This window comes from Antechinus flavipes, chromosome 1, assembly GCF_016432865.1.
Source record: "Antechinus flavipes isolate AdamAnt ecotype Samford, QLD, Australia chromosome 1, AdamAnt_v2, whole genome shotgun sequence".
NCBI classification, from domain to species: domain Eukaryota; kingdom Metazoa; phylum Chordata; class Mammalia; order Dasyuromorphia; family Dasyuridae; genus Antechinus; species Antechinus flavipes.
This window is the reverse complement of record NC_067398.1, coordinates 55275038-55347126: the sequence shown is the minus strand read 5'-3', so window position 1 is coordinate 55347126 and position 72089 is coordinate 55275038. Positions and strand designations below refer to the sequence as shown.

At 38.3% G+C, this 72089-nt stretch overlaps 1 long non-coding RNA gene across 1 annotated transcript; it reads right to left on the bottom strand.

Annotated features, from left to right (window-relative positions):
* Positions 1 to 17757: 17757 nt before the first annotated feature.
* On the bottom strand, positions 17758 to 50158 carry LOC127548532 (uncharacterized). The gene is made up of 3 exons (XR_007950428.1): positions 49601 to 50158; positions 18985 to 19149; positions 17758 to 18062 (listed from the first exon to the last, which is right to left on the bottom strand). It is a non-coding gene; the product is annotated as an uncharacterized LOC127548532 (long non-coding RNA).
* Between the last annotated feature and the right edge of the window lie 21931 nt (positions 50159 to 72089).

The window sequence follows — 72089 nt, the reverse complement described above, 5'->3', positions numbered from 1 at the left end:
TCAAAGCTAAATCTGCTGCTTTGCAACTTCTTTCCATGGTTTTAAGTTCCGCCCTTGGGGTCTCAGCAGAACAAGTCTAATGAATCCCTCTTTCACAAGACAGTCTTTTAATTACTTTGAAACAGCTAGCACAGGAGGAATCACGGCACAGTAGAAAGATTTCTTCTACACCTGGGCTTCATTTATGGTTCCATCATTTATTGTGTGCGACCTTTCTAAAAAGAGAGTTTGATCAGAAAATCTCCAAGGACCTTAAAAGTCTAAATCTGGGGTCTTGTGATCTCCCCTTGCTTCCTTCTAGCAAGCTAAGCATTCCTGATTCTTTCAGTACCACACTGTGGTCTGATACCAAGCTTTCAGTACACCAGAACATCCAGTTCTCCCTACGCTCCTCCCCCCCAGAAACTGTGCTTTAGTAGCCTCATCTGTAAAATCTTGGGGTTTGGGGCTAGATCTCTATGATTCCCTCCAGTGCTAACATTCTATTTTCTAATCTGACATTTTATGATCCTATGCTAATTATGGGACATTTATAACTTGTCCTTTCTTTCTCTACTCCAGGTCAGCGTCATAGTCCAACTTGTGTATTTGGGTTGGTGTATTCCTCTTTCCTCCCTACCCCCACCCCTTCCTGGGGAATACACAGAGTTTCCATATATTTTCTTCTTGGAAGTTTTATTTATAGATCTGTGGGCTGCTGGGCAATTTCCTTTTTTTATTCAGGACCTAGCCTGGTACCAGGAGCCTAGTGGGCACTCTATAAAAGCACTTGGTTGGCTGGGAGAATGGGGACGTATATGTACAATGTTAGCTTGCAGGCCCTGCAGCTATTTGGCATTCTAAGTGGGTTTTTCCAAGTAGAAATATTAACCCTAATCACAGTTTCAGAATCAGAGTCTTCCAGTGCTAGAAGTGGACACTTTACACATGAGGAGAAGGAAGAAGGGAGGGGACATACCTTGGCCAAAGTCATTCACATAGTTAAACAACATGACCAGAACTAGAATCATGTCTTCTGACTTTGAATGCTAAGCTCTGCCATGGCTTGCTTTGGCAATGGGAATGAACTGAGCTGACCAGAGGCACTTACACAGGGTTTATGTAAGCCCAGTGCAGAGTTAGACCCAGAAGTCTTAGGTTCAAATTCTGATTATGCTGCTCATTTAATCCCTTCAGACTGGATAAGTTCTTTATCATTTATGGGAGGAAGCACATCTCAGTTTATTCCTCTCTAAAATGGGTCTTGGGACCAAATAATAATAGAGGTCTCTTTCAATTCTATATTATATACATATATATAAAATACATGTGTGTATGTTTACATAGCCACACATGTGTGTATGTGTCCTTAAGTTTACACATACACATTTATATGTTTATGTTATATATATATACATATTATATTTTATATATATATATATAGAGAGAGAGAGAGAGAGAGAGAGAGAGAATATATATATATATATATGTACATATACATATATCCCATATTTTCTGGATTGAAAATTAAGGCCCATATTCTAACAAAGCATAAGCATGTTCACAGCCTTCGTAAATGTTCATTTTCTTTTCTTGTAGTCAAATCTGCTAGAGAATTTGGGACACATGAACTTCATAATTACAGAGACATTGGAGGTTGGCTGAGTTTTTCTTTCTGTAATCATATCTTCTCTGTTGGTGTATCTGCTTGAGGCCAGGATTTTTCTCTTGATCATTCTCCTCCCTCTTTGGCTTCTCATCTTTTTACTGCTATGTAGACTCCAGAGGTTGGGCTGCTAGGAGGCTGAGATTTCTCACGCTGTAGGGAATGGGGGTCCATTGATCTTCAGGAAGAATGAGAAAATGAGCCTTTTTAGTCAAGTCTGATATTCTAGAATTGTGAGGGTGTGTGTGTGTGTGGGTGTGTGTGTGTGTGTGTGTGTGTGTTTGTGTAAGGTGGAGAATAAGAGAGACACAGAAAGAATGAGAGTTGGAGAGATTGAGAGAGATAAAGAAAGACAGAGTTAGAGGATCATAGATGGGGAAGCAGAAGCAGAGTCAGAAAGATGGTAAGAGAGAACTGAAGTATCAGGGCCTTTTTTTTAAAACTCCTCCCTCTAAAGTGAGTGAAGTCTTTAACCCCAAATCTCCCTCCAAGGGTCCACAGGACTGCAGGGCAGAAATAAATAACAGGAGGATGGAAAAATAATAGACAGCATCTGAATTCTTTGTTCCTGAGCCCCAGGCTCATTCAGAACCCAGTTCCCTAGATAGGAAAGGCTATATTTGCTACAGCTCTGTACATGGGCTTCAGGGACAGGACACTGAACCCATGACCCTGGAGATGAGGTAAACATGCATCCCCATCATCTCTGTTTTTCTGAATAAACATCTCTTGAGGCAGGGAAGGACCTGGTAACAATAACAAACTTTAGATGGTAGATAATATGGCAAGATCCATCTCATACCATTTTTTTTCAGCAGAAACTGAGGAATTTATTATACTCTCTCCCCCAAAATGTATTGGGCTCAATTAGTGATTGGTCTCATTCTTTGTGCTCAATATCTCTAGGCTCTAGACTGAGTAGTAGGCACTTAATATTTGTTGGTTGGTTCAGAAACTCAGAAACTGAAGAGGCTTTAGAGATGTCTGATCTAATGCCCCTATTTTGCAGATGAGCAAACTGAGCATCAGAGAAACAAAAACCTGTTCAAGGACACACAAAAAGTTAGGGGCAGAGCCCGGGTGCATGAGAATCTCCTGCTCAACTCTCAGTGAAGACCATTCAGAGTATTACCCTCTTGATTTCCAAATTTTGTCAGCCATCACTATTTACTTTAAGCCATCTAATAGTAAATAGCCTGCTTAGAATTCCAACAGTGTTTCCCCTATTCTGGGGTAGAATGAAATTTTAGCTCTAAGTGGCCTATATGGCAACATTCTTTTGGGGTTTCTATAAATAAATGTCCCTGGTCAAGTCCCAAGATAGATCTGCCTTATACTGAATTCTATTTACTAGTGGCCATTTTAATACTAGGGATATAGTGTGTTATGCTGGATTTGGAGGCAGGAGGATGTGCGGGACACTCACTGACCCCAGTCAGCCAGGCTCTTCCCCTCAGTCTAGTTCAATTCTCCCTGGCTAAAATCCAGTGACAGAGATGACATTGCTAGACAGGGGAGAGGCCATATCCAATAAGGGCCCTCCATATCCAAATCCACAAACTGTACTCTTTGCCACTTGGCATTTGCCTTTCCTGTGGCGAAGGACACTGGAGATAGTTGTGACCTTGTGAGGTCTGGAAGGTCAGGAGAGCCAAGTACCAGAATCCTGGAGCTGGAACCTCTGCCAGGCAGTGAACCCAGCCCAATAGTAGAAGAGATAGAAGCTTCTCCATCCTCCATCAACGCTACATTTGGAAGTCAACTTGAGGAGGATTCTATGTAGAAATTGTACTTAATTAGAGCCATTCTCTCCAGTGACTGAGGTGGTATTGGGGAAAACTTCCCCCACTCCTGTTTTGAGGGGAAATGTTTACATTTCTAAACTCATTATACAATTGAAGGGAATATATCTTTGTAAAAATTTAACTTTATAAAAATAAACTTTGTAAAAGTTAATTGATGTTAATTGGAATTAGACCATTCACTACTGGGAGTTAACAGAGGGAATATATCAAAGTGGAAGCGTTAGCATCTGAAGGCTTTAGAAAGAGACATCCCTCCCCTTAGGGAGCAGGTAGGTAGGATAGCCAATAGAGCACTGCACCTAAAGTCAGGAAGACATTCTGGTCTCAAATATTTACTAGCTGTGTGACTCTGGGCACATCACTTAACTGTTTGCCTCAGTTTCCTCATCTGTAAAATGAGCTGGAGAAGGAAATGGCAAAACATTTTAGAATCTCTGCCAGGAAAACCCCCCAAATGGGGTCAGACATGACTGAACAATAACTACAAGGGATACTCCTAGAATTCTGAGGCAGGTAGAGGTAGCTGGGAGATTTGCCCAGAGTAATTGATATACTGTCACTCTGATGCTCAGTGATGCTCTATAGAATAAGAAGAATGGAGATGTCTTTTCCTTGGGAATAGTGAATAGTGAGGAATAGGGGCTGGTTGTCAGGGCTTGGCAAGAAGCAACTCCCCTCCTTAGTGTAAAGGGAGGGGCACTGAATTTCTTAAAGCCTAGCTTCCCCATTGTTTGTCACATGGCCCAAAATTCAACTAGTAGTGCTTCATTTCTTTTCATCCCAATTTTGTCATTTATATTATGTGACTTTTAGGGAATTAGTTGTCCTTCTCTGGACTTCAGTTCATATATAAAAAGAAGAATTTGATTCTAGAACTGATAATATATGCTTGAAGAACTCCCTTCCCCATCCCAATTCAAACATTCTATGTTCTAGGGCTCCTTCCAGTTCTAACATCCTGTGTTCTGACACCCTTCAGTTTGGACTTTCTAGGCTATCGAGTTCATTCCACCTCTGACACTGGGATGGTTCTTTGATCTTATGAAGTATTTTCTACTCATTGGATGTTTTTAAACAATGTAGAGACTTAGGAGGCCAGAAAAACCTTAAGATGTTCTTAGAGTGAATTGCTGAAGATACAATCCCTGTGGGAATGGAACTTGGGATCCTGCTGTGGGGAATACCCAAAATGGAATTAGAGTCACTAAAAGCCTATGAGAAGACACCAAAGACATTCTTTGATGGCTTCCCATCCTTGGCCTGTTCCCCTTGGCTACCTCTGACTCAGTGACTACCGTATTACTCAATGCTAATATGTTATTATTGTTTATAGAAGTCAGATGCAGCTATAGCAAAAACCAATGTGTGCTAACTGAGCTCACATATGGTTGACCCTTGAAGCTGCCCTGAAGAAGCCTATGGAGATCCGGAAATCTGTATTAAGGGATGGAGACCGCAAACGGAGAAAATGAAAACAAGTTGTCTTACTACTCCTGCGGAGCAGAACAAAAGACTAAATCCAGGATCCTAGAGTGTCAAAGTTGGAAGGGACCTTAGGACCAAGAATGTTAGAGTTGGGAAAAAAAACTTTCAAGCCCTAGAATGTTAGAACTTGAAGGGATCTCAGAAACTAAAATGTCAGAACTGGAAGAAAGATTAGATTATAGAATATGAGAGTTAAAGGAGGGCTTAGAATGTAGTAGAATTGGAAGAGACCTTAGGAACCTAAAATGTTAGGGCTTCAAAGAATCTTAGAACCTAGAATATTAGAACTGGATGAGACTTTAGAGCTGAGAATGTTAGGGCTTGAAAGGGTCTTAAGACATAGAATGTTAGAATTTGAAGAAATCTTAGAACCTAGAATGTCAGAGCCAGCAGAGAGATTAGTCTATAGAATGTGAGAACTGGAGGTGCCTTAGAACATAGAATATTAGTGTTGGAAGAGATTTTAGTAACTAGAATGTTAGAGCTGGAAGAGACTTTATATGTTAGGCTTAAAAGGACTTTAGGATGAAGAATGATAGGACTTGAAGGTACCTTAGAATCTAGAATGTTAGTACATGAAGGGACCTCAGAACATAGAATTTTAGAACTGGATGAGATTTTAGAACCTAGAATGTTAAAGCTTGAAAGAACCTTCAAACCTAGAATCTTAGGGTTTGAAGGGATATTTAGAACCTAGTATGTTAGGACTTGAAGACACCTTAGAATCTAGAATGTTAGGGTTTGAAAGGTCCTTAGAACCTAAAATGTTAGAACTGAATTAGACTTAAGAGCCTAGAATGTTAAGACTAGAAAGGACCTTAAATCTAGAATGTTAGAACTTGAAGAGTTTAGAATTTAGAAAGTTAGGACTCAAAAAAGTGTAGAACTTAGAACGTTAGAACTGAATGAGACTTTTGAGCCTAGAACATTAAGGTTTGAAGGGACCTTAAATTCTAAAATGTTACAATTGAAGGAATATTAGAACCTAGCGAGATTAGAATATAGAAAGTGAAGGTTGGAAGGGGTCTTAGAACATAGAATGTTGGTGCTGGAAAAGAACTTAGGAACCTAGAAATGTCAGAGTTGGAAGGGAACTTGGAACTCAAAATGTCAGAAAGGGAAGGAGTCTTAAAGGTTACACAGTCTAATGTCTCAATTTACAGATTTGGGAAGTGTGGCTCAGAGGAATTCAGTGACCTGTCCAAGGCCACATGATGAATTAATAGCAGGGCTAGGCCTAAAGCTAGGTCTTTTTGGCTTCCCATTGAAGGCTCTTTCCCCTATAAAGGCAGAAGATTTATTTGTTTATAAAGGCAAGTGGTGAGTGTTGGACAGGACTGGGATGAGGCCATTGGGATCCTTACTGCAGCCATGCTTCTAAAAGGCACGCAACAATTCTTGTCACTGCTCCTGTTTCCAATGTTCTGGCCTATAGCTGGGAAGAAAAAGGATTTGGGCAAGGGGTAGGGAACAAAAAGGACTCGAACCCCTAAGCCTCAGCTTCCTTCTTTGTAAAATGAGTTGAACTTGATGCTTTCTGAGATTCTTTTCAGCTATAAATCTATGAAATTATAGACAGTGTATTGGTATCAAAGGATTTAGAGGCTCCTTAAAGTTTATCTAATCTAGATGTTCACAAAATGAGGTATAGTTCAGGGATCCTGAGCACTCTGGGACTATTTCACAGGGGGTCTGTGAAATCAAAACTGTTTTCACAGTGATGTTTTAATTTTTAACGTGGTAAATATAAACTCATAAGCAAAAACTCCTTGTGGGGGAGAAGAGGGTCCTCAATAATTTTTAAGAATGTAAAGAAGTACTGAGATCAAAAAGGTTGAGACTCCCACTACTTACTGTATTGAAAAGAAAATTAAGGCTCTGAGAGGTGACTGTACAGTTCAGCTCTGTACTCATCAAACCATGTGTTACAAAGATAAATCAGTCCCTGTCCCCAAGGAATTTGATTTCTACTGAGGAATACAATTTGCATACATAATTAAACAAAAAATATGTAATTTTGTGAGAAAGACAGTAGTAGCTGGAGGTTCAGCAAAGACTTTTGTAGGAAATAATGATGGTACTTAGCTTTGAAGGAAATTGGGATTTCTAAGGAAGTAAAGGAGAAGAGGGTGTGCAGTCTTAGAATGAAGGAGGGAAGGAAGGAAGGGAATAAGCATTTATAAAGCTCCTACTGTGTTCCAGGCCCTGTGCTAACTGCTCTTACAAATATTATTTCATTTCATCCTCACAATAATCTTGAAAGGTAGGTCTTCTTATAATTCCCATTTTATAGGTGAGAAAACGGAATCAAACAGAGGTTCAGTGACAATTAACCCAGGGTCACATAGGTAATAATTGTCTGAAGGTGAATTTGAACTCAGGTCTTTCTGACCTCAGGTTTAGCTTTATTACTGAACTAACAACTGCCTCTGTCTGAGAGACCCAAGATGGGACGTTATGTGTGAGGAAAAATGAAGCCTGGCTTAGGGGGCATTAAACTTGAAAAATAGTAACATTCACTAAGCATAAGGAGTTAAAAGAAGAGTTCTGCTCAAGGGTCAGACATTCAGGGGGCAAATTTCAGTTTTGCCACTTCCACTTGTGTGACCTAAACAAGTCACGTAATTTTATGAGAAGACTGGACTAACTGATCTGTAAGGTCCTTTATAGCTGCAAGTCTGGGATTCTATGAATATTTTTCCTTCTCTTTCCCTTTCTCCTCCATCTCCCCTTCTTCTTCTCCCCCTTCTTTTTTCTTGCACTCTATTCTCTTTTCCTCCCTCCCCCATCTCTGTCTCTTTCTTCTGTCTCTGTCTCTCTCTGTGTCTCTATCTCCCTTTGTCTTTCTCTTTTCCCTCCATCTCTTCACCTCTCTTCTTTCTGTCTCTCTTTCTCTGTCTCTCATTTTCCTCCACCTTTCTATTTCTCTCTTTCTGCATCTCTCCTCTCTGTCTCTCTCTCTTCCTCTTTTCTCTGTCTCTCTCTCCTTTTATAAAATTTGAGGTCTATGATGTTCATTTCTCTGCATCCTCATCTGTGTGTGTGTGTATGTGTGTGTGTGTGTCTCAGGGCATGTGTATGTTTTGGCCAGGGTGCAATGGCACAGTTAATAATAGCAACCCCAATAATAATAATGATGGTAACAACAATAACAACAGAAAGGGGAGGACTCTCCACACCGTAAATACAGGACGGAGAAGCATGCCCACAGACGCCTTCAATGAAGAAATCTGATAAGGGCGAAATTCCAAGGGACGAGGAAATTGGACAGAACAAACAGTGGAATCGGTACATTCCAGGCATAACATTCCAGGAAAGAGGGAGGGAGAGAAGGGAGGGGAAACAGAAAGAAAGAAAGTTTGTTATTTTTTTTAAGGGAACGAAAAAAGAAAGAAAGGCGTTTTGTAACCTAAGGCCCCGAGTGTTTCTCTCCAACCACGGCCCGGCCTTGTTCCAGGCCCAGGCTGAGCCAAAAATGTTGAGGTAACCATGTTCAGCTATTTGAAAACAACCCTTCCTGTTTCAGGCCTGTGTGTGGTGGGGGCTCGAGCCTGTATGCTCAGGCCCCAGAATGATGATGCCTTATTTATGCTGCCTAGAGACTGGAGGGGCCCGGGCTGGAACACACTGAACCCTCCCCAGAGCTCTGCTCCTCAAAGACTGCCTTCATGACCTGGGTAAAGAGGGGCCACTTTGTGGCCAGCCCGCACTGGAGAGTGAGGGGGGGCAGGCGCCTGGGGGCAGTGGACAGGCTGTTCTGGGGCCTTGCAGCCTCCAGTACCGCCAAGAGGGCTTCTCTGTGGCTGTCAGTGGCACCCCTTTACTCCCCATCACCCAGGCTCAGCATCTCAAAGGCAGACTTGATTCCTTCATCTCCCAAATTTTCTCACATTTAATCATTCATCAAACAATTCTGTCTAGGTGATATCTTTTTTAAGGACTCCTTCTTTCCTTTTCCAGGGGCTCCCCCGTCTAGCATAGGCCCTCTTCACCTCTCTCCAGTGCAATCTAAATGACATCCCAACTGGTCTTGACTCTAGTCTTCCTCTACTTGGATCTCATCGACAAGTTCATCTTCCTAAACCATCACCTTGATGGTGTCCCTCAAGAACCCTCAGTGACTCACTGCTGGATTTCACAGCTGAAATCCAAACCCCACTGCCTGGCACTCACAGCCCTAGGGTTCTGCTCTCAATTTCTCTCAAACTTCTCTTCTTTTTATTTATCTGAGTTCCACTCTTTCTTCAAGGTGACAGTGAAAGCCTTGTTCAATTTTGACAAGTTTACTGAAAAATGATGAGTTTTTCCAACCACAGCAGTTCTAGTAGAGCAACTTTTGAGTGAGTGATGTCCAAAGTGTGTGTTTTGTGTGTGTGTGTGTGTGTGTGTGTGTGTGTGTGTGTGTATCTAAGTGTGCTGTGTGAGTGTCTGTGTGAGTGTGTGTATGCTTACCCATAAGGGGACAGGGTCATTGCCCCAGGTAGGACTGCATCCTGACCCCAGGGATGTGTGATCAACCAAATGGAAGGTTGGACTGCAGGTCACCTCCCCCCTCACCATGGTTCATCTCCAGTGCCCCCTCTCACATTATCCCCTCATATTTGTCCTCCACTTTCATTCACACTCCCTCCCTCTGCTGTGAAAACTCTCAATCTTCCTCCTTCACTTATGAGCCAGGTGTCTGCCCCTTAGCAAAGCTATAACCTAAATTAACTGCTACTCATTGCAGATTGGTAAATTCGACCCTAAGGAGCTTACATTCTACTGGGAGAAACAACATGTATATTTATATCTATATTCACATCTACATCTACTATCTATCTATCTATCTATCCATCTATCCATCCATCCATCATCCATTTATTTATCTATCTATTCATCCATCCATCCATCTACCCATCTATGTATCTATCTATCTATTCATCCATCCATCCATCCATCCATCCATCCATCTATCCATCTATCTATCCATCTATCCATCCATCCATCCATCCATCCATCCATCTATCTATCCATCCATCCATCCATCCATCTATCCATCCATCCATCCATCATCCATCCATCCATCCATCCATCCATCTATTTATCTATCTACAAAATAAGACCCTCCCTCCTTTCACCTGGTGGTTTTGTATTTCAGGTGGGACAATGAGTTAGAAAGGCTGAGCAGGCAGAGATGGATTTTACCCTGGATTGGAGATCTCCTTACATTATCTTCCTCCTTCATTTTCATTATCTTCTCTTTCTCTCAAAGATCTGCCCTGAATTTCATCCTCAGAACAAGTTTGTGAAGTAGGCAAGGCAACAATTATTTTTCCCTTCATTTTATGGATGAAGGAACTGAGGCTTATTCTGAAAGTGAGAATGACTCATCCTCTTTCATATCATGAATTAAAAACAATGCTGGTGTTTCTGATTATTGTTGTTCAACCATTTCTACTCTTTGTGGCCCCACTTGAGGCTTTCTTGGCAGAGATATGGTTTGCTAATTGCTTCTCTAGTTTATTTTACAGATAAGAAAAAGGGGGCAAACAGAAGTAAGTGACATGTCCAAGGTCACATAGCTAGTATGTATCTGAAGTCAGATTTGAACTCAGAAAGTCGAATCTTCTTGACTCCAGACCCAGCCCTTTCTCCATCGCACATCTAGCTGCCCACTGTACTTTTAATACAATTTAGATGCAGAGCTTTCTAAAGTGTGTGGCACAATTTCCTGGTTTTTTTTTTTTGTTTGTTTGTTTTTTAGCTAGAGGATGCTTTATATAACTTACTATATTCTAGATCCCTCAAGGCCATCAAGAGGAAAATCAGTGATGTTTCTATGCTAGGATCCAGTGATATTCTCAAGCATTGAGATAGGTGGAATGGTTTGCCCCTAAACCAGTTGTCACTTTTAGCTTCTAGTTGCCTGAAGTATCTCTGCTCTACTCTCTTAATTTCTGCTTCTAAATTACTGTGGTTTGAAGAACACCAGGTAATTAAGTTGGTTAAAACTTGTTTATAAATTTAGAGAACCTAGCCTCTGGGTGAGATCATTGATTTAGGGTTTAGAAAGGATCCATGGATCCTTCAAAGGTTGTTAGAGTCATGGACTCTGGAGAAGCTTGTATGAAATCTTATTCCAAATTATGTTTTTAAATGCATAAAATAAAATATATAGGCCTACAAAGCAAGTCAGTTGTTTTGTTGAAATGCAGTTAAGGGGCAGTGAGGTGATACAGTGGATAGACCACCAGCCCTGAAGTTAAGAGGACCCGAGTTCAAATCTGGTCTCAGACACTTAATGCTTCCTAGCTGTGTGATCCTGGGCAAGTCACTTAACCCCAATTGCCTCAGCAAAAAAGAAAGAAAGAAAGAAATATAGTTAAAATATTTCTTTAAAAAACAAACAAACATGGTCTATATGGTCTATTTTACTGATGAGTAAACTGATGCCTAACATGGAAAAATGACCCAAAATCATATAAGAAGTAAATGGCAAAACTGGTGGTACCATAGTGCACAGAGGTCTGGACCTGGGACAGGAAAATTTATCTTCCTGAGTTTAAATATGGCCTCAGACATTTAGTTGGAAGATCCTGAGCAAGTCACTTCATCCTATTTGCCTCAGTTTCCTCATCTGTAAAATGAACTGAAAATGGAATGGCAAACCACTTCAGTGTCTTTGCCAAGAAAATCCCAAAAGGAGTCATGGAGAGTTGGACAGATCTGAATAACAAGAAAAAGATTTGAACTCAAGTCCTTTAGTGCCAAATATTGTGTTCTCTCCCCTCTACTTCTACAGGAATTCCCTTATGGGTAAAGAACATGAGTATTAATGAAATATGATTATAAGGAAGAAAGTGCAGACTTTGAGCACAGAAAATCTGAGTTCCAGTCCTGATCTTACTACATGAGCTTCATTCAGAAATTCATTCAGAAGTAGCTAGAGGGCACAGTAAATGAAGCACTGGCTCTGAAGTCAGGGGAACCTGAGTTCCAATCCAGCCTTAGATACTTTACACTTACTGGCTGTGTGACCCTGAGTAAGTCACTTAACCTCAATTACTTCATATAAAAAAAGAAAAGAAAAAGTATTTCAGTACCTCAGTTGTTTCCCATGCAAAATGACTCACGATAGCTTTAGTACGTTGTTCTGAGGACGGTGGTTCACAAGCTATTAAAAAAAAGTGCAAAATTTCTAATTATCATTGCCATATGGATGAGATTCTTGACTCTCCTGGACAATGTAAGCGTTATCTAGGCTAAAAGCAGGAGCACATGTTAATGTGCTGTCCAGATTCCTTCCAGCCCCAGGAGGGGATATTTGCAGCGATGAAATGGCATCTGTATGGCAAAGAATAGCCCCAAGAAACTAAATACAGCCTCTGTCCCCAGTGGAGACTCCTGATTTAGTAGGCTGTGGGTGGCTGGTTTTAGTGGGTGACTGGGCCTGATTTAATCATATGTAGGGCGATGGAGAGAAGGGGATGGGCAGGCTGCCACTCACAATAGCCCGATACTGCTCACTGGCCACAGCCACACACCCCCTGAGGCACAGCCCTGACAGAGGATTTCCTGCAGGCTGATGGGAAACTCTACCCCAGCTTGGTCAGAGCCATCACCCTGTCACTTTTAGGGAAGGAGGGGGTCTTTAACACCACCAGCCTCCCATTTTTGCCTCCCTGTCTCAATCCTATATTTAAGGGGCAGGGGAGACACCGGGCTTAGATCTGAATTCAAATCTTGGTAGATGTGTTATCTGTGTGTCAATTCACTTAAGTTCTTGGATTAAGTAACCTATTATAAAATCCTTTCTAGATTTAGGTTTATAAAGGGCAGGGAACAAATATTGATCAAGAACCTACTATGTGGCGGGCATGGTGCTTAGTGCTTTACAATTACTATCCTATTTAATTCTCACAATATCCTTAGGAGGTAGATGCTGTTATTGTTTACAGATAAAGGTTCAGTGTCTTTTCTAGGATGACACAGCTAGTAAATGTCTAAAACTGGATTTGAATTCAGATTTTCCTGATTCCAGGATCAGCACTACTGCAATACCCGATGATATCCAAGGCCTTCTAGTGGAGACTAACATTTACATATCAGAAATACTTTTTCTATAAACTAAAATATTCATTCAAGCTGTTGTCAAAGCTGACATATCAGAATATCAGAGGGAATTTTAGCAAAGAATTAATCAACGGACATTTAATGAGCTTGCCAGTTGCTATAAGATAAAGCCAAAATGAAATAGTCCCTATCCTCATGAAGTTTATGTCCAATTGGACCTCAGAACTAGCTCTCTAAAACCCTCCTCAAAATGGGATTTCCTCCCTCAGGCTTCGAGGCTTCCTTTCTACTTTGTGCCCAGGAGATTCATCCTCTTGATTTCTAGACTAGACCATAATTTAGTAAAATCCCCCACTGCATCGTGGGCCATTACCAATCATCCTGACTTTTGAATTGTCACTGGATTTCAATGTTCTGGAGAGAGTGAGTCTGATGACTTTGCAAAGTGCTTCCTCACTGGAGTCCAACTCGCATGTAAGTCAAGACATCCTCCTCATGATATCACCGGCCTCCTTTGAGAATGAAGGATGAACAATAGCAAGAAGTAGACTCAAGTCACCCTGGTAGCTTTCTGAATCTGTGTGGTGGGATGTGTTCCAAAGAATTCCAGCTTAGAATAAGAAAATCCAAATTTAAGCTCTGACTCTGGACATTTAGGAGTACCTGATCACAGGCACAGATCTCTTATCAATATATATAAAAATCAATAACAAGGTCATAGAATACCGTTGCAGAGGCAAATTCTGGCTCATATGGTTGATGACCTTCTATGGTCCCAAAGTTCACAGGATTCTACTCCTTGTGAACTTGGAATTAGAACTTTTTTTGGTGGTTGTGGTTATTGTTCGGTCATCTAAGGCTTTCTTGGCAAAGCTACGGGGCTGATTTGCCATTTCCCTTTCCAGCTTATTTTACAGATGAAGAAACTAAGGCAAATAGGAGAAATGACTTGTCCAGGGTCACATAGTAAGTCCGAGGCCAACATTGAACTCAGGATGAGTCCAGGATGAATCTTCCTGACTCCAGGCTTGGCAGTGTCCAATATGTCAGCTAGGTGTCCTGGGGAATGCCTTGTGGGCTACCATGTGGGAAAGGGATAAGATTTAGTTGGCTTGGCCACAGAAGGCCAAACTGGGAATGACTGGTGGCAGGTGCGGAGGTCCCGAAAACCTTTCTACTAAGAAGAGCCTGAGCTGTCTTCACATGGCACAGGTGGAACAGCCCCTGGAGGTATTTAAACAAAGGCTGGATGGCCATTTGTAAGGAATGTGGTTCAGGAGATTCCTGTTCTGGGACAGACAGGAAGAGACAGCCTGAGGTCCTTCCTCACTCCAGCTTCTGTGAGGCTCTTTTTGTTTTTTCACTCAGGCTATGAGCTTCCCAATGGACAGAACCATGCTTTCTCCTTCCTGTCATTCTAGTCAGGTACAGGGGAGCAGAAGAAAGTCTAAAAACCTAAGCTCTTCTCATGGGTCAGAAAACAAGAATTTTCCCCAAACTTTGCAGGCTAGAAGATGACTTGGCTATTGAACTTAAAGGTAACTCATTTTCTCTCACTATGTCTTTTATTAAACAAGTATTTATAATTACAATAATATTATAACAACGTTACATTTAGAACTGATGCTAAGTGAAATGAGCAGAACCAGGAGATCATTATACACTTCAACAATGATATTGTATGAGGATGTATTCTGATGGAAGAGGATTTCTTTGACAAAAAGACCTAACTCCATTTCAATTGATAAATGATGGACAGAAGCAGCTACACCCAAAGAAAGAACACTGGGAAATGAATTTAAACTGCTTGCATTTTGATTTTTCTTCCTGGGTTATTTATACCTTCTGAATCCAATTCTCCCTGTGAACAAGAGAACAAGAGAGTATGTCAGTTCTGCAGACATATATTGTATCTAGGATATACTGCAACATATTTAACATATATAGGACTGCTTGCCATCTGGGGGAGTGGGTAAAGGGAGGGAGGGGAAAAATTGGAACAGAAGCGAGTGCAAGGGATAATGTTATAAAAAAATTACCCTGGCATGGGTTCTGTCAATAAAAAGTTATTACAAAATTTTTAAAAAATGTTATATTTAATATATTTACATAATTTATATAATTATTTATATGATTTATACAATTATATTTAACATAATCTGGCATAATAATTTACTATTAGGTAATTATTTTGTAATAATATACCAGCATTTATATAGTGCTTTAAGGTTTGCAAAGCACTTTACATTAACTGATTTGATTCTTACAAATTTGGCAAATAGATGCTAATTTTAACCTCATTTTACAGATGAGGAATTGAGATAGAGAGAAGTTAAGTGCCTTGTCCACCATCACACAGCATCTGAGGTAGCATTTGAACTCACGTCTTTCTGTCTCTAAGTCATTTACTTTTGATCACTGAGCTGATGCTGTGATAGATATAAAGATGAGATAAACATTTATCTACTCATTCATTTATCATGTATTTATTTAATACCTTCTACATGCTGGACACAGTGCTGGGCACCAAAGACCCCAAAACAAGAAAAAGAAACAATTCTTGCTCTATACTCCCTTACATTCCAAGAGCTAGAACAGGGAACAATGTACACATGTAAATTTTTAATGTTTAGTTCCAACATTTATATAAAAATACAAATTATATACAAAATAAACATGAAAGCAGTCTATGGAATAGGGAAGTATAATAGAATCCAGAAGGATCAGGAAAGGCCCCATGAAGGACCTGAGTTGAACCCTGAAGACAGATTTTTTTAAAATATTATTTTATTTTTCCAAATACATGCAGAGATAATTTTCAACTTTAACCTTTGAAAAACTTTGTATTCTAAATTTTTTCTCCCTTTCTATTCCTTTCCTCTTCTCCTAAAGAGTAAGCAATCCAATGTAGATTAAATGCGTGCAATTCTTCTAAACATATTTCCATTTTTGTCATGCTGAGCAAGAAAAATCAGACCAAAAGGGAAGATTAAAAAAAAAAAAACACAAGAAAGAAAAAAAAAAACAAGCAAACAACAACAAAAGGTGAAAATACCATGTTGTGACTCACATTCAGTTCTCATATTTTTCTTTCTGAATATGGATGGCTCTCTCCATCACAAGTTGAAAAGAGTCATGTCTATCACAATTGATCATCACAAAACTTATTGTTGCTGTGTACAATGTTCTCTTGGTTCTACTCACTTCACTTAGCATCAGTTCATGTAAGTTTCTCCAGGCTTTTTTGAAACCAATCTGCTCATCATTTCTTATAGAATAATAATATTCCATTAACTTTATATAACATAACTTATTCAGCTATTCCCCAATTGATGGGCATTCATTCAATTTTCAGTTTCTTGCCACTACAAAAAGAGCTGCTACAAACATTTTTGTATATGAATCCTTCTCCCTCTTGGGATACAGACCCAGTAGAGACACTTTTGTCATCTTAGCCAATCTGAGAAGTGTGAAGTGGTACCTCAGAGTTGTTTTAATGTGCATTTCTTTAATCAATAATAGAACATTTTTTTCATATTACTAGAAATAATCTCAGTTTCTTCACCTGAAATTGTCTGTTCATATCTTTTGACCATTTATCAATTAGAGAATGGCTTGTGATCTTAAAAATTTGAGTCAACTCTGCTTATTTTAGAAATGAGGCCTTTAGGATCTGTATGTGCAGGAATGTTTGTGGCAGCCTTCTTTGTAGTGGCCAGAAACTGGAAACTGAGTGGATGCCCATCAATTGTAGAATGGCTGAATAAATTGTGGTATATGAATGTTATGAAATATTATTGTTTGGTAAGAAATGACTAACCGGATGATTTCAGAAAGGCCTGGAAAGACTTACATGAACTGATGCTGAGTGAAATGAGCAGGATCAGGAGATCATTATATACTTCAACAACAATACTACATGATGATCAATTCTGATGGATGTGGCCCTCTTCAGCAATGAGATGAACCAAATCAGTTCCAATGGAGCAGTAATGAACTGAAACAGCTATGCCCAGCGAAAGAACTCTGGGAGATGACTATGAACCATTACATTGAATTCCCAATCCCTATATTTTTGCCTGCCTGCATTTTGGATTTCCTTCACAGGCTAATTGGACAATATTTCAGAGTCTGATTCTTTTTTGTACAGCAAAATAACGGTTTGGTCATGTATACTTATTGTATATCTAATTTATACTTTAACATATTTAACATCTACTGGTCGTCCTGCCATCTGGGGGGGGGGGGAAGGAGGAGAAAAATTGGAACAGAAGGTTTGGCAATTGTCAATGCTGTAAAATTATCCATGCATATAACTTGTAAATAAAAAGCTATTAAAAAAAAAGAAAGAAATGAGGCCTTTATCAGAAACACTAGCTGTAATAGTTTTCCCCCAAGCTTTCTGCTTTGATTTTTTATGCAAAATCTTTTAAATTTAATGTAGCTAGATGGTATAGTGGATACCTGTCCTAGAGTCAGAAAGACCTGAGTTCAAAATCCAGCCTTAGATATTTTAACACTTACTATGTGAGCCAGGCAAATCATATAACCCCAATCGCTTCTCAAAAAAAATTCTTCTCTTCTTTTAATGTGATTAAAATGATCTGTTTTGCATTTTCTCACTGTATAAATTATTGCCCAGTCACTGAGTCAGGATGTATCAAAAACAGAACTTAAGTCCATGTATTTTTAACTGAGGTCAGCTTTCTGTGCTTCATTTCATACATATACAGAATAGAGTCTTAATAAGTGGTTGGTTTATGAATTGACTCTGGAAACACTTTTTTGTATTGTAAATGTTTTATTTTAGTTTTAAAATATTGAGCAAAACAGGACTGAGCTGAACTGGACTTTTTGGGTAGCAATTAAATCCAATGTCTTATAATTAACCTCCCTTAACTAACTTAGCCATGGTGAGGACGAAGGTGAGTCCTGTATGAAAGGGCCTTGGGGCCTAAAATCAAGGGCTGGCTTTGGTTGTTGATCCTTTTTCTATAGTGAATCAGGAAGGTTCCATCACTGTCCCTGTCACACTGGGGCACAGATGAACTGGATCATTACTAGGCCCATGTCTAGAAAAGGAGAACAAGAAGGAAGTTAGGAATCCAGCAAAGGAAGAATTTAGAACTGGAAAGAGATCTTTGGATGGTAGAGTCCACTAAGATCTGGCTCTTGCTCCCATGAGTCCTCAGACTGACCTTGCTCATGCTGGCTACTAAGACATGAAATTCCACCCTCATTCTTCTGAGTTAGGCCATTATTCCTGGTTAAAATATAAAATGCCCTGCTCAAGGGTAAAACATTAAACTTTATCAGTCATTAACACCTCATCATGAACAAGTCTACGAAATTCATTCTTTTCTGTATGAGAGGATCCATTCCTATTCACTCCAGCAAGCTTACTTTATGCTATTAGTTGAGGACACAGATGTAGGATGTTAAACTGTATCTCACCTCAGGGAGCTTACAGTTTACTGAGGAAGAAGGAAAAGACACAGCAAGTAAATAACCTCAGTCGTCTCAACTGTAAAATGAGACAATAAAAACACCTATTTCCCCAAGGTTGTTATGAGGATCAAATGAGATCATATTGATAAAGTGATCTGTAAACCTTATAGCACTACATAAATTCTAATAATAATAATAATAAATTGAGCACTAGTCAGAGAGACCTACAAGGGAGATATTGTTAGAGGAGAGGGGAGGTACCTGAGATACTTAGAATAAACTATTCTAATAGTTTGCACTATTATCTTTTAACCTTTCCATTCAATTTCCCCTCTAGACCCTTTCTTCAAGTGACGCAAGGTATAGTTGAAAGACCTTTAGATTGTGATTCAGAAAGCCCAATTCAAATTCCATTTTGTCACAAATATATTGTAACCTTAGGACCATTTCCTGCACTTCCTGTTGCACAGGATTCCCTAAGGTGGGAGCTAAAGACCACCTAATTCAACTTATGGGAATCCTTTCTATAATAATGTAATCCCTCACCTTCCCAAGGTAGTTCATCCTCAATTATTTGGAGTTTTTTTTTCCTTTTCTTTCCTTCTCCAGAGTTCTTTTTTTTTCTTCATTATTTTAAACTTGTGTTGACAAATTTCATTTTCATGTCATCTTCATTTCTGAAGAGATTCCTCCTTCCTCTCCTAAGCATCTCTTTGAACAAAGAATAAAATAGAAAGAGAAGTAAAAACCACTTAAAACCAAACATCAACTATCATATTCCAAAATCCCAACACCTTCCCATCATACTGGTCTGTTCACTGTTCCTCACATACCTAGCTCCATTTCCCATCTCCATTGCCTTTAATGGTCTCCTTTCTAATCTCCGTCTCTTAGAATTCCTGACTTCCTTTTATATTTGGATCCAGACTATTTCCTCCAGGAAATCTTGCTTGTTCTTTCCAGCTCACTCTTTGTCTTTTGTGCTCTGATACTGGTACATATCTTCTCCACACGAAAACTCCTTGAGGGACAGAGACTGTGCTTTTTCTTTGTATCTTCAGGGTTTATCTACCATATAGTAAATGCTTAATAAATGCTTGCTGATTGGTTGGTTAGTTGGTTGGGATCAATCAGAAAAGTAATTACCTCTCCATTGAACCTACTATCAAATACTTAAAGAAACTGTTCATGGTTTTCTTTAGTCCTTTTCAGGTTAAATATTTCCAGTTGTCTTCATTTTTCCCCTCATTATTGTGGTGCCTTTACTCTGGATAGGATCATTTGGTAAAGTTCATGCAAAAATGCAGAGCTCATAATTGAGCAAAATACTCCATGTTTACTTAAAAAAAACAGGACAGAAAACAGACTAATACTGACTACAATATCCAAATGTGGGGAAGGGGAAGCTAAAATATTATCACCCCCATGGCTCACATGAGAAACTGAGGCTCAAAGTAGATAAATGATTTCCCTTGATCGCACTGAGCAGTTTTAAGATCTGAATCTTGGTCTCCTGACTTCTAGTTCTGAGACCTTTCCATGAAAACACTGCATTTCAAACCCAAATAATAAGTCTCTCTCATTTCAAGCAAAGTAAATAGTAATAGTATTTTTAGTATTAGATTTTTAAGATGGAGGGGTGTGTGTGGTGCAGTTATTGACAAACTCTCAGGTTATATCACTTAATAATCTACTCTGTTTCCCAAAAAACATTTTCAAGGGATACTTGGGCAAAGTGCAAGGCTGATTCCATCAGTCAAACAAAAGAAAACAAAACAGCTCTAATGGACCCATAGAACATTGGAGTTGGAGAGGAGTTTAGAACATGGATTGTTAGAACCCAAAGGTACTTTGAAAGTGCTTTAAAACATGAAATGTTAGTACCTTAAGATACTTTGAAAGTGCTTTAAAACATGAAATATTAGAACCTAAAGGTACTTTGAAAATGTTCTAAAACATGAAATATTAGAACTTGAAAGCCCTAGCAAATGATAGAAGAGTTCTATAGTCCTAGATTTCCTGGCTCACAGTCCAAAAGGACTGCTTTTTTATTTGTATTTGAACCCTTATGTCTTGGCACCTAGTAAATGCTCAAATATGCTGTAATTATCTTGGGAAAGTCATTTAACTTCTACCTCAGTTTCTCCAACTGAAAAATGGGGATAATAATAGTCCTCAGGTTGTTATGAGGATCAAACTAGATAATATTTGTAGGATACAGCATACGAAGGGCACTCAGTTGTTCCCTTCTCCTTCCCTTCCCTTTTGCAGGCCTGTGACTTTAGAAAAAGGCCTAAATTTCTGCCTTTGTCCTCTAAGGGACCAAACAGCCTAAGCCTCCACAGCTGTTTCCACTCGGACCTACCTTGTAATTTTTGACAAGGCTCGGATTTCCTGGACATATTACATAAGCTCCTTTGCCTCTCAGGGATCAGAATAGACAGCTGGGAAAATAGATGGTCAGTGGAGCCGATTGGCTCATGATATCATATATCCCTTTTGCAGGTATCATTGATCGTCTATTATCAGCCTACCTTGTAGATCAAGATCCTTCTCCCTCACGTGGCCTGTCTGGTAAAGTTAATGGATAGTACCTCAGAATTATGGTTTTAAATGCATAAAGCATACGGGATTGCAAAGGAAATCCATCATGTTGAAACAGTTATCAAAATATTTTATTAAAAATTTACCGACTTCTAGTTAAGAACCCCTGCTATAGAGTTAGATTTAAATATTTTGAAGCTATATTTCTGATCCTTGTCATTTGGAAATGAATTGATTTAAAAGGGTTTCTTTTTGCCAAGTATTTTACAGACATAATTTCATTGGATTTTTTTTTTATTCTAATGCTCACAGTATACAGTGAGGAGCAAGTACAGTGTAGAGTGGAAGGAGCAAGGGTGGTCCAAGGCTGGCAATGAGCTAACAGCAGAGGTCTCCACTACCCATCCAAGTAAACTAATAGAGAAACCTGATCACTTGTAGCCGCTGAGTCAGAAGATAAGACAACATGATATCAATAAATATTTCCAAACTCTGGTGAGCTCAGTTACTTTTCTTATCACAAGAAATTGTTTGAAATGATAGAAATGATGTCATTTTGTGCTTTTATTTTAGTTTCCAAAATAAGTGCAAAGGGTAAAGAAAAAAAAAACTGCTGTTAGACCACAGGTCCTGATTTGGGCCATAGAAAATATGGCCACCACAGCCACTCCAGAGAAAGGGGAGACAGGAGCTTGGCTGATGGTTCCAGGGAGAGGTCCAGGACTAAACCTAGTGGTGGGGGAGCGAGAGATTCTGAATCCAAACATCCAAAGAAAGGCTTGGTGTTCTTGGGGATTGGTTATGAAATGGTTCTACGCACTTGCTAAGAAAAAAAGTACTAAACAAAACAACAAACTCTGAACTCGGCTCCATCCAGCATTTCCCGAGCCCAGTACTCAGTCCAAGTCTGGGCGCCTGGCCAGCTCCATGACCGTATTTTTTCCTACATGTCTAAGGTGTTAGGAAAGTAACACAGTTGTTGGAGTTGTGTGTGTGTGTGTGTGTGTGTGTGTGTGTGTGTGTGTGTATGTGTGTACTTAAAGCCGTGGTTAAAAAAGGAAGGGTGTTTTCAACTCAGCCAGAAGTACATTCTGTAATTCCCGACCAAAATACCAGCTGACGTAAAAGAAGCTCCCTGGACAGAAAAATATTTAGCTTGGAGACTGATTCCAAAGTGCATGTGTTTTCTCTAGTGCCTTCAGCCTGAGCAGGAGAATGTGGCTCTGTCCTTCGGGAATATCAGCTGGGGCTCCTGGCTCCTGATAACCTGCCCCGATGCCGTTGGAGACAAGAACATCTGTACATGGCAAACATCTGTTCACAGGGAACATCTGTATACCATGATCCTCTGTGCCCAGTGGATATCTGTATGCAGTAAACAGTTGTACCCTGAATAAGAAAGAGTTATCTGATACCAGCTTGGGGGGAGAAGAGCAACACACACAACAGGAGCTTCATAAAGGCTTGGTGGAAGGATGAAAAAATGATAGAATAGACACAAAGCAATTTAAGGTTTTCCAAGTTTGCTTTCTGTGTTATCTCGTTTGCTTCTCCCAACAGCCTTGGGAAATAAATGTTATTTTATCTTTTTTATGGACCATGTCTTAAACTCAAATCACTCTGGCTTTCATTGATCAGCCAACAACAGGTCCTTGCCCAAGTCTGTCTTGGTCATTGTTTGGATTCTGGTGGCATAGAGTGAGTGTAAATAGCAATTGTTTCTGTTTTAGTAAAAAACCCAGAGGGTCTTTCCCTCCATATTTATTTTATTTTATTCTATTTTTGACTCATCTCTTACCTAGCCTTAAGCATGGAATGGACACTGTCTCAGTCAAACTGAGACCAGTTAAGATCTTAGCTTCAAAAGGCTAAAATCTCCCACTGCATCCAAGAACATTTTCAATCAGTCTGATCTATATCTGGTCACTGGACCCAGTTGGCTCTGAAAGAGAGAATGAGGCTGTTGACTTTGCACAGTCCTTCCTAAATTAAATCCAATTCACTTGCAGGTTATTATATCACCTCCCTGATGTCACCTTATTCTTCAAGAATGAAGGGGAAAAAAAAACCAAGAACAGCCATGTTTGATGATGGAGAGTAAGGCTGAGAAAGATTTATCCATCGGTAAAGTGTCCAAGGCAAAATCCAACTTCATGTCTTTTTGACTATGGTGCAGTAGACCATCTCACAATCTCAATACAGGAAATTGCTTGCTATATTTAAATTCCTTTTTTGGATAGTCCAAATCATCTAGAGTCTATCACAACCTGCCCTTCCTTCCCTCTTCCCCAAACCTATGGTTTGGTTGCATAGCATTGTGGATAAGCCATCGATCTTAGAACTGGAAAGACCTGAACCCTAGTCATATACTCTCTATGACTCTCATCTGTAAAATAGGTTTAAGAAAGGAACTACATCCCATTGGGTATTGTGAGGATCAAATGAGATCCTAAGCTACTTGGCTCTGAACTTCCTGGTTTCATGAAATCTGACTCACAGGCCACCCATTTTCCTTGTCTTAGAAACCCATACTCTTTTTCCTCGCCACCTTTCTGCCTTTTAGTCTTAAAATTATAATCAGTGCTAGCATTGCCTCTGAAAAAAAGATGTGTGGATTGAATATCCTATTCTTTCACATAGCATTTGGGCATTTTCTAGACCCAAACACTGTTCCCTGGCCACCATTCTCCTATGTGTCTTGTCTTCCCCTTTTGGAATGTAGGGTCCTTGAAGGCAGACTCTCTTGGTTTTGTATTTGTATTCTTGAACTGAGCATGCTACAAAGATTCTTTTCAGTCATTCATTCATAAAGTACAGTGAGCTTTTTGAAATTTAAAGCATTATATAAATGCTTTATTTATTATTATTATTATTGCCTCTCACCTCAGCTATCATTGGACCAGTCCATTCACTGGACTGTGCCTCTATACTTTTGCCACACTGAGTGAGGGTCCTCCTAGACCTAAAACCTATGGATGTAATAAATCCTACCCATCCTTCAAAGTCCACCTTAATCATTGTCTACTCTGCAAGGATTTCCCTTTCCTGTATTTTCTTGTTCTTTGGTTTCTCCCCATTTCTGGCTCCCTCATGTCTTATGTCTTGAGTTCAGGAGATGCTTGCTTAGGTATTCTCCTGTATCTACTGATAGTTTCATATTGTGAAATTCATAATATATTTCTTCATCTAGTCCAAAGGATTTTAATCTTTTTGTTTATTTGTTTCCTGGACCTTACAGTGATCTGATGAAGCCTATGGACCCCTTCTTAGAATAATTTTAAAAATACATAAAGAAAATTACAAAGATTTACAAAGAAAATTAACTATATTAAACTAAACTTGCCAAAAGATTAAAAAATAAATTCAAAGACTCTAGGAAACTCTTGATTTAGCTTCTACATCCTCTCATGCATAATATTTTTTATCTCCAGTTCCCTTTAGCAACTAGTGTAGGCCAGGAAAACAGTAGAAAAATTTAGATTCAAGGCAGATTAGAGCTGGAAGAAGCTGACAGACTATGTACTCCAATCTCTTCTTTAACTGAGGTGAAAACTGGACAGGAGTGATTCTTTGTCTAATCAATAAGCATTTATTAAGTGGTAAGCAATTCTAGGCATCCAGCAATACAAAGACAAAACAATCCCTTCAAGGAGCTTATATTCTGTTGGATGAAACAATGCATATACCTATACATAAATGCAAAACATACAAAGTAAGTTCAATGTAATTTAGTGAAAAAGGTGCCTTGCTCTATAATCCCTCCTTCCCTAAGGCCATCATTTATTCTCTCTCTCTCTTTCCTTCTTCATTTTGACTCTAGAACTAACCAAATGAACCACATACTACCTTCAGTTATTGAATTTTTTGTGCTTTTGTATCACAGGAAAAGGCTTGACAAACCCCAACTCTCAGTCACCCCTACCATTTTCCTCCAGCTCTTACTCCAGGGCTCTAAGTGGTGTTGGAGGAAGTCACACAACTATGATGTCTAGCCCCTCTACAAATTTATGTTATCTAATCCTAACTAGATCCTTACTACCTCAAAACAATCCTTTTACTCTTCTTTAAATGACTCTATCATACTCCTTAGGGAAGCCATTTAAGAACTTCTCTTCAATGAATCGCCAAAAAATCCTCTCACTCTTCCAATACCCCATACTTGATAAAAAATAAGAGACCATTTTCCATGAGTTTTTCTAGTTGTTTTCAACATGCCCGACTCTTTGTGACTCCATTTGAGGTTTTCTTGGGAAAGTTACTGTTTTGGTGTGCCATTTCCTCTTCCAGCTCATTTTACCAATAAGGAAACTGAGGCAAACAGGATTATGTGACTTGCCCAGGGTCACACAGTATCTGAGGGTGGATTTGAACTCAGGAAAATGAGTCTTTCTGATGCTGGGTCAGGCACTTCAGCTTCCCCTCTTCTCCTTTACTCTATATTCTTTGCATTTATATAACTACCCTAAAGCAATCCCTATTCTCTCTTTTATTTTTACTTCATTGTCTGATGAAGAGATGACGTTTCCCTTGCCAAATCCAATCCCTCAAATTAAACCCTTGGTCCCATTCCCTGCCTTCTCTGGTGGACTATCCCATAATAATTTTCCCTCTCTAATCTTTGATCTCATCTATTTACTAGCTTCTTTCCCATTGTTTATAAACACTCCTAGGTCTCTACTATCTTTAAGAAGATTTTCCTTGACTCTAAAATCCCCTTGATTTATCTCCCTATATCTTTCCTGCCTTTTTATAATTAAACTCCTAGGGGAAAAAAACCTGTCTATAATTAATTGTTGTCTTTTTATCTTCTCTTCCTTTCTCAGCTCTTTGAAATCTGGCTGTTGACCTCAAATGAAATCATTCTCCCCAAAGTCTCCAATTATATCTTAAATTGCCAAATCTAATGGCTTTTTATCAGACCAAATCCTTCTTGACACATTTGGCACTTTTACCTTCTCTTCTAATAGACTCTTTTTTCTCTAAGTTCTAGTGATATGGCCTTTTCATTTTCCTCCCACTACTTGTATGACAACTGCTGAGCTTCCTTTGTTAGAGCATCATCCATGTCCTGCCCCTAGTTATACATATACTCCAAAGCTTTCTCTGAACTGTCTTTCATCCCATGGATTCAGTTGCCACCCTTTTTCAAGTGACTCTCAAATCTATATATGCATCTCTTGTTTCTTTTTTGGTCTACAATCCCTCTCGTCATGAAACGCCTATTGGATATTTCAAACTAAATATTTCCTGAAGGTATCTCAAACTTAACATGTCTAAAACAAAACTTAAACATGCTTCTCAGCTTCTTGGATACTATGAAAGACATTATCATTCTTCTAGTCATCTAGGTTCACAATATAAAATCACCACCTACTCTTCACTTTCCCTTATTCCATATATTCAATTAGTTGCTAAATTTTGTCAGTTCCAGTTTTGTCAGGGGCAGTTCAGTGGTGCAGTGGATAGCGTGCTGGGCCTAGAACACTAGAATTCAAATCTGGCTTTAGACACTTACTTGATGGCTAGGCAAGTCACTTAACTGTTTGCCTCAGTTTTCTCATCTGCAAAATGATCTGGGGAAGGAAATGGCAAATCACTCCATTGTCTAGCCAAGAAAACCCCAAATGGGGTCACAAAGAATTGGACATGATTGAAAAATCTGAACAAAAATAATAAAAAATCTGTCAATTCTTCTTTTCACTAACATCTCTCAGAGTTGTTCACTCTCATGGTGACCAGCCTAATTCAAGCCTCCATCACCGAACTACTGTCTGTCCCTTATCCAATCTATTCGCCATGTGCTGTCAAACTGATTCCCCTAAAATACAGATCTGACTCCATTGCTCATCTCAAAACATCTTCATTGTTTGCCTATTGGGATAAAATATAAATTCTTCCTTTCAGTATTTGAACCCTTCAGAATCTGGCTCCAATCTCCTTTTCTAGGCTTATTACAACAATTCTGTATGGTACATATGCCACATATTATTATCCCATATTGAAGAGATGAAGGGACTTGCCCAGGATCACACGGTTGTCAGAGGTGATATTTGTATTGAAGTCTCTCTTGCCTCTAGTCCATTGCTCTTCCTACCAGAGAATAATATTTATCAGAATCTAACTTTGTTTCTTGAGTCAACCCAAGTCATACTGGAGGGTGATATGGACAGAACCAAAGACTGTCTCCCATAACTCTTGGGTGGATTAAGCCATTACACTAGATAATGGAAAGAGCTATTCAACTTCTGTTTTACTTCTGTTTCTTATGCCAAAGATAATGATTTCTGAACTGGATGGGGCAGAACAAAATGATTAATGGGGAGTTGAGACAAGTAGGAGGATTATACGAGAGCATAAGGCGACCTGAATAAATGAATTCACCAGGTCAACATTTTTCGGCCCTGGGAATTAAAAAAAAATAAGTCTATGTGAGTTCTGAATCACTGTTAATTATCTTAAAATGAGCTATATTGTACCAATTAAAAAGAGAGAGTATAGAATTATGAAGCCAGGGAGTCTGACTTTGATTTCTGATGAAAGAGTTGGATCCTAAGAGTAACAATGAATGGTTTGATATCAGTTTTCCAAAGATGACCTCTAGAGAAAAAATACAGGGACTTTTTCACGTTTTTATCAGTAACTTAGATAAAAGTAGAGAGTGGCCATTTTTATCAGGTTTTTGCCATGAAACTCAGAGATGTGTCAATCAGGATACAGAGAAAATCCCTATAGGCCAAAACAATGGACAGAAGCAGATAAGATAAAATTTAATAGGAATAAATGTAAAGTCTCACCCCTAGGTTCAAAAAAATCAGTGTCATAAATAAAAGTTGGGGAACATTTTGCTAGAGAGAAGGTCATATAAAGATAATCTGTTGAAATTAGTAGACTGCAAGTTCAGTAAAAATCAATATATGTATGGTAGGCAAAAGGCCTTGCATTAAGAGGCAAAATGCCCCAAATCAGAGAGAAGATAGTTTCAAGCTCTTATGTCCTAATCAGATCACATCTGGAGTACTGTTTTTAGTATTAGAAAACTTATTTGAGATAGAGAACTTAGAAAGTGGCCAGAGGGGAATATTGTAAGAGGCCTTGTGATCAGTTACTCTCTGGTTAAAAGAACTAGGTATCCTTAGCTTGGAGATTTATGGGTACATAAATGATTTTTTCTACTTGGTCTCAGGGACCAGAACAAGGAGTAATACTTACTGTGTTACTCCAGTCAAGTCACTTAACTTGTTTGCTTCAGTTTTTTTTTTTTTAATGTGTAAAATGGAAATAATAGTAGCACATACGTCTTCTTTCAGGGTTTTTGTGAAGATAAAATGAGATAATAGAAGAAATTTGAAAATCTTAAAGATTTATATAAAAGCTATCATCTATCTATCTATCATCCTCATTACTATTATTCTTATTATCAGTTGTGGAGAAGGAAAATTAGGCCTTATGTGTAAGAGACACTTCCTACCAATTTATTCTTGTTCAATTATGTCCAACTCTTTATGATCTGAGTTGTCTTGGCAAAGATACTGAAGTGGTTTGCTATTTCTTTCTACAGATCATTTAAAAGATGAGGAGACTAAGGCAAATAGGGTTAAGTGACTTGCCCAAGGTCACACAGCTAATAAATGTCTGAGGTCAGATTTGAACTCCGGAAAAGGAATCTTTCTGATTCTAGTCTCTGCACTCAATCCATCGAGGCACCTACTTGTCTCTAATAATTAGGATTGTCTGAAAGTGGAATGAGCTTCCTTGTGAGGAATTTATTGACCATTTTTCAGGTCCATTTTAAAAGTTATATTTCTTTGATCTGTATTGGACCAGAAGGTATCTTAAGAGTCCTCTGAACTTTGATCCTGTGAAGTTAGTGGAAATTATGCCCTTGTTTAGCTAAGCTTGTCTTGTAGTGAGAGACTCTAAATATATCAGGTACTCCATAAACACTAGTGGCCGATGAAAACAAGAGTATTGATTTAGTAGCTCCAAACCTGGGTTCAAATCTCAGCTTTGCCATTTAGTAACTATGATGATGGATAGTTAATCAAGTATTTATTAAGCACCATTCTAGGTGCTGGCAAATACAACCACAAAATATTAAATCATTGGTGTTTGCAAGAATCTTAGATTTTAATATAGGAGTCTGGAAGTACATATGTAAAATATACATAACATAAATCTTAAAGTGACTAAATACAAAGTTCCCTCTAAGTAGGCTGGGAGGGAAGGAAACGAGCATTCGGGAGAATGAGGAAAGGATTAATGCAGAAGAAAGCACTTGGGCTTAGAGGAAGAGAAGAATACTCTGGGATGGAAGAATGGAGTAAGACTCATTTTAGGCAGTTGTAAAATGAGAGGGTGGAGACCATGATCTCTAAGGGCCCTTCCTGCTCTAATTGAAAGGTCTCTTGATTTTAAATCTGAATCTTTTTTCATACTTAAACTCAATGATTCTAAAGTAATAGGGAGTTCCTGAAGATCCAGGCAGAAGAAGGGTTTGAGAAAGAAAACTCCATGACTATCATGGCGCCCTGAGACTCTGCTACTTCCCTTCTTTAAGAGAGAAAGACCACCCTTGGGTTGAGGCGGTAAGAACATTCCACACTGGTGGGTCCCAGTTAAGAGCCTGCAGTGCTCCCGCCTTCTCCAGCTCAGCCCTGGGCACACAAAGCCCATCCTCCCCCCTTCTCCAGAGGGCCGCTATCTGATTCTCAACAAAAATGTTTGTGCAACGGCAGATTAGCTCCCTGGCAAGTGCCATTCATGGGCCTTCCTCGAACAAAGCCGGGCTCTGGCTTTCACCCCACACAGGCGGCTGAAAGGCTGGATTGTTCTAGCTCAGCTGCTTTTGTGTTTGGTTACTTCCCATAACTGGGGGCTTTGCTGAATTTTGACTGGAATGAGGGGGTGGTTGCAGGGGACCAGGAGGATTAGGAGGAAGAAGAAAGGAAGATTCTTTCAGAAATTTGTAGTTTTCTACAAATTCTTCTAGGGACCTTAAAGATCAACTCATCAAAACGCCTCATTTTATAGATAAGGAAAATGAAGCTTTGAGGAAGTGAAATAAATGAACCAAAGTTGTTAAAACAGGAAGTTGTTAAAACAACTTAAGCCCAGGTGCGCTGAACACCAATCTCACACTAGCCCCAGTACCCCACCTGTCTTTTTACCCAAATTAAACCTTTGGATATATCTTTTTGATATATCTTATTTTACATTATCTATATTTCCTACGATATTCCTTTCCTGATCCCTCCCAGAGAGCTATCCCTTTGGAAGAAAGAAAAAACCAGCACATTTCTAAACAAAACCTGTCCAAAAAAAAGTCTGACATTTTGGGCAGTAACACACACCTGGGAGCCTCCAGTTCTGAAAAAAACTTTTCTTTGGACCCAGAGTTAGCCAGGAAATTTTTCAACAATTGTTATTATTTCCATATATAGTGCAGTAATCATTATGCATATTGTTTTAAGGTTCTGCTTGCTTCATTTTTCAATAATTCATATAAGTCTTTACATGCTTCTCTGTAGTCTTCACAGTCACCATTTCTCACAGATCAGTAATATTCCATTGCACAATTTGTTTAGCCAGGTGAGCAAATATGGTTCTTTGCTACAACAAAAGGTCATGTGATGAATTTTCTTTTTGTCACTGACCTCCCTGAGATATATGCCTAACAAAGGAATATCAGGATCAAAGAGTCTAGATATTTTATTCTGCTTTTTTTGGGGGTGGGGCAAGGTGGAGCATGCATATAACTCTGGATTGTTTCCCAGAAGGAACATATGGATCCCCAGGTCCACCAATAGTGTGTAGTGTGTCGATTATACCATGATGCTTCCAACGTTAATTATGCTCATCTTCTGTCCTTTCTGACAATTTACTGGGCTGTTTTGATTTGCATTTCTCATATTACTAATGATTTTAAATGTTCTTTAATGTGGTTATTAATAATTTGATCTTCTTTTGAGAAATGTTTGTCCATGTCCTTTGATCTCTTGGATATTGAGGAGTGACTTTTGGCTGTGTATATTTCTATTGGCTATGAATCTGTGACATCAGACACTTATCAGAGAGACATTTTATATAAAGATTTTTTCCCATTCAGATGATTGCTTTCCATCTCATTTTATATATATATTAATTTTGTTCATAAAAAAGCTTCTCAATTCCAAATCAAAATTTAAAAAAAATTATCTTTTGTAATTAACTCTATCTCCTATTTTGTTAAGAATGTAGCCTGCCTAGGTGGAAATATTTGTACTACCAGCTCTACTGCAGTATTTGTTGTTCTTCCTTCTCAAATAGGACCATGACATCAGAGAGGAGATGCCATGACATACAAGGGAGTTGGACTTAATTGATGGAGGGCTGATTTTGAGGGAAGTACTGAAAATCTTCTAGGTTCCACACTGAAGAAGAAATATTTTCCTTTTTTTTTTGATAGAAAGACAGTACCGAATGCATCCTTTATCATCAGACGCGACTGATATTGGTTTGCTCGCTTAATTGTTTTAATTTTCTTTAAAGGGGATTGTTGAGGGTGGGGAATACATTTTACTCATTTCAGGATCTCTCCCAGATGTGAGCTCTCAGTAAATTCTGGGGAAAGGTTTCATGAGTAGAATCAAAGAGAGCTCCCATCCTCAATAAGGTTAGGCAGACTCAGCCCAGGATAAGACCCATCATTCAGGGATAATTCCAGGTTGAAGCAACAGACTAGACAGGTGAAGCTAAGTATTCCAGGCTATTTGGGCTGGGGAGGTCAGAGGACAAACAGATCACCATGGGGACAAATGGTCCAGGGAAGGCTTTGTGGAGGAGATCTTGTGCCAACTTCAGCAAATAAAACAGAAGCAAGCAGGAAAGTCTTTTCCTCTGACTTCAAAGAGAGCAAGAGCTTACAGTCTAAAGAGAGAGAAACAATAGTGGGGGAAGATAATACATAAATGATAAATGGAAGAGCCGAGGAGATATCAAGGCTTGGAAAGGATCTGGAAATAATGGAAAGACTTGGTTGTGGGTGGGAGGAGAAAGCCCACAGGCTTAAGATCATGGGAAATGGTGGGTGGGTGGTGGTGGTGGTGGATAGGGCTGTATTGGAGCCAGCTCTAACCAGCTCCTGAGAAGACTGTTAAGTTTACACTTCAAAAAATCAGCAAATGGGACATATCAAGGCTTGATTTATTATTTTGTTGATTGTCTAGGCTTGAGCTTGCAATGGAAAAAATGTTAATAATACAGAATGAATTTAAAGGTGTGCTGGGCATAAATTTCCTGTTCGGAAAGACTATAGTTAAACATTTGCCAGCACACTCATGGGAGGGAAATGAGGATGCTGGTCAGAATATAGGCAGCATTTAATAACAAAGTATTTCAAGAGTTCAAAGGAGGCAATTGTTTTGAATGTACCTAAAAGATAAGGATGCTGAGAATGAGAAAGGTGTCTCCATGATCACAGGATGTAGAACTGGAAGTCCTGACTTGGTGTGCTATAGTGGAGGAACCTTGGAGAAAAGGTGATTTAGCCACTAACGTCACCCAGGGAGAAAGGAATAGATCGACACTTTGAAAAACTCAGCTCTTCTGACTCTCAATCCAGCATGCATTTGTATGAGATTATGGGCAGGTCAGAGCAGGAGGAACCTTAGAACAATGACTATCGGACTTAGAGGGCACCTCAGAACACAGGATGTTAGAGTGAGCCGGTATCTTTTATTAAATGTGCAGAATTTTAGAGGTGGAAGGGGATTAGAGCATGAAATGTTAGAGCTGGAAGGGGCTTTAAAACATAATGCCATCCCTGGGAAGGGCACTGAATAATAGACTGAATGGAAAGACACTGAAAAGTAGAGTGGAAAGAGATCTTATTTTGGAAATTGTTTGTCTGGCACTCCAAACAACACAAATAGCATTCTGGGAGAACATTGATGCTGGCACTTTTTCCCCATATAAAGTATTAAATATAAAATCACATATGCACAAAAATATTACATATGGCATTTTTTTTCATCTGAAAAACAAGCTGTCCATTCCTCTTTTTTGCTTGAATATTTCCCTACCTCTGAACTTTCTCTTAGGGGGATTCCACATCCCCTAGGACTCACAGACCAGCCTTGTGGGTGAATGGGGGCAGGGAAATTTATCAACATATTTCAAGGCTCAGTGGGTTCTAGGGACAAAGGAATTTAGTAAATACTGATCTATTCTACGTCTCTATTTTTCACCCCCACTATATAGAGGAGCCAGGCCCAGGCTGCCCTTTGAACAATTTAAATTGTTTATACTCAATGTTAATTTCTTTAGCAGGTGACATTTAACTCAATCCAGCTGGCTTCTGGCTATATAAAGACATGATCCAGGGCAGTGAGACTTTTTCTCTTTCCATTACTTTTCTTTCGAAAAATCAATGGCCCAAGTGGAGAGCAAGTTGAAATGCTGCTCAATAACCGAGTATGGGGAATTTTGGTGGAATTATATCTACGGGCAGTAGGTAGATGAACTGACAATTAGAGGACATCCTTTGCTTTTTGGCTCATCTTAGAGCCATAACTAGGAAGTAGTAGCATTGAAATTCCTTCCAACTGTAACATAGCATGAATAGAATTAAAATGAGGATTGGGGGAGGAGCTCATTTGTGACTTTGATTAAACTCTGGAGACTCAGCTGTGTGAAACCTTTTTTTGATCTTCTTCGTAGTCTTTCTCTTTGAACTTCCCAACAACCAAAAGCTATCCTTTCAATGGAATGAAGTAAATTATTAGGTAGGAAGCCTTCCCTTCCTTGGGAGTATTCAAACCAAGGGGAGGACAATCACTTGTTAGGAATGTTGCTCTTGTGTGGGGTGTTATTGTTGTTCAGTTGTTATCAGTCATGCCTGATTCTTTGTGACTTCATTTTGGGTTTTCTTAGCAAAGATATGGGAGTGGTTTATCATTTCCTTTTCCAGCTCACTTTACAGATGAGGAAACTGAGGCAAACAGAGTAAACTGACTTGTCCAGAGTCATACAGCTAGTAAATGTCTGAGGCTGGATTTGAACTCATGAAGATGAATCTCCTTAATCCCAATCCATTACTCTATATACTATGGTGCTACCTGCAGCCCAATCTATAGTTAGGCCATAGTAATCTAATTAGTTCCTATGGCCCTAGGTGAGAAATGATTATTCCTTTACTACTAACCCAGTGACTAGAATTATAGACTGCTACTGGTCATCTAATCCAGTCATTTCATTTTATGCTAATGAAATAGACCCAGAAGGAAAAAAAAGGGGGGGGGATAGGAATGAGGACGTGGCCAATATCTCACATCTCTCTTAGGATAATTTCCTGCAATTCAAATATCAGAATCTGTCCCTATATTATCAGAATGAATGGAGATGTCACTGATTGCTTCTGTTTATAATTAATGTTCTGCCTCATTAGTATTAGACATGATGCATTCTCTACCCAAACCTCTTCCCTTTAAAAGATTTTAAAAAACCCAACAAATCTGGGCAAATCTGTCCAAATATGGCTCCCATTCCAAGAAGTTAGTGGTTTTTATTCATTTCATTCACACTGACTCAAAATCCCTCAGCTAAGGTACTTTAATTTCCATGTCATTGCCCCGTGGTAGATTTCCCCTTTTGTGTTATCTTAGCTAAATTAAGGAGAATGTCAGTGGTAGGCAGAATGCTAGAACTGAATGTTCTGACGATGTCACTCTGATGTAGGAGCCAAAAAAAGAATGGGCTATTAGGCTACATGAAGAGGGCCAAAGCTTCTAGGAATCAGGAAGCAATAGTTCCACTGTACTCTGCCCTCATAAGACCTCATCTGCAGTATTTTTGTTTTGTTTTGGACATTATGGTTTATGGAGGACAAACTGGAGCATGTCCAAAGGAGGTCAGCCAGAATGAAGGGTCTGGAGCCCATAGAAAGATCACTGAAAGAACTTGTGATGTTTATGGTGAAAAGACAAAGATGTGGGGGGTGGGGGTAGGAAAAAGGAAGTGATTGATATCATCAAGTATTTGAAGGGCTGTCATGGGAAGGAGGGATGCTATTTTGTCTGTTTGGTACCAAGAGGAAGAAGTAGGAGAGGTGAAGAAAAGTGAAGAACAGGTTTGATATGAGGAAAATCTTCCTAACAATCATAGCTATTCTAAGATAGAATGGAACTTGGGGAAAGATTACTTTCCACTTGGAGATTTTCAAGCAGAAGCTGGGTGAATACTGGTTGGGCATATTATACTGGGGATTCCTTTCATGTATAGCTTGACTAAATGACTGCTAAGGTCCTTTCTTACCATCAAGTTCTCTAATTCTATAAAAGACATCTTAGAAAATGGAATATTGGAGCCAAGATGGAACTTAGAACATAAAATATGAGAACTGGAAAAGAAATTAGGAACTAAAATGTTAGAATTTGGAAGGGGCAACAAAGAATGTTGCAGCCAAAAGCAACATTGATTGATTCATTGATTGATCATTATTTCATTTGTTTGTTTTTGGAATAGACTGGCGACTTCATAGCTGAGACTTCCTCTATTAATGCAGATCTTCACCTTCTCTGTAGCTTACAGACTTAGAAAATTACCTGGGGTATTAAGAGACTTGTTGAAGGTCACAAAGTCAGCATTTGGCAGAATTTGAATTTGAACTTGAGTCCTCCTGATACCAAGGCTAGCCCCTTATTGACTGTTTCTTTTGAGGAGATCTAAGCAGAGCGTGTAAGAAATGTTAGAGTTAGAAGGGACCTAGTGCAATCTTATCAACATAAAATCAGTCCCTCCTGTCATTCAAATGGAAGAAACTTATCCTTATTATTGTCTTAGAAAAGGGGAGGGACACCCAGAGAATTGTTGGGGAGCCCAAGTCTTCTGGCTTTGAAACCAGGAGTCAGGATCATGGTGCACAGTCTTCCTCTGTGGGGCAACCTCAAGAAAATGAACATCAGTTTTTGCAAAGTTCTTCTTTCCAAACTCCACTTGAGTTCTTAGTTTCTGGAGAAAGGTATGAATTATGTCTCTTCTCTACAAGCAAGCAGAGTCAGTGCTACTTTCTAATGGTGCCATTCCAAGTACCATGACAGTTTCTTAGGTAATGATTATAAAGAGTGGTGGCTGAGAGCCATTCCTGGCACCATTCAGACATAACTGGTAGGCTGAGGTCATGGAAGAAAGTTACAGATACAGTGGGATACAGAAAGACTGCTGAGTTTGGAGTCACAAGATCTGGGTTCAAATTCTGCCATTTACCAACTATATCAGTTAGGCAACAAACATTTGCTAAGTGTTCATTATGTGACAGTACTGTGTGATTTTGGTCATTTGTGGTACTTCTTTAATCCTGTTCCTTTAATTACCAAATTGTATAATATTTCAGCCATCTCTCAGTTTTTCTGAATTTAAACGTCTAAATTTCTGGTCCATTTAATCAAGAATTTACTGATGGAGCATTTCATTTTTTAATTAGCTCTAATTATAAGAAAGTTTTTCTTTATATTGAGATAAAAAGTACCAGCCTGTAACTTTTACTCCATTGGTCTTGGTTCAAGCTGAGATGGAAATGGGATCAATTCACAGAGTTCTTACAAGAGGGATTCCTTCGTTGGGGAGATAAATGGATGGGATGACCCTCCTTTGTCCCTAAATCACTATAATTCTATTTTAATAACAATAACTCACATCTCAATATCCATTGAAGTTTAGGATTAGTTTTAGTCCAGAAAACCTTTGGTCAGAGCAGAGATTAGAAAGCCACTTCTTGAGAATGCTCTGATTGAGAAATCAAACTAGATGAACAAGAAGGTTCCTTTGAGTTCTAAGGTTCTAATATTTCAGGAGGAGAAGAGAGCAGTTATCTACTCAAACCATCCTTCTTCTGTTGTCTAGTGAAATAGGCTTGTCTAAGTGAAGTGGAGAACTATAACCAAGGAGAATCAAACAGGACTCTGTCCCAGAGCACCAACATGGAGTAGGGTAGGCTTCCTTATTGAAAAGGTATGTTTTCTCTTCACATTAACCTAGGTCCCGTATCTCACCTCACGTTTGTCTCTCAAAGGACCATAGCAGCTCTCTTTGGGATCCACCTTAGTACCACATCCCTAGAAGGATAAGCAATAGGCTTCCCAAAGGACAGGGAGCCCTCTATTTCCCAGAAATTGCACCCCATTCAGAGTATACTCTGATCTGCCTCCAACATATACATCTGTATTTGCCTCCAGGGCAGTAACAGGCTGTGGGGAAGTCTGCCAAGTAAATGGTACATGGTCTGTAGTCTTTAATGTTCTGCATGGTCACCTTCTAATATCTCTTCTGCCTTCAGTCTAAGACTGAAAATCTAAAAAGCCTCATTCTGGTGTACATCATTCCCCCTACCTACCTCTCCCACCCTCACCAGGCTTTTTGGGAAATGGGAATTGTCAGAGGCTGAACCTATTTTTAGCTTGCAGCCCTTTATTGAGTGTGAGGTCATAACAGGCAGAGAACTGAGTTTTCCAAACTTTGGGGCCCAGCTGGGATCCGAATGTTCTCACTGTCATGCCAAGGGGTGACAAAACCCACCAGACTCCATGGCTGCCACCAAGTGGGTGTCATTACCGACAACCAGCTTTCCTTCTCTGTGGATTGTACCTCTCAGAGCTCATCACAACTCCAATAAAAAAGAGGAGACAGAAAATTGCAGAGGGTGTTGACCTGGCCCTTCCATGACTAGTTATTCTTCTATGGCAAGAAAGAATTGGGTCACGGGGCTGGCAAGGGACTCTTTTTGAAAAACAAGAATCCTTGGTCTTAAAGCTAGAAGGAATGACAGGCTCTTTTGAGCCAGTTTTCTGACTACTGAGGCAGATAAGTGAATTATCTCCATTTTACAGAACAGGAAACAGAGGCACAAATGACTCGCCTAAAGGCAAGTTTTGAATTTGTGTCCAATCCAGACCTGAGTCCAAATCCAGGACTATTTCTACTATAGTTTGCTGGTTTTCAAGGAGAGGAAAAGGGATTGACAATAGGAAGGATGAGTAGCAGGGTACCCGTGACCCTTAACTGCCCTCTCTTTCTTGTATAGACCTAAGCTTTTCTTTCTTAAATGTCTCCCATGGGGAATGCCCAGACAGTTGGCCTACAATTCCACTAGCTGCCACTGAGTGAACAGTCATGCTTTGAATATGTTAGGCTTTCTCCGGGCATGAATAAATATGTCAGTGTAAAAAGTACCCCGCCTTACCCCATCAAGGAAAAAAACCACCCTTTAATTATATAATGCATAGCACTGATTGCATAAAAATTCACATCTGGGCTTTCCTTTTGCAATCACATTGCTATGCTACTTTTCTGTCCTCTGCTCCTCTTATTATTTGTGCTCTTTATTTACTGCTGAGAGCCATTCAGATCCTTCTCTTTACTGTTCCTTATCCCTTACCTCCACACCTTTGCCTGTGCTGTACCTCATTCCTGGAATGTTTTCCATTCTCTCATCTTGTTCTGGGAAAGCCTTTAAGCTTTAGCTCTAGTGCAGGTGAGCTATGAGTGCTCCCCAACAGATATTAATTTGCATGTATTTTATAATTGATTACCTCTTCATATGCTGGTTGATGTTTTCCAGTTCATAATAAAAAAGAATTAAAAAAAAATTAAGTCCATCAGTTTCATTCCATCTCCTCTTCCTACTTTTAGTCCCTCAAATTGGACATTGATTTTGATTTTTGCACTAACAAGTTGATGGCCCGACTATAACCATTCAGTCTGAAGATGCCCCTCAGACTGATATTGAACCATTTCCCATCTGTAAGAATAGCCTCAGTTTTCTCTTTGTGGGGTAACTTGCTGTTAGCCATATCCCACATTTCCTGGCTTTCTTCCTGAAGTCTTCCTGAGTTCTTCATAGCTACTTCTCTACCTCTTAATCTTCTGCAACAGTCATTCAACCATAATTATCTTCATGATAATCTGTTTAAAAAATGCTTATCATAAATACTACACTATGAAATGACTGCCTCATAAAATGGTCTCCTTGTGGTCTTTACATACATGATAAAAGCCATTCTACCAATCAACTAGCTTTTATTAAGAGTAGTGAAATAGATTCTTCCCTTAAGCTTACATTCTAATTGAAACCATTTCTAGTCATATGAAAAGGTGCTCTAAATCATTAGTAATCAGAGAAATGCAAATTATGGCAACTACACACCTCTCAGATTGGCTAAGATGACAAGAAAAGATAATGATGAATGTTGGAGGGGATGTGGGAAAACTGGGACACTAATATATTGTTGGTGGAGTTGTGAACTGATTCAACCATTCTAGAGAGTAATTTGGAACTCTGCCCAAAGGGCTATCAAACTGGGTGTACCCTTTGATCCAGCAGTGTTTCTACTTAGCCTGTATCCCAAAAAGATCTTAAAGGAGGGAAAGGGAATCCTATATGCAAACCTGTTTGTGGCAGCCCTTTTTGTAGAGACAAGGAATTGGAAACTGAGTAGATGCTCATCAATTGGAGAATGACTGCATAACTTATGGTATATGAATGGTTTTTTTAAAAAAATTTATTTAATAATTACTTTATATTGACAGAATCCATGCCAGGGTAATTTTTTTTTTTTACAACTTTATCCCTTGCACTCGTTTCTGTTCCGATTTTTTCCCTCCCTCCCTCCACCCCCTCCCCTAGATGGCAAGCAGTCCTTTATATGTTGGATATGTTGCAGTATATCCTAGATACAATATATGTTTGCAGAACCAAACAGTTCTCTTGTTGCATAGGGAGAATTGGATTCAGAAGGTATAAATAACCCGGGAAGAAAAACAAAAATGCAGATAGTTCACATTTGTTTCCCAGTGTTCTTTCTTTGGGTGTAGCTGCTTTTGTCCGTCATTTATCAATTGAAACTCAGTTAGGTCTCTTTGTCAAAGAAATCCACTTCCATCAAAATATGTCCTCATACAATATCGTTGTCAAAGTGTATAATGATCTCCTGGTTCTGCTCATTTCACTTAGCATCAGTTCATGTAAGTCTCGCCAGTCTTCTCTGTATTCATCCTGTTGGTCATTTCTTAGAGAACAATAGTATTCCATAACATTCATAATGGCATATGAATGTTATGGAATATTATTGTTCTCTAAGAAATGACCAGCAAAGAGGATTTCAGAGAGGCCTGGAGAGACTTACATGAACTGATGTTAAGTGAAAAGAACAGAACCAAGAGATAATTGTACACAGTAACAGCAAGATTACACGATGATCAAATCTGATGATCTTGGCTCTTTTCAGCAATAAGATAATTCAGGCCAGTTCCAATGTGATGTCTTATGATGAAGAGAGCCCAGAGAGTGGATTGTGGGGACTGAGTATGGATCATAACATAGCATTTTCACTCTTTTTGTTATTTGCTTGCATTTTTCCTTTCTCATTTTTTCCCTTTTTGACCTGATTTTTCTTGTGCAGCATGACAATTGTGGAAAATATGTATAGAATAATTGCACATATTAACATATATTGGATTACTTGCTGTCTTGGGGAGGGGATGGAGGAAGGGAAGGAAAAACTTTGGAATACAAGGTTTTGCAAGAGATGTTGAATGTTGAAAATTGTTTATGCATATTTTTAAAAATAAAAAAGCTTTGATAATAAAAAAGCTGACAGTCTAAAGAAAGAGAACATAAACACACAGATGAATATACACACATATAGTGTATATCTATGATAAGATATAATCACACTATATTTTATATTATATATATATAAACCCCTAAATTATAGTCATTCTGTGTATTTGTATGTATATCTTATACATTATATATGTGTATATATGTACATATATACAAAAATATACATATATACATACTTACATAATCAACATACAGAACATACATAGAATGAACATAATTTAGGAGTCTTATGGGGGGATGTCCTTGGAAGGACCAGGAAAGGTTTCATGAAAAAAAGTTTCACTTTTCATGAAAAAGATTTCACTTGAACTGAATCTGGAAGGAAATCAGGAATTCTAAGAGAGAAGGTTAAGGAAGGATTACCTTCCAGATGTGGGGAATGGCTGATAGAAAAAAAAATAGAGATGAAAGATGGACCATCATACAAAATAATAATAGGTCAATAGTGATTGGAGCAGAGTATATGGTAAGAAGAGTAATTTGTAAGGAGACTGAAAAGATAGGGCTAGGTAGTGAATTAGTACAAATCTTAAATAGGAGAGCTTATATTTGTTTTAAGAAGTAACTTAAAGCTCCTGAAACCACCTGTGTTTTAGGGAAATGACTTTGATATCTCTATGGGGGACAAATTGGAGAGGAGAGAGACCTGAAGAAGAGAGAGTATTGAAATACTTCAGGAAAAAAAAAAAAACATAAGAGCCCAAACTAAGGAGGTGCCTTTGTGAACAAAGAGGAAATGTTGTGGATGTTGTGGAGATAGAAACTATACAATTTGACTAGTAACAGACCTCTACAAAATATACTAGTGAATAAATGAATAAATACTGTTGGCTGGAGGAGCCATTCTGATTATTGCTCTTTTAGGCATATTCATAATGATCCCCCTGAAATTTATGGGGCCAAAATTTTTTAGCTTCTGAAGGAGGGTGTCTTAATATTTATTTTTATATCATGGAAACTTCTGATAATCTAGTGAAGACATTTGACTCCATCTCAGAGCAATGTTTTTAAATAATTGAAGAAAATGTTAACTTTGAGTTAGGAGTAAACAACATACAATTTTAATTTTATTATCCAAATTCATAGACCTCTTGAAATCTGTCTGTTGACTTTTGGGGTCCATGGATTCTAGGTGCAAAATGCTTATCTTCAGGCAAGGCCTTTTGGCTCTGGCTCAGAATATATGCTGACCAGTGGATAAGAACCTCGTGTTCACAGTGTCAACAATTAAAGCTAATATTTAGAGATGGACTTAAAGCTATGTGAGTCATAGCACCTTTTGTACCTTATTCCATCATTCTTCCATCATCATCATCGATTAAACAAAAAGAACTGCACAGGTAAAACTAAAAATCATTTTTGTAGTTTCCTTTGTCATGGTCAACAATATTACAAAGTATCCACACTAAAGGTACTGAATCTCTCTGGTCCTCAAAAGGTGATACAATGAATAGAGCATAGGTTTGTAGTCAAGAAGACTCATTCCTGAGTTCAAATCTGGCCTCAAATACTTACTAACTGTGATCCTGGACATTACTTAACCGTTTGCTTCTGATGTTAAATAAGTTGAAGAAATAAATGGTAAAAACCACTTCGATATCTTTGCCAAGAAAACCCCAAATGACTGAACAACAACTCTTGATTTTTCTACTATCTTATTCAATGCCTTTTCAAGATGTTAGAAACTGCCTTGCATTACAGTTGTGTCTTCTAGGTTATTGCTCCTAGCAGGACTTGCTCAAGACAAAATCATGAAATTGGTCTCCAGGTATCTCAAGAAAGGATCTGATAAATTCAGTTATATTTAGGCAGAAATGACTGATGCAGTGTAAATATCTGACCTCTCTGCCTCCCTCTTAATATGGAGATTAGGATTTTTAGAGATTGCTAAAATTTAAACTGAAGGAATGATGCTCTAAGGGTGCAATTTTCTGTATGAGCAAACAGATTGAAAATAAACCACCGAATTTGATTTCATTTCCTGGCAAAAACTCTAACATTTATTACTGAACAAATGTTTAGTCTTAGAGAGTTAGTTTCCCCAGAACATTAAAATGCTTAGTGACTTTTCCAGGGTCACAGAGTCAATATGGGTCAGAAGCCCACTTTGAACCCAAACCTTCCTGGCTAAGCTTAGCTCTCTAGCTCCTTTGCCAAGCTACCTCTCAAGCTGTTAAGAAAAAAAATGAATTATAATTATACCACCCAGGAAGCTGTTTGTCCTGTTCTGTCTAGTATCAGAATAAGGTTGGCGCCAATCTCAAACCCTTTTGCCCTTAAGCTGATAGAACATTCCTTCTTGCCTTGGCCTCCCTGTCTGAAATACATCTCTGGCTTCTTTTCCAAAGGGTAAATGATCTTTTCCCTAGCTTCCACCTGGAAGTGGCCACAGAAATGGATTGTCCTTCTGCCACTTCTGAGGTTCATAACCTTGACTCAAGTTTCTAAATTCTTACAGGTTGGTTTGGCCAGGTACAATAGCATCAAACATTTCAGGCTGAGAACAATGGTTTACTGTCAACTCTCTGAGAAAGGAAGGGCTGGGAGAGAAGCTCCTATTCATGTCTTTTGAAGGCTGACTAGGAGGTTTGCTTGTTGAACCATGAAGCTCCCCAAGGAGAAGTGTTTGTCTAAGACATCAGTGGAACTCACTCTTTATAATTAGTCACAAGGAAATACCAAGGGCTAGGGGAAAAAAAAGAGAATAAGGTAAGGAAAAGAGGATCAAGGTCCATCGGTTTCTGTTTTTTCAGATAGATGCTCTCAAGTGCCTTACATTAGATCAGATCTTATATTCTAAAATGTCAGGGCTGAGAGTGATTTTGGAGATTGTTAGGTACAACTCATTGAATTTACAGAAGAGGAAAATAAAGATCAGAAGGAAAGTGGCTAGCCTAAAGGAACATAATAATTGTGGCTACAGTTTGGGACTTGGAGTAAGGAAGATATGCTTGTATCCTGCTTCTGACACTAGCTATGTAATGTTGGGCAAGCCACTTAAATGTGGTCTACCTCTATGTCCTCAACTGTAACATGGAGATAATAGCACTGACTTCCAGGATTGTTATGCAGATTAAATAAGATAACATAAGTAAAGTGCTTTGCAAATCATATAAAAGCTGAGTGTTATTATTATTATTAGTAGTATATGATCTAAGTTCTTTTTCAGTTCTAAATCTTAAATGGTAGGTGGCAATGTCTCTGCCCTTGAATTTCTCAGTATAGATGAGAAGATAAGATGCAGCCCATATAGAATGGAATAAATTGTCACAGGATTGCTATAAAGTGCTATGGGGATTCAAAAGAGAGAGTAGTCATATTTAGTTTGGTGAAGGGCACATTAGAAGGAAGAAATCAAGGAAGGCTTCAAAGAAGTGGCAGCATTAGATCTGAATAGGATTTCCTAAAATATAGATTGAGGAGGAAGGAGGACAAGGTAGGAAATGGAAATATCATGAAGCATTGGATGCATACATGGAAACAGTAGAAGGTGAGAGTGGAGATAAGGTAGGCTTGGATAATAGCAGGGATGAAAAAGACCTTAAAGATTATTTAATCTAATCTTTTTATTTTATCAAGGAGTCTAAGAAAGGCAAGTCACACCAGGAGTGAGAAACTGCTATCTAGGTTAAATACAAATGCAATAATATTTCCATTACACAAAGCTTTTGGTTGGGGCTAGATAGATGAAGGTCTTGAATTCAATTCCATTCACTTCAGTTCAAAACATTTACTTCAGCTCGATGTAATGCAACTCAACTAGCATTTATTGTTAGAGTGAATCTGTCTCAGTCATCCTGTTCCCACAATGCTTTGAGATTGAGAACTTTATTTATTTTGGAAGAGTTTCTGAATTAAGTCTCTCAGAAGTCTTTGCAGACATCACACAGATGTAGTTTGATAAATATTCCAAGCAGGAAGTTTAAAAAACACCGAGGGGAGATATCCTGAAGGAGCCAGAGGTAAAACAGCTAAGAGCAGTGGTACCCAGGGGCAGAAAATACTCCCTCTCCCTTGTCAAGCCTCTATTGAAGAAGAGATCTCAGGCTCCAACTTGCCTTAGCCACAGCATGTCAGGTTCAGAAGTCAGTTTCAACTGCATCACTTTGTCCCATCAGTTTCAACTACATCTCTTTCTCCCTGTGTCAATAGTGAGAATACTTGGGGAATGGACAGAGTCAGCACAGAATGGGCTGCCTCTTGAGTGTGAGAGGTAGAAGCTTTGGGGAAATAAGAGGTAAAGATGCTCTCTACTTGATTCAAGTTTTTGATCCTATGCTTCAGATATGGTTCATGCAATGTTCTGTTTTGAATTTACGTGTTTACTGATTTGGTCTGGAAGATTCACGAACACGGGAGCTTGGCACTATGAATTTGAATAGTTAATTAGATCTAGCTGAGAGTGAGACTACTTTATTAACAGGTTTTGGGCTACTGTTACCTCCTTCCATATTCAAGACACAGGTGTGACCTTATTAATGCCTTTCTCAAAACCCTTTAATGGTCGAAGATAAAATCCAAAAGACTCTGCCTGGCTTTAAAGAGAGTCCACAGCTTTATATCCCTTTCACAAAAACCACCAATTTAATTGCCCTAAACTTCACATTCCTCATTAGCAAAATGGGTAATGTTAGGACTGAAAAGCATATTGAGACAAATTATATGAAGCTAGAAATGATCTTACAGATCATCTATTCCATATCTCTCATTTTACAGATGAGGAAACTGAGACCTAGAGGACAAGTAATTTACTCAACTCTCACAACCACTTAATGATAAAGCCAGTCCAAGCCTCGAGGCTGTCCTCTTTTCCCTCCCCCATACACTGTTTAACTCTGCTCTGCTATGGTTGTCAGAAGACATCCAGCTCTTCTGGCTGAGTTTTCGTGCTAGGGTTAAACAGTGTCAGGGTACAAAGTTGAAGATTGAGCCAAATTAGTGATGAGGAGATCATGACCCAATAGAACTTTCTTGAAGGTTTTTAGAGCATTTAGAAGTAAAACAGGTTTGGAACACCAGCTAGTCCAACTCTCTCATTTGTATGGAATACTAATTTATCCACTTATTGACCAAAATCAAATAGAGTTTGCAAAGCTTGAGAGCTGATCCAGAGAAATAAAATGACTTGTCTGAAGTCATCCTGAAAATTGTGTCAGAGCCCAGAATGAGGATTGGGACTTCCTGATTCCATGTTCTGGTTCCACAAAATTTGGGTTTAAATGTTAATGTTGTTTATATCCCTTACTAGTTCTATGACCTATAGTCAACCTCACAATGACAAAAATCTATGTTTGCCTTTAGGGGTTTTTTTTGTTTGTTTGTTTAAAGTATCACCAAATGAGGCAGTGTGTTGATGTAACCAGAGTATTGGATATAAGGTCAGAGGGCCTTGGTCAGAATCCCAACTCTGCTATTTACTGTCTGGATGACCTTGGACAGGTCATTTCAATTCTCTCCTTTTTGTTTTCACATGTCCAAAGCTCTTTTCACAGGGCACTGGATGGTTCTGATGTTGTTTGAAAGTGCTGAGGGGCAGGAAAAGAGACTGGCTGTCTTGCCAAGCTTTCCTGAACAGGAGTGATCCCTGACCCCAAAAGTTTGATTTAGCAACAATGGTTGATCTTTGATGAAAAGTTCTCTTTCCCTGTCAACAGGACAAAACCATAGAATAAAGTCCAAACTCTTTAATCTAGTATTCAAGGCTTCTGCACCTAAGTGTTTGCAAACTTGTCTTTTGCTTGAAGTATGATGTCTTGTGCAGGGCATCTTAAATTTTTTTTGCTCATGACCCCTTTTCATTTGAGAAATTTTTATTTGACCCTGAATATATAGATATGTAAAATAGCTATGCAAATCAAACATTAGCTCATAATAAATCACAGTTTTGTGACCCCTATATTCAGCTATGAGATCCCATAGGAGGTCACAAGCCACAAATTAAGAAACTGAGCTTCCTGGTTCCATGTTTTAGGTCCATAAAACTTGAGTATAAAAATTGATTGTATTCCTTATCAATTCTGTGACCTTCAGCCAACCTCACAATGACAGTAATAGAAAGAACTCTAGGTAGAAAACCTAGCTTGGAATCTGGTCCTGGGTTCTGAACTTACTAGCTACATGATTGCATGGTAAGTCACTTCCCTAAGCCTCAGATTCCACATTTATAAAACGGGGGTAATGATATTTGGACTACCTTCTTCATAGGATTATTAAAAAAGGAACCTAAGTCAGAAAGTTCCTTAGAAATGGGAATTATTATTAATATACATTCTCCTATCCAGATAGCGCAATCAACCTCTTCATTTATTGTGCCACGACTAAGTTGTGTATTTTCCTCCCTCCATGTTTTTGCTTGTGCTGTTCTTCTCATATAGAATACTCTCCTTTTTTGTTTTTTTCTGCAAAAACAGTACAGACCTTGTAAAACCAATAAACATTTATTAAGGTCCTACTATGTGTCAGGCACTGTGCTAAGGGGCATTCCTCTGGGCCATGCAAACCTCACCCTCCAGCACATATTAGGGTATGCTCAGGTGGGATACCCTTGGCACAGACGTGATTTCCTACCCTAAATGTATCTGTCGTTGTTAAATCATTTTTAAGTTGTGTCTGACTCTTTACAACCCCATTTGGGGTTTTCTTGGCAGAGATACTGGATTGGTTTACCATTTTCTTTTCCATCTCATTTTGCAGACGATAACACTATGGGAGACAGGGTGACTTATTCAGGGTCACACAGCTAGTAAGTGTCTGAGGGCAGATTTGTACTCAGAAAAATACCTGATTGCAGGCCCAGTACTCCAATTACTTTACTATCTAGCTATCCTGTATATATGTATCTACAATATCACAAATATCTCTCTGGTCTTTGCATCAGGAATGGAATTTCCAAAGGATAAGTTGGATTTCTCCCAGCTTACCAAGCTGTGAGTCAACCAGTTCCTGTCTAAAACTAAAGATACTGTTGGGTAAAACCTGGAGAGAGGCATGCCTTATGAAGGCTTATGGAGTCCATTGCCAGTGCTCCCTCCCCCCAATTTTGAATAAATGAGCAAAAGATCATTTATTAAGTGCCTGCTATATACAAGAAAAAATAGAAGTAGAACAGTCCTTGTTTTACAGGTGCCCACATTGTAATGGAAGAGAGAACATAGATGGAAGATTTCAGCTACAACTTAGGGAGAAAGGTCCCATGATCCTTTAGCACAGTGAAGAAGCATATAATAATGCACCTTCTTTAATTTCTTTAATTTAATTTAATTTAATTTATCATTTGCACTGATAAAAATCACATCCATTTTTCATGCTACCCGTATTTTGATAGAGGTGATGGACACATTGTTGCCATTTTTGGATATTATCAGTGTAGAATTTGTTTTGTTGCACTATATAGATTTGTAACAAGGGTTTTGTTTTACTTGTTTCCTCAGTTGATAGTAGGAGGTGGGAGGGAGCAAGATAATGTGTATCTAAAAACATTATTATTATATTATAATAATATATTGTATACAATATTATATGAAGCTAAATTTAATTAAAAAATAAACTTTATTTCTGCTATTGAACCACTTGACTGCATCAAGGAATTTGATGGTAAGAACTATTTCCCACCCCCAGCACCCTTTATTTTCAGATTCTCTATCTTAGTTTGGCCATGAATCCTTAACCTCTTGGGAGATAATGGAAAGCATGTTTTTCCAGCTGGCTTTGTGTCACAAACTCCAAACAAGATTAGCCCAGACAACAGATAAAATGGTGAAGTGAAAAGTGTTTGTTGATTGACAATAAATTGAATTGAACTGGGACTTAGAAATCCCAGATTTGAGCTTTATCTCTGCCACTAACTCTGGGGTCAAAGTTTAGACCCATATGATTTCATAACTTCTAAAGACCTTAGAGAATAGTTAGTTCAATTGCCTCAGTTTTAGAGAGAGAAACTGAGGCTCAAGCAGGGCCCAAGTGATTTTTTTGAAGTTAGAGCTAGGGCTGAAATCCAAGTCTCTCTTCACTCCCTGCCCACTCCTCCATTCAATAAGTGTTTCATTGGTTGACTCAAGGAAGAATATAGTTTCTGAAATATTTTCCCTGACCCTTAGATCTCTTTTTGTCCAAGTTCTTTTTTAGGAGTCCCTTTTCTTCCAGGTAAGCAGAATTCTAAGATTAGCTCTCTCTCCCAGTTCCCTCAGCTGACTGCTTAGTTTCCCCTTTAGTCAAATGAGAAGTCAATCTTCTGCTCTTTACAATATGTATGGATAAAGAAGGTAGCACAAGAAATACTGGCTTTTCTTTGATTCTTTGATATTTGGGCAAAAAAAAGGAAACTAAGGGGGAGCCCTTCAGAGAGAATGAGTGCATAAAGTATGTTATGTTAATGTAGTGGAATATAATTTTGCCATAAGAAATGACGAAGTGGATGATTTCAGAAACTTTTAAGAACTCTGATCTAATGATCAAACATGATTCCAGAGGACCAGAGATGCAGTATGCTAGCCACCTCCTGACAGAGAGATGATGGACTCAAGATATAGAACAAGATGAATATTTTTAGAAATAACTAGTGTGGAAGTTTGTCTTGACTTACAAATTATTTGTTATGTGAGTGTTGTGTTTCTTCCTTCTCACTAGGGGGAAGTTAAGAGAGAGGGGAAAAAATTATCAATAAAAATTAATAGATATTTAAACAAATGTCTGAATATATATAGAGAGATATATATCATATCTTACAAATATTTAAATAAATAGATCTTTAAAAATTAACAAATTTTTAAAGGGAGAGAAATCCCAAGATGGCATGGCATAACATAGAATAATAATAATAATAATATTTTTAAATCAGAGGACCTGTATTCACATCCTTTCTTTGTCACTTTCTACCTTGGCTTCTTCACCAATGAAAGTGAGATCTAATAGTCTCTGAGTTCTAAATTTATGATGCTATGAAACTGCTATTCAGAAGTTACTTACCCGAGGTCATATAGCTGAGACATGGGACAGCTGAAGAAAAGAGAAAGGAAATCATGAAGCTATGCTAATGATCATCTCAGATTTTCAAAGTTTACTTGGCCTCCATCCTTTGAGGATCATTTGCTCCCAGGATTTTCATGGGGAAATGTTCCAAAGCTGTAAATCAATCTTCTTTCTTAAGAGAAAAAAAAAGGAAGGGAGGGAAGGGAGGGAAATCTGAGTCCTTAAAAAATAAAAATAAAAATAAAAAATAAAAAAAATTGAAAAATACAAACAGTGGCTTCTATCCAATTTGATATTATTCCCATTCCCACCAGCTTTAGTGCCCTAGTCTCTAGGAAGTTTACATAAGATTTCTTCTCACTTTCCTTCTAGGACCAACCTCCTTCAACCCTAAGCCAAATCCCAAACTTAGATCTAGTTGGTTTGGGTGGGCCCAAACCTTGAAGAGGAACTGAGCCTCTGCAGCCTTCTCCCACTGATGGCTGATTTTAACTTGTCCATTGCCTCTCCTCTCCACCCCTAGTTTTACTGAGACATCTCAGTGCATCCAGAAGCCCTCAGGGGTGTCATCATTTTGCTTACTAAGCTGACATTTCACGGAAAGGCAGATAGTGTCTCCAAGATCCTGGACCGCTGTAGCCAGCAGCCAGAGTCTAGATATCTACAGATACTTAGCCAAGACCTTATGCAACACTGGCTTGAATCACCTTTGAGGAGATGCTCTGGCCAGCAAGATTCAGTGTCAGACATCCTATCACTCCTCCCCAAATCCTTCCAGCCCCACAGAGAATCATTCTTTTTGTTAGAATTTTTCCCATTTTGCTGGTTTCAACCTTGTTTCAGGTCCGATTATGCACAATGATTTGGGCAGTCGTAATCAGTTAGAGGATGACAGCTTTAGAGTTGGAATGCAACTTTGATCATAGAATGTGAGATCTGGAAGGGTCTTTAGGACACACTACGTTAGATTTGTGAGGAACCTTAGAACAGAGGATGTCAAAACTGAGAGGAACCTTAAAACAGAGAATTTCAGAACTACAACAGTTCTTATGACACAGAATGTCAGAGTTGGGAAGAGTTTTAGAACAGAAACTATCAGAATTTGAAAGTACTTTGTAACACAGAATGTCAAAAGCTGGGAGGAAACGTGGAACATAGAATGCTTGGAGGGGCCTTAGAATTAAAACATTTCTTATAACATAGAATGATGGGAGGCATCTTAGAATAGAAAATATCACAGCTGGAAGGAGCCTTAGAACAAGGAATGTCAGAGCTAGAATGGTCCTTATGACACAGAATGTCAGTTAGAAGGAGTCTTAGAACTCAGAATGTTAGAGCTTAGAGAGAACTTAGAAGGGAAGATACCAGAACTTAGAGAGACATTAGAACATAGAATGTCAGAGCCAGAAAAGATCTTAGAATATCAGGTGTTAGAATTGGGAGAAGCTTTAGAATATAGAATATCAGAACTTTTACAGACCATAGAACAGAAAATACTAGAGCTCGAAGGGACTCCAGCCTATAGGATGTCAAAACTAGAAAAGGTATTAGAACACAGTATCTGAGCTAGAAGAGACCATAGCAGGGTAGGCCATTCAGTGCAAGAACCAGGAGAAACGTTGGAACTTAGAACTTTAGTGCTGAAAAGCATCCTGAAGGTCATCTAGGAAAGTGATTCCTATTGGAGAAAATTGAGAATTTGTCCAAGGGCAGACCAAGAGTTATCAACCATGGCTGCTTTTTCTTAGATCATCATCTTGATTCAGAGTAAGTTGGGACACAAAGTTGGTTTCAGCCCAGTCACGCAGTGATTTTCTCTAAACCATGTTCCCTAAAATAAAAGCCAGGCTTTTGAACAGAAGATAAAAGTGAATGCTTTAAAGAGATAATCTGACGTACATCAGACAAGAACATGGAGTCTGTCTTGTCCCTGGATAAGTAAGAAAAAATCTCTCTTTGACTATTTATCTAGTCACTTATTCTTTTATTTGGATCATTTTATGCCATTCCCACCCATCTCCTTATAAATCCTATCACTAATTCCTAGTTGGAGATGGGCTGAAACTGAGGAGCATCCAGTGATCTAGGAGGGATTAGTTTCTTCCACAACACAATGCCTAATTAAAGGTGACCCAAGTGATTTGCCCTCTTAGAAAATGTGGGGCCAGAAGGTCACATTTGTCCACATTTTTGCTTCTCAGAGTGGATTTGATCTTTTTATTTTTATATATAAAACTGCTTCATATTTGTTATGACAATTTTCCCCCATACTTGAAAAAATAATTCAAATTAACATTAGTTTCAATTTTGTTTCTGTACTCTTAAGACTTTTCTTCTGCTTTCTACTATTCTTTTAATGGGGATGTGGGGGGGTATTCAAGGAGAACTAGTAACTCTGGCATGAGGGCTTGCTGAGTCCTTTTTAAGGCTGCTCAGCCACCTTTGGTGTCTACCTGGCCCTCAACTCTTACCTGTGGCTCCAAGAAGCTCTATCATGCACAATAGCCATACCCCAGTAAATTATCTCAGCAGACAGACTAAATCATGTTGAGGATAACTGATAGATCTCAGTCTTGTTAGTAAGTTAGGGGCATGTCCACTTCAAGCATTTGAAGAGTTCTTCTAGAAGAATGGGTGGATGAGAACAATTTGTTCCAACAGCCATGAAGGCTGTTAAAGTAAGTGCTGTAGATGCTTAGAACTTGGTCAGACATCAAAAATGCCAAGTTATCCATTGCATCCCAGACTATCACCAGTTATCTTGACTTCTGTCTTGCCACTGAACTTCAATAATTCTGGAAAGTGAGAGTGAGACTGATAATTTTATACAATTATGCCTTATTTAAATCGAATTCACACATAAGTCAAGACATAACATTATGATGGGTTTGTTTTGAAAACAAAGAACAAATAACACTCTTTTAATTAGTTATTGCTACTTTAGCGTTTTTAAATTTCTTCTTTTTTTGGTAGTCTTATCACTCTTCTTCACTATTCTAAACTTCTTTCCCCTAAAAACAAAAGAAAAACAAAACAAAAAACAAAAACAAAATAGAAAAAAGTATCCTTCCTGACAAGTATAGTTATACAAAACAGATGCATTCATTGACTATGTTTTATAAGTTTCGTTTCATTCTTCATGCCTGTAGTCTATCGCCTCTTTGCCAAGAGGTGGGAAGCATGATTCATCATCAGTCTTCTGGGGTCATCTTTGGTCACTGCATTAATCAGCATGCTTAATTCTTTCACAATTGTTTCCCTTTACAAGGTTTAGTCATTGTATAAATGGTTCACCTCATTCTACTCACTTCACTATGAATCAATTCGCGCACATCTTCTCATGTTTCCCTTCCCACCAGTCAGGACCTTTTAAAATAGATTTCATTATGTTGTACCCATTTTTGTCTGGCCATTCCCCCACTCCTATGAAACTCACGTTGCAGGGATCCTCAAACTACGGCCCAGCCTGCGGGCCAGATGTGGCAGCTGAGGACGATTTCCCCCTCACCCAGGGTTATGAAGTTTCTTTATTTAAAGGCCCACAAAACAAAGTTTTTGTTTTTACTATAGTCCGGGCCTCCAACAGTGAACTGGCCCCCTATTAAAAAGTTTGAGGACCCCTGATTATTGGAACAAAGAAAAACCAGCTGACCTACTAGCCATGTTTGCTAATGGATGCAACATTCTACATTTGGTACAATGGTAAAAACTCAGATGTTGGAGTCAGAGGACCATGTTCAAATCCTGCCTCTAAAACTTGCTAGTTATATAACTTTGGGCAAATCAAGTAATCTCCCCTGACCTCAGTTTCTTCACATGTAAAATGAGGTAATTGGACAGTATATCCAATGGATGGCATCTAGTGTCTCTTCCAGCTATCCAATATGTTCATAGTCCCTTATCTTTCTATGATGTTTTCTTTTACCTAAACCGTTGTCTTCCACAGCTTCCTCAACTTATATAATAATTTTTTAAAAACAAAAATGTAGAACTTTGCACTTATCCTGTGACAGATGAAAGATGAAATCTTCTGAGGATATTGATTTACTAAGCAACACGTACCAATTGTTTAACAGTGGGACCAGGCCTCTTCACCTTAGGCTTGAACCCTGAATATAGGAGGAATCAGACTTTTCATACATTAAAATAATTGATCAAATAAGGCCAATTAATTAAAAAGAAACAATACAACATGTAATTTGATTTCTAATGAGATGAAAGATCTGAGATATTCCAAGTTGGGAGAGGGAGAGTGAACAGATGCAATTTTCTGAAATTATAAAAAGAGACATTCTACTCTCCCCAACTGTAAACAATCCTTTGACATGGAAACAATAACTGACTGATCAATATGGGGCCAGTTTTCAGACAAGACATATGGATTGCTTGAGATGCACAATTGTGAGAAAACTCCATGTATCAGATTTAGTATCTGATTTGGTTTCTTGTCAGCATAACCTGGAACTTTAGTTAAGGGTCTTTAAATAGTCAGTAGAGCCCAGACACACAGGGCTAGGTTCAAACAATTCAATAAGTTTTTCTCCCAGTTTCTAGAATTGAATACAATTTTCTCACAAGATAGAAATTGGATTAGACACATAATTGAATGGAAAGAATCTGAGCTAGCTTCAGAATAGAGTCACAAGATGGAGTCAATGGGGTTCATTAAATTCCCACAATTAACCACTTACTGTCCTAATACCTTCAATTCCTTTGTCCCTTAAATGTTACCCTTTAACCCATCGTTATGACTGTTTACCTTTTTTGGATCCAGACCCTGCTAATTGATGTAGCCTCCTCTTTCTTTGTGTCATTTTCAAATTTAAGCCTAGAATTAAGGATGTCTTTGGGACTCTGCATTTGATTCTTTTTTCCAGATTGATCTATTAATACTTTTAGTCCAGTCATTCAAATAGTTCTGAATTCACCTAACTGCCCTCTCTTCTAGCCTGTATTTTTCCATGCTGTGCACAAGTTGATCATAAAAAACTTTCTCAAATTCTTTACTGAAACCCATGTTGAAATTCATGAACATTGTGTCCACAGCATTTCCCTGGATAATAACTCTAGAAAGAAAAAAAGAGAGAGAGAGAAAGAGAAAGAAAGAGAGGGGGGGAAGAAAGAGAAGAGAGAGGGAGAGAGAAAGGAGAAGGAAGGAAGGAGGAAGGAAGGAAGGAAGGAAGGAAGGAAGGAAGGAAGGAAGAAGAAGGAAGGAAGGAAGGAAGGAAGAAGGAAGGAAGGAAGGAAGGAAGGAAGGAAGGAAGGAAAGAAGGTAGGAAGAAGGGAAGAAAAGAAGGAGGGGAGGAATAAGGAAAGAAAAAAGAAGGAAGGAAGGAAGGAAAGAGAAAGAAAAAAGAAAGAAAAGAAGGAAGAAGGAAAGAAAAAGAAGGAAGGAAAGAGAAAAAAAGAAAGAAAGAAAAGTTATTCTGGCATGAACTGTTTGTTTTCTAAGTATTCACAAAGTATCCATTTAATAATAGAGTTTAGAATTTCATCTTCAAAGTCATCTTCACTATCTTATAGTCTAAAGATTCTCCTCTTTCCCTTTTAAAAAAAAAAAATCAGACAGCATTGCCTATCATCAATCTTGTGGTCCCTCTCCTGCCTGCCAAGTCTTTTCAAAGGTAGCAGACAGTAGCTAAGCAATCCTATCCGGTTCATTTAGTACTTTAGTGTGCTGTTCGTACAGGCCTGTTGATTTCAACTTGTTGAGAGAAGGCTAAGTACTCAAATGAGAACACATTGGTAAACATTTTATAAACTTTGAGAGTAGAAAATAAATGTCAGTTATGATTAATAAAACTATTACTGTCATTATTTTAGAATTCCAAGTTTAGAGCTAGAAGAGACCTCTATGGTTATCGGCCCAATCCTCTCCAACATTTTATTGACAAAGAGACAGCTTGCCCAGGGTCACCAATGGAAGCAGGTAATGCTATTTTTTCTCTTACCTTGGATCTCAGTTTTCTGTTCATTATTTTCTTTTGTTCCAATCTTTGATATAATTATTGTCCTGGGTAGAAAAAATAAAAGGAAGAGAAGAGCTTAAGTACTGCCTTCTAACTTCATTACCCCCTCTACCATGAAAAAAGCCAATTCCACCTTTCCTCTTCATCTCTTGCCCCCAATATGGCTAAGAAACTTTGTTCTCGTATTTAGCATCCATTACCTTAGCTCAATCTGAGCTTTAATATTTCTCATACTGTTCACACAGGCTATGACAGGCATTTGTATTCGTTCCCCATTATCTGTCTTTGTCTCTGTCTTTCTCTTGAAAACATCTTTTAATTCGAGTTGGCTGATGGGTTCCCTTGCAATTTCTTAAGACAACTCAGAGAAGTATAGATATAGAGGGGGCTTGAGAACCCATTAATCTAATCTCCCCATTTTGTGGATAAGGAAACTGAGACTTAGGTAAGTGACCTGCCTGAAGTTTATCTATGTAATAAGCATCAGGGGTGGAATTTGAACATGGTTCTCTGACTCCAGGGTCAGTGTCCATTTCACTGAACTACCTTAGTTCCTTATTGAGATTATTTGTATATTTTTGTTGTCATAGAATTTCATTTTTCCTATCATCTCATTAAGGACAGTTTTGCTGATGTTCCGTCACTTTCAGTCTTGTCCAATTCTTTTTCACCCCATTTGGAGTTTTCTTGGCAGAGATACTGGAGTGGTTTGCCATTTCCTTCTCTAGTTCATTTTGTAGATGATAAAACTAAGGCAAACAAGAATAAGTGACTTGCCCAGGGTCTCATGGTAAGTATCTGAAGCTGGATTTGAATTGATGAAGATGAGCCTTCCTGATTCAAGGTCTGATGCATTATGGCACCACCTAATTGCCCTACAAACTAACTAACGCTGGAAAAATTTAGGAAGCACAGGATCCGATGGCCTCTTTCTGAGCCCTTAAATAAATCGTCTGCTAATCTAAAATGTTTGTCAGACTATATTCAGCTTTTTTTCTCCTAGAAACCTAGATCTACAGAATCTTAGACCTGAGTTCTTTCTTGCAGCCTCTGTTCAATTTGATAGGTTATGATGGGAAAGATTGCTGTTCTCTTGGCCTCCAACTTGCTTCAATTCTGTCTCTGAAGCTAATACTATCTGAATCATTCCATTTTCACTATCTCAACCCATCATCCACTTGATTTAATAGGATTCATGATCATGACCCATACAGTGAAGGGACAATCTAGGAATGGGGATCAGGTAATTAAATAGGAACTGTGAAAGTAAATGCTTAGACCTAGTGGGAAGTAGACTTAGGAAACAAGAGGCGAAATCAAGAACATAGGCGTTAGCCCATTAAGGTGAGACCAGATCACAAGGAAATCATCCAAGAGGGACACATTTTTCATGGTTCAGGTTTCCAAAGTGGAACAAGATAGAGATGGAGAGATAGATCCCCAGTTTAGAAGAAAGAGCCTCCAGGCTTAAAAATTCACTTATACCTTTGCCTTTCCTTAATTTCAATCCTTAGGCTTAGATTTCTGCCTTTCCCACTCCCCAATCTAGGAATAGCCAAGAGTTCGGTGTTAGAGTTCAAAAATAGGCAGGTATTGTCCATCATATATAGGTATGGTAACTGAGTCACAAGGTCTATTGATCTGTCTCAAGTTCCCTACCAGGTAGATGGTGAGAGAGAGAGAGAATTGTATCTCCTTTCTTCATTGTATCAATACCTGTGAAGTGAAATAGAACAATACCTTAAAAAGCTGATATATTGGAAAAAACCACTGGCTCTACAGTTATGAAACTTGTTTCAAATTTCCATTTTTGGTGTGAACTGGTCCAACCCCTCTGAAGAATAATTTAGAACTAAACCCAAAGGGCTATAAAAGCTGTGCATACTATTTGACCCCAAAATTCTACTACTAGGTCTGTATCTCAAAGAAAAAATTTAAGAGGCAGAAAGGATCTATTTGAACAAAAAATATTTATAGCAGCTCTTTTTATAGTGGCAAAGGTTTGGCCAATGAGAGATGTCCATCCATTAACAAATGTCTCAATAAGTTGTCTATGCACTTACGATGGGATACTATTATGTTAAAAGAAATGACTAAGGGGATGGTTAAAAAAAAAAAAAAACACCTGGGAAGACCTATATGAACTGATGAAAGGTGAAGTGAGCAGAAACAGAAAAACATTGTACAGCAATGTTGTAACAGCAACAATAACAGCAATATTGTAACCTTGATCAATGGTGAAAGACTTAGCTCCTCTGATGAATACAATGATTCACAATTTCAAAGGACATGATGGAAAATGTTACCCATAATTAAAAGAGAACTGATGAACTATGAATGAAGACTGAATCATATTTTTTCATTTGTTTTATTTTTCTTGCTTTTCTTTACTTTTTTTTGCAACACATTGAATATGGAAACATGTTTTGAATGACTTCACATATATAATGTTACCATATTGATTGCCTTCTCAATGAATAGGAGAAGGCCTGGAAAGGAGAGAATTTGGAACTGCAAATTTTATTTTACTTTATTTTAAATTTCAATAGTATTTTATTTTTTCAATTACATATAAAAAGAGTTTTCAACATTCATTTTTTGTAAGATTTTGAGTTCTAATTTTTTTCTAATTTTCTCTCTACCTTACTTGCCCTTTCCCCATGAGAGCAAATAATCTGATATAGGTTATATACATGTACAATCCTTTTAAACATATTTCCATATTAATCATGTTGTAAAATAAAAATCAGAACAAAAGGGAAAAACCATTAGTAAAAAAAGCAAACACCAAAAGAAAGGTGAAAATAATATGCTTTGATATGAATTCAGTCTCCATAGTTTTCTTTGTGAATACATATGACATTTTCTATCCCAAATCTATGGAAATTATCTTGGATCACTGCATTGCTAAGAAGAGCTAAGTCTATGACAACCATCAGGCCACTTACTTCTCAGAGTCTTGGTTTTCTCCCTTCTTATCCTCCAGGATTGTTGTGAGACTCCAACCAGGAGGTGGGTTCAAATATCTCAAAATATATAAATGCTACTCACTTGATCTCCTAAGACCTCCCTACGAAGACAGATAAGACATCTTCCCATTTTATTTTATTTATTTATTTATTTTGTAATTATAACTTTTTATTGACGGAACCCATGCCTGGGTAATTTTTTTTTACAACATTATCCCTTGTACTCAGTTCTGTTCTGGCTTTTCCCCTCCCTCCCTCCATCCCCTCCCCTAGATGGCAAGCAGTCCTAGTCCCATTTTAATAATAATGAAAAGAAGTCTTACATAAGCTAAGTGATTCAGCTGTGGTCATATGGAGTGAATAGCAGAACCCAGGCCTGGAATCCAGGTCTTTTGACTTCTAAGTGAGAGGTTTTCATTGCTCTGATATGGAGAACATAAATCTCATCTCAGCTCTCAAGAACCTTATGATCTAGATGGGGAAAGAGAAGTGGAGAATACAAGGCTATTTTTGGGAAATGATCCATTGCAGTAGCTTCCAAATTGGTCCCTTGGTTTTGAGGCTTTCCCTTTCCAATCCATCAAAACCATCTTCCTAAAGAACAAAGCTGAGAGGGAGCACACATTTTTTAAAGCACCTACTAGGTGCCAGGACATTGTGCTAAGCACTGGGGATACAAAGAAAGATAAAAGACCTCAAGGGACTTTACAGGAATTTACAGTCTAATGGGGGAAACAAGAAACAATTACAAATCAATGAAATAATCAATAGAGGTAAAGTATCAGAATTAAGAGGGAATCAGGAAAAGCTTCATCAGTTGCAACTTGGAGGAATTCAAGAGGTGGAGATGAGGAGGAAGAATATTCTATACATTGGCAGATCGGTAAACATGTCTGGAGTCAGGAGATTGAGCGCCATGTTCAAGGAACCACAAAAAGATCAGTGTCTGGATAATAGAATACATATGTTGGGGTGTAAAGTATAAGAATACTGGGAAGAGAAAAGGGAAGTGATAAAGGGCTTGAATCCGGAAGACCTAAAATGGAGTCCTCCCCCTGCTGCATATTGCCTTATCTCTCAGTGCCCTAAACAACTCAAAGTCACAGTAGATTGGTGTCAACTTGAATTGGCAGGGAAATTCATCACTGGGACCTCTCTCTACTGATGAAATCACAGGTCCAATTTACAAAAATAAGGTACAGGTCCAACCATCTCTCTCCCACACTCACAAATATCTCTATTGCCTCCAGGAAAAAATACAAATCCCTCACCTTGGCATTTATAGGTCTACACAATCTGGCTTCAACCCACCTTTTCATAATTATTCTCATTCACTCTACATTCCAGGCAGACCAACCAACTTGCTTGTTCTCCACCACATTCCATCTCATCCCTTAGCACAGGCTATATCCTTCCATATCAGAATCTATAGATTCCTTTATATATCAGAATGTACTGATTCCTTTGAGGTAAACCAAGGTGAAATGGTTTCTAAAAGGTTTCTTAAAAATCAGGAAGCCTTTTAAGTTCAAAGCCTGCAATGCTTTGTCTCAGTTTCTTTATCTGTAAAATGTGAATTAAAAAGCACATATGTCTTGGGGTTGTTATGAGGCCCAAATCACGGTTAAGACAATCTCTGTGAGCTTCAGTTTTCTCATTTGTAAAGCAGAGAAAATAATAGCTGTAATTCCTAGCAAGATGGCAGCAAAACTTAAATTAGATCATTTATGTAAAGTACCTTGTATGCCTCAAAGTGCAATAGTGCAGTGTTGGCTATTGCAATTCTTAGTATTACATTTTTATAGTGTCCAAATCAATAAATCAACAAAGATGTATTAGGTGCCTACTATGTTCCAGGCATTGTACTAAGTGCTGGGGATACAAAAAGAGGCAAAAGACAGTTTCTATCTTCCATGAGCTCACAATCAAATGGAAGAGACCCATTATAAATAGTCCTGCAGTAAACCAATATCCTGTCAGTATTCTTTTATATTTAAATACTCTAAGGAATATTACACAGGTAGATAACATAGCTGCTTGACTAAAAGGACTAGGAAATAAATTCATGCCCCATAGGCTCACTGCCAGCATCCTTGGTACAGCTCCAGAAACAGCAGGACCACAAGGATGATGTGTACCTCATTCTAACCCACGTGATTTTGATCTCCTTGGCAGGATCTCAAAACCCTGATTTTTTTTTTTTCATTTTACAAAGCTTGGAGGCAAGGAGTATTGAGACAGAGCAGCACTGAAAATTGAAAATGTTGTTGTAAAGTTTCTATGAATCAATGTTATGTCCAGATGACTGTAGGCACTAGTTCAATCTGCAACAGTGGTCTGATTCCAGAAGAGTTTATTGCTGAGTTCTCTGGGATATTTTGAGGTCTGTATTTATAGTATGAGGATTTGTCACCTGTCAGCTCTTGAAATATAGCAACCTTCTGATGTAGGATTCCAACCACCAGGTCATGTCTTCCTAGGTATTCAGTAGGTGCCAAACTTTTATAGTTTAAATTAATGTATCACAAATACACCATGATTTCCTTGCATAATTTACCCTGATGGCTAAGTCTCAGCTACTTAAGAATAACTCTTTTCTAATTTCTGGTGGCAATGATCCGTTACCCACTTACCATAATAATCCCCTTCCCCCACTTTCCTTTTTTCCCCACAAGCAATTTCACATGATTCAGCCATTTGTCTTTTCCCCACATACTGTTGACCAAGTCCATATAAATTTTTTATTATTATTATTATTTTTAAATTATTATCCAATGGTTGTACTGCTACATATGGAAAAATAGTGGGCTCAAAGCTAGGTGGTTCAGTGGACAGAGGGTTGGACTTGGAGTTAGTAAAAGCCAAGTTCAAATTTTGTTTCAACCACATTTACTAGCTATAAGAACCTTGTCAAGTCCTTTAGTCTCAATCTCAGTCTCTTCATCTATAAAATGGGAATAATAATATCCCTTACCTCTCAGGGTTGTAATGTGTATACATAAAGTATTTTTACTTTTTTGGTAAACCTTAAAGCTCTATAACTATTTAGTATGAAACTATAGTTTCAGATTTGAAACAAGTTCTTTTCTCATTTAGTCCATGGTTTTACTGCATTATGCTGGCCAATTTTAATATGTTTTTAAATTTTATCAAAATGATAAGATTTTGAAGATTTTTTTTTCTATTCTTCGTCCCACTGCTCTGGTCCAAATACTTATCACCCATTTGCAGGTGAACTAAAGGGTGTCTCTAATCTCTCCCCACTACCTACCCTACTCCATCAATCCTTTCAGCATGGTGCAGTCAAAGCAATTTTCTTAGACTATTCATATTATCAAAATGGTACAAGTTCAAGGAATAGAAGGGGCTAAAATTTTATAGAATGTCCAGAAGCTATAGAACTGTGTAATATGAATTCATTTTTCGAAAGGGAGGGGGGGTCAGAAAGTATAGGAATTTTGCTAGAAAAAACAAAAACAAAAAATGAAAGAACTATATTTTGCCAGGCATGAAGTGAGTGATTACAGATGTAACAAGTCATTTCAGTCAGCTGTCTGTGTGCTGACTAATCAGTGATGAGTTAGAGCAAGGTCAAAGGAAGTGCCAATTACAAGAAAGGATAAGCACAAGAAGATACAGTGTTTAATTATAGCAGCTCCAACCTAAATTATTTGAACAAGTTGTTGACTCTGAAAATGTGAAATGAACAACAGCAGGAGGCTGACTCTGACCCCATTTATTGGAGATGCTTAACTCTTGCAAAGCAATCACCACATCAAGGTGGCAAAGAGAGCCTAAAATCTACCTTCTCTAGAAACACTCAGTCTGGTTGCTGAGTAGAAAGATGTGGTAACCAGGGGCAGCATCATTTTAGAACACAAGCTCATTTGAAAAATGTTGCAGAGGAGGATGAAAGAAGACTATGAATAATACCTCTTCCCACTGCAGTGAAAAAAAAATTGAAAAAATAAGTCTGTGGAGAGCTGTATGAGATCACACTAATTCAGATCATATGGAGAACATTTGTAGAAGTGAAATCAAATCAATCTGCTACCATGTTTACAATGATCTCATCAGTGAAGATAATGGAAATGCTACTTTAGACTCTGCCATTACCATCCCTGGTGTGCTCTACAAATGGGGGCAATTGTCACTATGAACATGAAGTTCTGGTCCTAACCATATTCATACAGGAGAAACACATCCTGAAGGGAAACCATTTTATAGCTATTCAGTGTTTGACTGTCAAGATTTTAAACAAAGAAAGGTTCTAAAAGAATGGAAAAGATGAAATTGAGCTTCTTCTTCCTTTACTTCCCCAAAGTAACCAAAAGGACATCAATGGTCACTGACTTCTGCTTAAAGTTATCAGCACTAGAAATTTTTTGAGAATGGTCCAATGCTCATTGAAGGTTTCTTTGCTAAAATAATGGGAAAGAAACAAGCAGATTTTTAGCTGATGATTTTCTATAGCAGGTTCACCTTTACCATCACTCACCTGACTCAGAAGAGAATATAAGATCCTATTGAATCTTAAAATATTTTAAAGTTATTTAAGTTATTTTTATTAAGTGATTATTTTATGTTATTTAACTTTCTAAGTTATTTGACTTTGCTAAACAAAACAAAGTTTCTCCCCAAATAAAAAGTCTCCCAAGTATATGTTAAGATTCCGTAAGACTCTATGACAGATAAAACCATGTTCTTTATACTGAATATTGATAGTAAGCACAATGTAGAACAGAGAGACAAAGGGTCACCCAGGGTGACCACCAACGTTGTGGAGAATATTGCGATACACACAGAATTTAAGCAGAAGGATTTAATTATTGACAATGAGAAGATTTTTTAAAAACACTGATTCTCAGATGAAATTTCTTAATTATGCTGAAGCCAGAAACATTATTTACTGAATTATGGCATTTTATATATATTTACATATACACACACACACACATACATATTTTATACACACACATAAGACAAATATGCTTAGAGGTATTGATAATTGGCTATAATTATCGATACCTAATTGATTTGTAACAGGCCTTTGATTTCTTCAGTAAGGAGTGCTCCTTATGAAGAATTTCCCCTCCAAATGAAGAGCTCATATTCTCTGAAAATTAGGGGTATTGAAGAGTTTCCTAAGGGACTGAGAAATTAAGTAGTTTCTAGTCATATAACCAGTATGTAGCAGGGGAAGGATTAAGACCCAGGATGTTCGGTTTCTGAGATAAATTCTTTATTCAGAATATCCCATTGCTTCTCTTTGATGCTATATGAAATTAATAGTTTATTCACAACTTATTTTTATGAACTCAATTAATATATAAGTATGGACATCAGGAGGCAGCAGAGTGTAGTGTATAGGACATTGGGCTTAGAGGCTTAAAAGCTTGGGTTCAAATCATAGCTTGTATATTGAGTTATAACTAAGTTGTATTTTTCAGTTTTCTTCATCTACAAAATGAGTGGGTTGTTGTATATGTGAATAGTATAGTTGTATGTGGTGGTTTTATGTTTCAGGTACAATCATCTCTTTTTTAAACTTTTATTTAATTACTTATTTTTGGTGAGGCCATTGGGTTAAGTGACTTGATCAGGGTCACACAGCTAGGAAGTGTTAAGTGTCTGAGACTGAATATGAATTGAGTTCTATTTGACTGGTATTTGCTGCACCACCTATATGGCTCTGATCATCTTTTTTACTAAACTAGCTTACAGAAATGCTTTTGTTCTGTGAATTTGAAATAAAATAAATTTAAAAGTAAACATTGGAGTCAATGCCTTTGAGGTCTCTTCCAACTCTAAATCTAAGATTCTATGCTATTTTGAGCTTGAAGAAACAAAGCATTATTTTTTATACAATTCCCCAATTTACACGAAAGAAAAAATGAATCACAGAAAAGCTGAGATTTGAGCAGCCTTAACTCAGGTGGTAGGGTAGCCCAGTAGGTAGAACATTGAACATAATAATCAGGAGATCTGAATTTGAACATAATAATCAGGAGATCTGAATTCCAGTGTGAACTACCTTACTACCTCTTTTCATAACCTAACTCTCTGACTCAGTTTACTTTCAGAGTCTTTTTTGGCTTTATTATCTTATAATTTTTCCCATGACAAGATGACAAGCAGTCTTATACATGTTAAATATATTATAGTATATCCTAGATACAATATGTGTGTGCAGAACTGAACAGTTCTCTTGTTGCACAGGGAGAATTGGATTCAGAAGGTAAAAAATAACCTGGGAAGAAAAACAAAAATGCAAACAGTTTACACTCATTTCCCAGTGTTCCTTCTCTGGATGTAGTTGCTTATGTCCATCATTGATCAATTGGAACTGTATCTCTCTATTCTTTACATTGGCCAAACCCCATTTGGAATATAATCCTAAACTCCTTGTTTTAAGAAGTCCATTAAAAAATTAGTGGGCCAAAGGAGAGTGATTTTGAAGTTGCTGAGAATATTTAGTCTAACCAAGATTAACATAAAAGTCCTAGAGTTCATAGGGCCTTACAGGTTACCAAATCCAACTCCATAACTTGAAATATACATATATTGATAGTATTTGTTTGAGATATCTAAAATCAGCCTCTTAACCATTCCACAAAGAAGACATTATGTCTAATGGTCTAAATACCAAAAAATGGTATTTTCTCTGTTCCTCGTGTCTGGAAAGCTCTTCCTTTTCTTTTTGGATTGTTGACTTCCCTGGCTTCCCAACTGAAATGCCATCTTCTACAGAAAGTCTTCCCCAACTCCTCCTAATTTCCATGCCTTCCCTCTGTTAATTACTTCCCATTTATCCTGTACATTGTTTGCTTTGTATGTATTTGTTTGCATATTATCTCTCCTCATTGGATTGTAAACTCTTTGAAGGAAAGGACTATCTTTTTTCTCTTTTTGTATCCCCAGCATTTAGTCCAGTGCCTTGTACATAGTAGTCACTAAAAAAAAGTTTATTTATATAATGTATGTTTATATATATGTGTGTATATATTTATATACATTTTATATATACAATGACTATATTATATATATACAATTAATATAATGCATATATAGTTGCATGCATATATATGTATATAATGTATAATTTATAAAACGTACAATCTTTCAAAGAGAAGGAAAAGTAGTTTAAGCTAACTTCAGATCAGATTCAACATTTATGTGTAGTCTTCTACACTTATAGTACCCCACCATTGCAAAAAAGAGAGATGTACTCTCAAATCTCTTCTTTGAGACTATTTGCTATTGTTTCTTTTTCTTCGTAATTATCATGCATGTTTATCTGCTCATCAGTCTTCCCAATTTTCTTATTCTTCATTTTATCTCCTATAGCACTGTATTATGCTATAACCAATTTCCTCATCTTACAGATGAAAAAACTAAATCCCAAACACCATAAATTATTTGCCCAAGATCCCATAGTTATTATGTCAGTGTTGGAATGGGAACTCAGGTCATTTAACTGCAAATCAATCACTCTTATGATTATGCCACTGAAAAGGCTTGGGGAAAAGGAGGGACGTGAAGAGTAAGGAGAAATGTAATCCTTAGATGACCCCCTGTCAGAAATGATTATTAAGGATGCTGGCAGTGGATGGAAGGTTGACCTCTAAGGATCCTTCCCTTCCAAATCTGATGTTCCATAAGTCTGAGCTATCTGGAGACACTCCATGAGGAAGCCAGGAGCCACAACACCTGACTCCTGTCTTCAAGTTTTAGCTACTTAAAGAACACGGCCAGAAGTCAGATTCTATGATTTATCTCTGTTCTGTAGCTCTTGACATGGTTCAGAACCATAGAATATCACATTTGGAAGGGAAGGTGGTGGATTCAAACAAAGGTAGGTCAGTCCATCCACCAGACTGTTCTTGAACTGAGTGGGAATTTGGAGATGACCTTGGAGATCCCTTCCAGCTCCCAAAGCCTAGAATTCTGAGTTAAGATTCTAAATACTTCGCTGGACGTTGCTCTGTGGGAGTTGGGATCTAAAGGTTCACAGGATGCCCCAGGGAATGGATGTGGTGTGCTGAAATGGGATAAGGGTTGTTGAAAAGAGAGTTGGAAATGAGCCAGAGAAATGTTCCCTCCTCTGCAATATTGCCTAAGGGAGCCCTTCCTATTTATGGTAAATCCCTGTAGATAAGCACCTGTGGGAAAGGCTGGCTTTAGGTAACTTAGTACAGAAGGGAAAATAGCCACCCAATGGACCTTCAGACATCCTGTGGGGGAAATGCTTGGAAGGAGAGGAGTTATAAAGGAAGGAGTTTCTTTATAGAACACTACAGAGAGAAGCTGGCTTACTAGAGGGGACTATCCGATCATGGGCAAATCATTTCCCCTCTTTGAAACTCACTTCCTTCTTCCATAAAACAAAGGTGTAGGACTAGATGTTCTTTTCAACTAAGTCCTTTGCTTTTTTTTTTTTTTTTTTAACTGATCCATGGGCACAAATCCTACCAGTGTTTTGTAAACCCAACCGGATACCCACACACAACAATTTCCATATTCTCTGGATTTGTTTTGAGCAGCTTCAGAGTGACTCCCTCCTCCTGAAAGTCGTGCTTAGATTTGCAGGAAATGAGATGCCCCTTTCAAATAATATGCTGCTCTACCAGTAAATGACCCAATTCACACAGCCAGCTTAGAGGTCATACATAGCTCCTTTTAGAGTCCATTCACTCATCAACCCAGAGATCCCCTCTGACCTTGTTACCAGACTAGACAAGCAAAAACTTTAAATCCAAGTTAGTTTTTAAGGCAAAGGTGAAACAGTTGTTCTTCTATATGGTAGATACCATGTGTCAGAAGGAAAGGCATGCTGGACTTGGAGTCAGAGAGACCTAAGTTCAAATTCTGCCACAAACACCAAGTAGGTTCATAATCATGGGCAAGATGGTAGTCAATAAACATTTATTAAGCTCTTACTATGTGCTAAGTTAAACCTCTTTGGGGTGTCAGTTCCCTCATCTTTAAAATGAGCATTTAAAATTTTATCTTTTTTGCAAATAGTATTTTGTTTTTTCCAATTATATGTAAAGATAGTTTCCAATATTCGTTTTTTATAAAATTTTGAGTTTCAAATTTTCCTCCCTCTGTCCCTCCCATTTCCCCTCCCAACACTGCAAACAATCTAAATTATACATGTACAATCACGTAAACATTTCCACATTAGTCATGTTGTGAAAAAGGGATAGAACAAAGGGCCACAAAACAAAACAAAACAAAAAACACAAAACCCCTCAAAAGTGAAAATATAAGATTTAATCTATATTCATACTCTGTAGTTCTTTTTCTAGATGTGGATAGCATTTTTCTTTTGAATTGTCTTGGATCTTGGTATTGCTGAGAAGAGCTGAGTCTATCATAGTTGATTATCACACAATGTTGCTGTTACTGTGTACAATGTTCTCTTGGTTCTGCTCACTTTACTCAGCATCAGTTCATATAAGTCTTTCCAGGTTCTCTTGAAATCCACCTGCTTATCATTTCTTTTAGCACAATGGAATACATTCATATACTACAATCTGTTCAGTTGCTCTCCAATTGATGGGCATCTTCAATCACTAATTTTTTGCCACCACAAAAAGAATGGTTATAAATATTTTTGTACTTGTAGGTCCTTTCCCTTTTTTAATCATCTCTTTGGGATACAGATCTAGTAGTGGTATTGCTGAATCAAAAGGTATGCATAGTTTGGCCTTTGGACCTAGTTCTAATTGTTCATAATTCTAGCAATAATACATTAGTGTTCCATTTGTTTCCTATCTTCTCCAATATTTAACTAGATGGCATTGAAATCCTTTTCAATTCTAGAGCTATGATCCTATCAACCTCTCAAATATTTCCTCATCTATTAAATTCAAAGAGTGACAATGAAACATATTACTTTACAGGAGACAAAAAAGCACTTGTGCTTTACATGTGAAGATTTATCACTATTCTAATTTTCTTCATCATTACCATCTTCTTCTTCTTCACTATCATCTCTCGGTATATGAGGAAGTCTTATTACTTCAAATTATTTCACCCCCATTCTATCTATAATTACATTATTTGAAAGTAATTCCTTTGTTTGATATGACCATTACTAAACTAGATAATGTCTAGAGGGAGTTGACTAAAATATTGAGATTGCTAGAAGTAGTGTCTTGTGGGAAATGATTACAGGTATTGGGGCTATTTACTGAGAGAACAGAAATCAAGGAGGAGTTATGGTTACTATCTTCAGATATTGGAGGGTTTCTCATCCAACAGAGAGAATGATTTCTTCTTTATGGTTCAAGAATGGAGTACTAGGATTAATTCAAGAAAGTTAGAGCATACTTCAGTTCAGTTAAAGTCAGAACTTCCTAACAATCAGAGCTATCCAAAACTGAATGAATAAGTTGAACCTCAACATGGTGACTTCTTCATTGCAGGAGGCACTTAAGATTGGATGACCACTTGTTAAGAATACTATATGGGATTAATTATATGTAAAATAGCATCATAATTTAATAAAATAACATTACATAAATTAATTTCTATTTGATGTCACATAAATCAAGCTATAAAAGGATTACATTTTAAAGCCAGAAAAAATAACAAAGGCAAAAACCCAAAGTAAATAAAAAAACAACCTAACAAGAAAAGATTCCCTGCTCTCAAGGAACTATAGGAATCTATAATCTAACAACTCTGTTAGGGGTAGTCTCAGAGGCAAAGTAACAAGATTAAGGAAGTTTGGAAAAGACTTATTGTACAAAGTAGAACTGAAAGAAGCCAGAGAAGCTAAGGGTAGAGAGGAAGAAGGAGGGGTGGTCATCAGGGGAAATGACCAGTGAGGAGATAGAGTCTCTTGTGAGAGGAACAGCAAGGCAATAAAATTTCACTGGGTTGCAGAGTATATGGTAGGGAATAAGATAAAAGTAGATTGGAAAAGAAGCAAAGGCCCAGGTGAGAAAGGACTTTATAATTTATTTTGGAGGTAATAGGGAGCCACTAGAGTTTGTTTCATAAATACAGAGAGTAGATTTGGTCCGTTCTGGACTTTAGGAAGATCAATTTTATAGCTGATTGGGGGATGAAATAAAGTAAGTAAAGCTCTGAGACAGGGACACACACCAGGAGCTCTTGCAATAGTCCATGTGTGAGATGATGAGGGCCTATTCCAGCAAAAGAAGAAGAATTTGAGAGATGTAACAAAGGTGGGATTGAAGGAGGACTGAGAAAGGACCTCAAGCTTTGGCAATTCAGAGCTCATCTTTGGAGCTCTTTGGAGAGGTCAGTTTCAATTGAGTAGTTAGGCAGAAGCCCAACTGCAAAGGGTTGAGATTGAGTAAGAAAGAAAAGTGGCACTAAAGGGAACAGACAAGGTTTTGTGTTTGTTTTTTCCTAAGAGTTTGATTGAGAAAGGAAAAAGATTTGGATGTAGTTTGAGAGTTTGATGGTAAAAAGTCTTCTGTTGAAGACTTTTTAAGTATGGGTGAGAACACAAGTGCCTTTTTAGGTAGCCAGGAAATAACTAACAGGGAGGGAGAAACTGAAGATGGGGAAGACAATGGCTGCGAAGATGGGAGGGGAAGGGATGAAGGATACATGTAGAGAGATTGGCTTTGGCAAGGAGCACCACCATATTATCCAAAGCTGGAAGAAAGGAGGAGAGAATATGGGCAAGAGAGAGTGATGGCAAAGGGCTTTTAAGATGAAATGGACAGGAGGGAGAGTTCATAGCAAAAGGCTTCTATTTTCTCAGTATGAGGAGAGATCTTTAGCTAAGAGCATGCAAGAGGGATCATGTGGGAGGTTTGACATCATATCCATGGGGAATGAGATTGAGAACCAGTGAGGAAGAAGTATTGCCTTGATCAAGTGAGAGCCACGTAGAGGTTAGACGGCATGAATTTATGTGTATCGAGTCAGCATAGATGCGTGACATCCTCCAGCTTGGTTCAGCAGCATGAGTAGGAACAGAGGAGGCAGATGATGTGAGTAATTCAGAGCTGAGGTTTGGCATGTCAAGCATGGGTGGTGATAGAGTCAGGGAGCGAGGGACTGGAGACCAGAGGCCTGGGTGGAGCTGAACTTTTTAACTACAGGGTTGAGATTGGGAATTGATTCAAGTGAAGTCAGAGCAGGGGTAACGACATGAGAAAGTACCGAGGATGGAAGGCCTAGAGTTCAGGAGGAGGACAAAATATGGACTTTAGAGGGATAAGGCATAGGGAGGGGTGGGATGATAGGAGGCTGTGATTAGCTAGAGAAAAGTCAGTGTTTTCCATCAGGAAGTGGAATTCTTGAAGGTAATGATGAGATCCAAGATGTGAATAACCTTGTGAGTGCAGAGATGGAGTGTAGGAATAGGTCATGGGGATTTAACAAGATTGAGGAACTGGAAGGGAGGGTGTTTGAGGAAGCATCAATATGTACTCTGAAGTCTAAGGATAAAAGTTAGGTAAAAGGGGAAGGGGAAGGAGGGAGGAGGAGGGTAGAGAGAAAGAGAGAGACAGAGACAGAGACAGAGAGATAGAGAGACAGAGAGAGATGGAAAGAGAGAGAGAGAGAGAGAGAGAGAGAGAGAGAGAGAGAGAGAGAGAGAGAGATGGAGAGAAGGAAAGAGAGAAATATGCAGGGAGAGACACGGAGACAGAGAGAAGAGACTGGAGATGGTGTCCAGAGGTAATAGCCAGGTAAAGGAACCCAGACAGGAAGAGAATCCAAATCCAATGGTCCCGTCTTAGGTCAGGCGAGGGAGAGAATCCATGTTAGACACAAGGAAAGGGATAGGGAATAGCATCAGAATCTGAAAAGAATTGTCTGCAAGCTACTCCCTCTTGGTCTACCAGGAGGAAGAGAAAAGGAAGAATTTTGTGGTCCTTGAGGCCATCCTGGTGAATGGCAGGAGTATGTTATAATGAACAATCCAATGAATCCTGTCACACCAGAAGGTTGCTCCAACTCTGCAGAGCATTTAGTTATTGGGGAAAAATACAAAAACTAAGTGCCTGCCCAAGTTTCCATATTTTCTGGGCTATGGGATGCTCTCTTCCTTTGTGTCTTAATATTTGATAAGAAAGTAGGATCTTTGTGTTGTAAGGATTTTGCCGATTCTTGAAGTCTCACTCATTTCCATAGTGATCATGGGATGTGTTATGAGGATTCGGGACTTTGAGTAGGGACAGCAGCAGCTAAAAGACATCTGAGTGGGAGACATCTGGTTTCTACATGAACCCAGCTTCTCCTCCTTCTACCTGGAACTAAATGCTAGTGAAAGTTATAAGAAAGCAAGATGGCTAGAATTTTGAAAACAGAATATGAGAGATGGAAGCTGCCTGAGACCAGAGAATGTCAGGGCTGGAAAGGACTTGGGGACACAGATTGTCAAAGTTAGAAATGATATTAGAAAATAGTAGAATTTGAAGGGATGTTACAACGTATAATTATTATATGATTGGAAGTTATCATTAGAGATAGTAATAATAGTAACAATAATAGCTAGCACTTATATAATGCTTTTTTTAGGTTTGCAAAGCACTTTATGAGCATCATCCCATT